This window comes from Aegilops tauschii, chromosome 5 (genome assembly GCF_002575655.3).
Source record: "Aegilops tauschii subsp. strangulata cultivar AL8/78 chromosome 5, Aet v6.0, whole genome shotgun sequence".
In the NCBI taxonomy this organism is placed as follows: domain Eukaryota; kingdom Viridiplantae; phylum Streptophyta; class Magnoliopsida; order Poales; family Poaceae; genus Aegilops; species Aegilops tauschii.
The window spans coordinates 428,618,602-428,690,690 of record NC_053039.3 but is presented as its reverse complement, the minus strand read 5'-3'; the positions used below and the strand labels follow the sequence as shown (position 1 = coordinate 428,690,690).

Sequence of the window (72,089 nt, the reverse complement as noted above, 5' to 3'; positions counted from 1 at the left end):
ACTCCCGCGGCTCCTGAGCGGTAGTACCGCTCCGGACCAAAATCTCGTGTTTTGCTCAGCGGAAGTAGGCACGGAAGTAAAAAAAATTTGTACCGCTCGCAAGCAGTAGTACCGCTACCACTTGCGGTAGTACCGTGAGGTCGAGCGGTAGTACCATGGGGACGAGCGGTAGTACCGCTCCGGCGGTTCTACTGGCCTTTTGCCTCCTCGCTGTTGTTTTTCAAAGGGGTACTATTGCCCTAGCGGTAGTACCGCTCTGTGCTGGCTGTGAGCATAACGGTTGGATTTTTCCCCACCTATAAAAGGGGGTCTTCTTCCCCATTGAACCTTATCCTTGGAGCTCGTGTTCTTCCCCCATTGTTGACCTTCTTCGAGCTTGCTAACTCTCAATCCCTCCATGGATTCTTGCTAGTTTTTGAGGGAAAAGAGAGAGGAGATCTAGATCCACATTTCCACCAATCACTTTCTCCTCTATGTGAGGGGAACCCCTTGGATCTAGATCTTGGAGTTCTTGGTGTTCTCCTTCTTGTTCTTCCTCTCATTTTCCTCCCTAACATTAGTTGCTTCGGTGGGATTTGAGAGAGAAGGACTTGGGCACTCCGTGTGCCCTTGCCATTGCATTTGGTGCATCGGTTTGAGTTCTCCACGGTGATACGTGGAAGTTACAAGTTGAGAAGCTTATTACTCTTGGGTGCTTGGTACCCTTGAGCTTGTTCCTCTTGGGTGCTTGGGCGCCCTAGACGGTTGGTGGTGTTCGGTGCTCAATCATTGTGGTGTAAAGCTCCGGGCAAGCGTCGGGGTCTCCAATTAGGTTGTGGAGATCGCCCCGAGCAATTTGACGGGTTCCGGTGACCGCCCCCAAGGGTTGCCAAAGTGTACGGGTTCCGTGACCGCCCCCAAGGGTTGCCATTTGTACGGGTTCGGTGACCGCCCTCAAGGGTCCCTTAGTGGAATCACGGCATCTTGCATTGTGCGAGGGCGTGAGGAGATTACGCTGGCCCTAGTGGCTTCTCGGGGAGCATTGTGCCTCCACACCGCTCCAAACGGAGATTAGCATCCGCAAGGGTGTGAACTTCGGGATACATCGTCGTCTCCGCGTGCCTCGGTTATCTCTTACCCGAGCCCTTTACTTATGCACTTTACTTTGTGATAGCCATATTGTTTCTTGTCATATATCTTGATATCACCTAAGTAGGTTTTCTTGCTTAGCATAAGTTGTTGGTGCACATAGGTGAGCCTAGTTGTTGTAGGTTTTGTGCTTGACAAATTAACCGCTAGGTTTATTCCGCATTTGTTCAAGCCTCAACCGTAATTATTTTAAAGCGCCTATTCACCCCCCCTCTAGGCGACATCGACGATCTTTCAATTGGTATCAGAGCCTCGTCTCTCTTTATAGGGCTTAACCGCCTAGAGAGTAAGGATGTCGACTAGGGGTTTAGGATTCTCTGACACTCTTAGTTTCGATGGCACAAATTTCGATGTTTGGGTAATTCGCATGCTTAATCTCTTTAGGGTCATGGACCCAAATTTGGAGCGAATTGTAGATATGGGTTTTTCTCCTCCAAAGGATCCACAAAGATTATCTTTAGAGGATGAGAAAAACTCTTATATCAATGCTCAAGCTTCTAATGTGCTTTTTGATGCTTTGAGCAATGTAGTTATATTTCAACTCATGCCATTTCGGGATGCTCAGATTTGTGGACAAAGCTTCAAGACAAATATGGCGTGTCCGAGATTTGTGGAGATGATTGTCCTCCTTCCACCTCCGGTCGTATAGTATTCTCAACTTCTTCTACTTCACCTACATGTGGTTTGCCACAAGGTAATGATATGGTGAGTAGTGGTGTTCATTGCAATGATTATAGTGAGCTTATTTTTGATGATCCTTCATCACTTTATTATTGCAATCCTTCACCTTTGCACTTTAACACTTCGAGCACTCTAAATGTTTCACATGCTTGTGTTAAAAGTTCTTGCATACCTTGTAGAAATTGCTTGCTCAAATCTCATGATGATATGCTTGCTATGTCTTGTTGCCATGATAAAAATGTATCTATTTCCTCAAGTTGTTGTGCTAACAATGTAGAGGAAACCCAACACTTCATGGAACAAGATGTGGTCTTGAACGGTGCTTCAAGGGATCCTACATCATCATCGATTGCTTTTTGCCTTATGGCCAAGGCTTCAAAGGTATCTGCCACTTTGAATCCCAATATATCTTGTGATAATATTGATGATGGCAAGAGTGATGATGATGTCGATTATGATGAAGAGAATGATGATGTTGCCTCCTTAAAAGTTAAGGGGGAAATAATTTTTAAAGCCCTTCTTAAGAATAAAATTGCTCGTTCCAACTTCATGGAAATCATGTCTATTGCTATTGAGGGCAAGAAATATATTGATGAGTTGGAATCTCGTCTTGAGGAGCATGAGGTCACCATTGATAAAATGGAAGGTCATGAGCGTGATTACGCTAATGAGATTGCGGACCTCTCTCAAGCTCTTGAACTTGAACAAACCACCAAGGAATCTCTTGAGGAGACTTTTGCTCTAGAGTTATCTAGAGTGAAGGAATCTCATGATAGAGCTCTTGAGGTGGCCAATGTTTTTGAAACTAAAAATGCTAAGCTTGAAGTTGCTAATGCTAGACTCCTTGAGGATTTTGAGCACCTCGAAAATGGCTCAAGGGTCGTCAAGGGTGAGCTCATCAAACTCACCGAGTCTCATGCTCAACTTGAAGCTTCTTATTTAAAAGAGCTTGCCAAGTTGCCTTCTCCTCTTGTTGTTAATGATGATGCTTGTGCTACTAACTCTATTTCTTGTGAAGCATCCATTTTAAAGGAGAATGTTGAGCTAAGGGCTCAACTTGAGTTGCTATCTAGCAATTATGGGAAATTGGAAGAAGTCATGAAAAGCTTTCTAGCTCTCATGATGATCTTCTTGTATCCCATAATGTGCTAAAAATAGCTCATGAGGCTATGATTGCTAAGGTAACATCTAGTGAGCCTCATGTGGACATTAGCACTACTTTTAGTCAAAATGCTATATTGCCTTGTGCTAGTCCTCGTAATTCGTCTGTGCATAACATTGGTACATCTTGTGATGAATTGCTTTCCTTGCCTTGTTGCTCCAATGATGAAGCTTATACTTTCTCTAGTACTTGTGTTGAGACTAACCATGTAGAGGAAATCAAAGAGCTCAAGGCCCAAGTCACTTCTTTGAAGAAAGACTTGGAAAAGTGTCATGAAGGGAAATCCACACTCAACAATATCTTGAGTGTGCAAAAATCCCCCAATGATAAAGGTGGACTTGGATTCAACTCCAACAACAAGAAGAAGTCCAAGATGAACAAGAAGAAGGGCCAAGAACACGTCAAGGATTTGGCCAAGATTATTTGCTTCAAGTGCAAAATTGAAGGGCACCATGTTAGATCTTGCCCATTGAAGAAGAAGGCCATTAGTGACAAGCAACAAGGGAAGCAGCTACAAGTGCATTCTCATGCTCAACCTCAAGTTGAAGAAAGGCCTCTTCCCAAGAAGACTCAATCTAACGCTTCTCAAGTTGAGAAATCAAGTGAGAAGAAAGTGAAGAGTAGACGTTGCTACCTATGTCGTGAAAAAGGTCACGTCGCTTCTTCATGCACGAATGGTACCTTATCCAACCCTATTCTAATTGATGATATCTATTCTCTTGGGAAGGATAAGGTTGGCAATGTGTTTGCCAAATTTGTTGGTGCTCAAAGTGGCATCAAGAAAAGAACCATTTGGGTAGCCAAGCCTATTGTGACTAACCTCTTAGGATCCAACTTGGTTGGGGACCAACTAGCTCAAACTTGATCAATAGGTGTTGTTGGAGGGCATTGGAGACTTGGCTACATTATGAAGATTTAAGGGGACTTCATCATTCTTATTGTCTCAAGCCAAGTCAATTGGGTTATGAAGTTTCTATTCTAGATCCAATGTGCCTCCTTCCGGTAATTTGTACTTAAATTGTTTACATCGAAAGTTACTTGCCCCTTTGCATGTTTTGGTTTTGTTCCTTGCATGTGGTTGTATATGTTGTGCCTCCAATTTTCTTATCTTGAGTAATCAAGTATGTGTGTGTTGGTTTGCACATCATGTACGTGTGTGTAGTGCGTTGAGCCTTTGCGCATCTTGTTTGTATGTTAGTTGGCTCTTGTGAGAGATTAATGGAACATCCCATTTTGGGGGAGTGATGTTCTTTGTGCACCTCACGGTCCCATAAATGTGTTTACATGAGGAATACCACCTAGTATTGATATTGCAAGCTTATCTAGTCACTATGTGGTATGTCTTCTCATGAGAAATTCAAATTCTAAATAGTCCATTAATTATCTCTTGTTGGATCCTCTTTTTGCCTCTTGTTAAGTTTTCTTTAATTGGTATCACATTATGGGGGAGTAATATGCTATGTATATTACTAGCCTAGAAAATGTGTACATTTGAGATATTGTCACCTAGAATTGATATTGTAAATTATCTTGTTCCTACGTGGCATGTTAGCTCTACAAGTTGCAATTTGCTTGTGTTTGGTGTGAAGATGATGTCGGATACCCTTGCTATCTACCACCGGGAATTATTTCCAAATACTTCTTGTCTTTTGACAATTGGTACTCACTTATGTGTGGTAGAAATTATTGATCATCTTCACGTTGGCGTTTGCTTTTTATTTGCCTTATCTCTTGCCAGGTTTGTGTCAACTCCCATTGCCTTCCGTGCCACTTGAGGATCTTGATGTTTTCTTGATCTTATCTAGTGTTTTCCTTGATATAGTGAACGTGGTGATCCTACCTTGTGCATTTTGTATTCAAATGCAAATTCTCTATAATGCACAACTCGTGGGGGAGCTATCCTATTTTCTATAAAACACTAAACTTGTGATCCATTTTAAGTGTGTGTTGGTGGACGGCAAGCCGTTTCTTTTTGGTACTTGTGCCATCATGAAACTTTGTAGAGAGCTTGGTTTGTTTGGAACCATCCTCTCTTTTGGGAGTTTGATATCATTTTGTGGGTTCCAATGGATATCTCATTCCTTGATGTATCTTTTAATGATATCTCCAAGTGATGATTTCTCCATTTGGTATTCTTTTCACTTGGTATTTCCTTGTATTTTGGTATTGGTTCTTGAAAGTCTTGAGCATGCATATTAACTTCATGTAGTTTCCGTGGCATGCTTTCTCTCTTTGACCCAATATAGAGGGGAAACTCCACTAAGTCTCAAATTGGATGAGATGTGCATGAATTTCATTTCCATATCTATATGCACATATTTATGTGGAGTTTGTCCTATGTATTGTTGGTGTTTCTAACTCTTTGGTCCCAATGAGTTTGGGTACCATTTTGTTTGTGTTGTTGTTCTAGGAACAATTGGAGATGCATTGGATGCTCGGCTCACTCACAAGGAAGGTGTTTTCACCATGTGCTTTTTGGAGTCAAGCTAGGATGATCAATGAACTACTTTGTACCTTCAATTGGTATCTACTACATCCTTCCAATGTTAACTCGGTAACAAGTATCTTCATATACTTCATGCACACATTTCTTGCATCAACCTTGTGTAGGTTGTATCATGGCATGTTATTCATTCTCTCTTGTGATACTTGTTTCCTTTCTCAAAGCATCCCAACAATGATATCTTGTTGCTAGTTGTGATGTCTTTGATGGTTGTGTGGTACGAATTCATTTATGTACAATAAGACCATATCTAGCCATGTGCTATGCTTCCAAGCAAATATCTTATTGGTATATCTATGACTTCCTTTTGGATATCTTGTTCCTTCGTGTTGTAACTATTTCGGATGTACATCCTTCTTTGTAGATATATATCATCATGATCTCGTCTACCTAGAACCTTATACACTTGAGAGAAATTACATCTCTAGATGATATCCTTTCTTTCACGTCCACCTTGTCTTTCTTGTTATTTCTTTGGTGGCTCCGTGAAAGCTTTTGCCTTGAGTGCATGTCTTATCTCGTTGCATCTTGATGCACTCCTGTGTGGTGAAGATTATTTTCCTCATGCTTATCTCTACGAGGCTTTTGCCATCTTAATTGGTATCCCTCATCTTGATGAGGCTTTCATCTTCTATCTTCACCATGGGTTGTCACAAGTGTTGGTTATTCATTTTGCATTTTTAGTGTGCTTGTGAACCCTTTTGCTTGGTGTGTGTGGGGAGGACATGTCATGCACCTTGTATCTCCACTATCCAAGACTATGTTGATGCTTAATGCTCATTCGTACATTAGTCTTCTCAAGTGCTTTGCCATGACTCACACACATCATTTTGGTTGAGCCTACTCTTAAGTTGCCTCTTTTATATGTTGCTCAACCATTTGTTTGTTGCAAGTGCTAGGCTTTGTTTCCTATATGCTCACCTGCAATTGTTGTGAGTTTCTATTGATTTTCGGGGAGTGATGATCCTATTTTGTGCACTCGGTATCCTAATGCAAATATTGTAAGAAGTGCACAAATCATGGAGAGCTTCACTAGTGTCTTTAGAACACTCGGTTGCTCTCTTGCACTTGTCGTGAGGTTCTATTGATCTTGGGGGAGTGACGATCCTATTTTGTGCTCGTTGTATCCAGTTACTGTTGGGGATCGTAGCAGAATTTTAAAATTTCCTACGCATCACCAAGATCCATCTATGGAATATACTAGTAATGAGGGGAAAGGACTGCATCTACATACCCTTGTAGATCGCGAGCGGAAGCGTTCCAATGAACAGGGTTGATGGAGTCGTACTCGCCGTGATCCAAATCACCGATGACCGAGTGCCGAACGGACGGCACCTCCGCGTTCAACACACGTACGGAGCAGCGACGTCTCCTCCTTCTTGATCCAGCAAGGGGGAAGGAGAGGTTGATGGAGATCCAGCAGCACGACGGCGTGGTGATGGATGTAGCAGGATCTCGGCAGGGCTTCGCCAAGCTTCTACGAGAGGGAGAGGTGTTGCAGGGGGAGAGGGAGGCACCAGGGGCTGTGGTATTGCTGCCCTCCCTCCCCCCCCCCACTATTTATAGGCCCCTTGGAGGGGGGGGGGCGGCCCTGGAACCCATCTACATGGGGGGGCGGCGGCCAAGGGGAAAGGGGGGTGGCTTCCCCCCCAAGCCAAGTGGGGCGCCCCCCACCCCTAGGGTTTCCAACCCTAGGCGCAGGGGGAGGCCCAAAGGGGGGCGCCCCAGCCCACTAAGGGCTGGTTCCCTTCCCATTTCAGCCCATGGGGCCCTCCGGGACAGGTGGCCCCACCCGGTGGACCCCCGGGACCCTTCCGGTGGTCCTGGTACAATACCGATAACCCCCGAAACTTTCCCGGTGGCCGAAACTGGACTTCCCATATATAATTCTTCACCTCCGGACCATTTCGGAACTCCTCGTGACGTCCGGGATCTCATGCGGGACTCCGAACAACTTTCGGGTTTCCGCATACTAATATCTCTACAACCGTAGCGTCACCGAACCTTAAGTGTGTAGACCCTACGGGTTCGGGAGACATGCAGACATGACCGAGACGCCTCTCCAGTCAATAACCAACAGCGGGATCTGGATACCCATGTTGGCTCCCACATGTTCCACGATGCTCTCATCGGATGAACCACGATGTCGAGGATTCAATCAATCCCGTATACAATTCCCTTTGTCAAACGGTATGTTACTTGCCCGAGATTCGATCGTCGGTATCCCAATACCTTGTTCAATCTCGTTACCGGCAAGTCTCTTTACTCGTACCGTAATGCATGATCCCGTGGCTAACTCCTTAGTCACATTGAGCTCATTATGATGATGCATTACCGAGTGGGCCCAGAGATACCTCTCCGTCATACGGAGTGACAAATCCCAGTCTCGATCCGTGCCAACTCAACAGACACTTTCGGAGATACCCGTAGTGTACCTTTATAGTCACCCAGTTACGTTGTGACGTTGGGTACACCCAAAGCACTCCTACGGTATCCGGGAGTTGCACGATCTCATGGTCTAAGGAAAAGATACTTGACATTGGAAAAGCTCTAGCAAACGAACTACACGATCTTTGAGCTATGCTTAGGAATGGGTCTTGTCCATCACATCATTCTCCTAATGATGTGATCCCGTTATCAATGACATCCAATGTCCATAGTCAAGAAACCATGACTATCTGTTGATCAACGAGCTAGTCAACTAGAGGCTTACTAGGGACACGTTGTGGTCTATGTATTCACACATGTATTACGATTTCCGGATAACACAATTATAGCATGAACAATAGACAATTATCATGAACAAAGAAATATAATAATAACCATTTATTATTGCCTCTAGGGCATATTTCCAACAGTCTCCCACTTGCACTAGAGTCAATAATCCAGTTACATTGTGATGAATCGAACACCCATAGCGTTCTGGTGTTGATCATGTTTTGCTCTAGGGAGAGGTTTAGTCAACGGATCTGCTACATTCAGATCTGTATGTACTTTGCAAATATCTATGTCTCCATTCTGAACACTGGGCTCCTTCGCAAGGGCAATAGCTCCAGTGTTGTCACAGAAGAGGGTCATCGGGCCCGACGCATTGGGAATCACCCCTAAGTCGGTAATGAACTCCTTCATCCAGATTGCTTCTTGCGCTGCCTCTGAGGCTGCCATGTACTCCGCTTCACATGTAGATCCCGCCACGACGCTTTGCTTGCAACTGCACCAGCTTACTGCTCCTCCATTCAAAATATACACGTATCCGGTTTGCGACTTCGAGTCATCCAGATCTGTGTCGAAGCTAGCGTCGACGTAACCCTTTACGACGAGCTCTTCGTCACCTCCATAAACGAGAAACATATCCTTAGTCCTCTTCAGGTACTTCAGGATATTCTTGACCGTTGTCCAGTGTTCCATGCCGGGATTACTTTGGTACCTTCCTACCAAACTTACGGCAAGGTTTACATCAGGTCTGGTACACAACATGGCATACATAATAGACCCTATGGCCGAGGCATAGGGGATGACACTCATCTTTTCTCTATCTTCTGCCGTGGTCGGGCATTGAGCCGTGCTCAATTGCACACCTTGCAATACAGGCAAGAACCCCTTCTTGGACTGATCCATATTGAACTTCTTCAATATCTTGTCAAGGTACGTACTCTGTGAAAGACCAATGAGGCGTCTTGATCTATCTCTATAGATCTTGATGCCTAATATATAAGCAGCTTCTCCAAGGTCCTTCATTGAAAAACACTTATTCAAGTAGGCCTTTATACTTTCCAAGAATTCTATATCATTTCCCATCAATAGTATGTCATCCACATATAATAAGAGAAATGCTACAGAGCTCCCACTCACTTTCTTGTAAACACAGGCTTCTCCATAAGTCTGTGTAAACCCAAACGCTTTGATCATCTCATCAAAACGAATGTTCCAACTCCGAGATGCTTGCACCAGCCCATAGATTGAGCCCTGGAGCTTGCATACTTTGTCAGCATTCTTAGGATCGACAAAACCTTCCGGCTGCATCATATACAATTCTTCCTTAAGGAAGTCGTTAAGGAATGCCGTTTTGACGTCCATCTGCCATATCTCATAATCATAGTATGCGGCAATTGCTAACATGATTCGGACGGACTTCAGCTTCGCTACGGGTGAGAAAGTCTCATCGTAGTCAACCCCTTGAACTTGTCGATAACCCTTAGCGACAAGTCGAGCCTTATAGATGGTCACGTTACCATCCGCGTTTGTCTTCTTCTTAAAGATCCATTTATTTTCTATGGCTCGCCGATCATCGGGCAAGTCAGTCAAAGTCCATACTTCGTTTTCATACATGGATCCTATCTCGGATTTCATGGCTTCTAGCCATTTGTCGGAATTCGGGCCCGCCATCACTTCTTCATAGTTCGAAGGTTCACCGTTGTCTAACAACATGATTTCCAGGACAGGGTTGCCGTACCACTCTGGTGCGGAACGTGTCCTTGTGGACCTACGAAGTTCAGCAGTAACTTGATCCGAAGCTTCATGATCATCATCATTAACTTCCTCCCCAGTCGGTGTAGGCACCACAGGAACATCTTCCCGCGCTACGCTACTCTCCGGTTCGGAAGGGGTGACTATCACCTCATCAAGTTCCACTTTCCTCCCACTCAATTCTTTCGAGAGAAACTCTTTCTCCAGAAAGGACCCGTTCTTGGCAACAAAGATCTTGCCTTCGGATCTGAGGTAGAAGGTATACCCAATAGTTTCCTTGGGGTATCCTATGAAGACGCATTTTTCCGACTTGGGTTCGAGCTTTTCAGGTTGAAGTTTCTTGACATAAGCATCGCATCCCCAAACTTTTAGAAACGACAGCTTAGGTTTCTTCCCAAACCATAATTCATACGGTGTCGTCTCAACGGATTTCGACGGAGCCCTATTTAAAGTGAATGCGGCAGTCTCTAAAGCATAGCCCCAAAATGAGAGCGGTAGATCGGTAAGAGACATCATAGATCGCACCATATCCAATAGAGTGCGATTACGACGTTCGGACACACCGTTTCGCTGAGGTGTTCCAGGCGGCGTGAGTTGTGAAACGATTCCACATTTCTTGAAGTGCGTACCAAATTCGTGACTTAAATATTCTCCACCACGATCTGATCGTAAGAACTTTATTTTCCTGTCACGTTGATTCTCAACCTCACTCTGAAATTCCTTGAACTTTTCAAAGGTTTCAGACTTGTGTTTCATTAGGTAGACATACCCATATCTACTTAAGTCATCAGTGAGAGTGAGAACATAACGATATCCTCCGCGAGCCTCAACACTCATTGGACCGCACACATCGGTATGTATGATTTCCAATAAGTTGGTTGCTCGCTCCATTGTTCCGGAGAACGGAGTCTTGGTCATCTTACCCATGAGGCATGGTTTGCACGTGTCAAATGATTCGTAATCAAGAGACTCCAAAAGTCCATCTGCATGGAGCTTCTTCATGCGCTTGACACCAATGTGACCAAGGCGGCAGTGCCACAAGTATGTGGGACTATCGTTATCAACTTTACATCTTTTGGTATTCACACTATGAATATGTGTAACATCACGTTCGAGATTCATCAAGAATAAACCATTGACCAGCGGGGCATGACCATAAAACATATCTCTCATATAAATAGAACAACCATTATTCTCGGATTTAAATGAGTAGCCATCTCGAATTAAATGAGATCCAGATACAATGTTCATGCTCAAAGCTGGCACTAAATAACAATTATTGAGGTTTAAAACTAATCCCGTAGGTAAATGCAGAGGTAGCGTGCCGACGGCGATCACATCGACCTTGGAACCATTCCCGACGCGCATCGTCACCTCGTCCTTCGCCAGTCTCCGCTTATTCCGCGGTTCCTGTTTTGAGTTACAAATATGAGCAACCGCACCGGTATCAAATACCCAGGAGCTACTACGAGTACTGGTAAGGTACACATCAATTACATGTATATCACATATACCTTTGGTGTTGCCGGCCTTCTTGTCCGCTAAGTATTTGGGGCAGTTCCGCTTCTAGTGACCACTTCCCTTGCAATAAAAGCACTCAGTCTCAGGCTTGGGTCCATTCTTCGACTTCTTCCCGGCAACTGGCTTACCGGGCCGGCAACTCCCTTGTCGTCCTTCTTGAAGTTCTTCTTACCCTTGCCTTTCTTGAACTTAGTGGTTTTATTCACCATCAACACTTGATGTTCCTTTTTGATCTCCACCTCCGCTGATTTCAGCATTGAATATACCTCAGGAATGGTCTTTTCCATCCCCTGCATATTGAAGTTCATCACAAAGCTCTTGTAGCTTGGTGGGAGCGACTGAAGGATTCTGTCAATGACCGCGTCATCTGGGAGATTAACTCCCAGCTGAGACAAGCGGTTGTGCAACCCAGACATTCTGAGTATGTGCTCACTAACAGAACTATTTTCCTCCATTTTACAGCTGAAGAACTTGTCGGAGACTTCATATCTCTCGACCCGGGCATGAGCTTGGAAAACCATTTTCAGCTCTTCGAACATCTCATATGCTCCATGCTTCTCAAAACGCTTTTGGAGCCCCGGTTCTAAGCTGTAAAGCATGCCGCACTGAACGAGGGAGTAATCATCAGCACGTGATTGCCAAGCGTTCATAACGTCTTGGTTCTCTGGGATTGGTGCTTCACCTAGCGGTGCTTCTAGGACATAATCTTTCTTGGCAGCTATGAGGATGATCCTCAGGTTCCGGACCTAGTCCGTATAGTTACTGCCATCATCTTTCAGCTTGGTTTTCTCTAGGAACGCGTTGAAGTTGAGGACAACGTGGGCCATTTGATCTACAAGACATATTGTAAAGATTTTAGACTAAGTTCATGATAATTAAGTTCATATAATCAAATTATTCAATGAACTCCCACTCAGATAGACATCCCTCTAGCCATCTAAGTGAAACATGATCCGAGTTAACTAGGCCGTGTCCGATCATCACGTGAGACGGACTAGTCAAGATCGGTGAACATCTCCATGTTGATCGTATCTTCTATACGACTCATGCTCGACCTTTCGGTCCTCCGTGTTCTGAGGCCATGTCTGTACATGCTAGGCTCGTCAAGTCAACCTAAGTGTATTGCGTGTGTTCCGAGGCCATGTCTGTACATGCTAGGCTCGTCAACACCAGTTGTATGCGAACGTTAGAATCTATCACACCCGATCATCACGTGGTGCTTCGAAACAACGAACCTTCGCAATGGTGCACAGTTAGGGGGAACACTTTCTTGAAATTATTATAAGGGATCATCTTACTTACTACCGTCGTTCTAAGCAAATAAGATGCAAAACATGATAAACATCACATGCAATCAAATAGTGACATGATATGGCCAATATCATTTTGCTCCTTTGATCTCCATCTTCGGGGCACCATGATCATCTTCGTCACCGGCATGACACCATGATCTCCATCATTGTGTCTTCATGAAGTTGTCACGCCAACGATTACTTCTACTTCTATGGCTAACGCGTTTAGCAACAAAGTAAAGTAATTTACATGGCGTTATTCAATGACACGCAGGTCATACAAAAAATAAAGACAACTCCTATGGCTCCTGCCGGTTGTCATACTCATCGACATGCAAGTCGTGATTCCTATTACAAGAATATGATCAATCTCATACATCACATATATCATTCATCACATCTTCTGGCCATATCACATCACATAGCACATGCTGCAAAAACAAGTTAGACGTCCTCTAATTGTTGTTGCAAGTTTTTACGTGGCTTGTATAGGTTTCTAGCAAGAACATTTCTTACCTACGTAAAACCACAACGTGATATGCCAATTTCTATTTACCCTTCATAAGGACCCTTTTCACCGAATCCGTTCCGACTAAAGTGGGAGAGACAGACACCCGCTAGCCACCTTATGCAACTAGTGCATGTCAGTCGGTGGAACCTGTCTCACGTAAGCGTACGTGTAAGGTCGGTCCGGGCCGCTTCATCCCACAATACCGCCGAAACAAGATAAGACTAGTAGCGGCAAGAAGAATTGGCAACATCTACGCCCACCACTGCTTTGTGTTCTACTCGTGCATAGTAACTACGCATAGGCCTGGCTCATGATGCCACCGTTGGGGATCGTAGCAAAATTTTAAAATTTCCTACGCATCACCAAGATCCATCTATGGAATATACTAGCAACGAGGGGAAAGGAGTGCATCTACATACCCTTGTAGATCGCGAGCGGAAGCGTTCCAATGAACGGGGTTGATGGAGTCGTACTCGTCGTGATCCAAATCACCGATGACCGAGTGCCGAACGGACGGCACCTCCGCGTTCAACACACGTACGGAGCAGCGACGTCTCCTCCTTCTAGATCCAGCAAGGGGGAAGGAGAGGTTGATGGAGATCCAGCAGCACGACGGCGTGGTGGTGGATGTAGCGGGATCTCGGCAGGGCTTCGCCAAGCTTCTGCGAGAGGGAGAGGTGTTGCAGGGGGAGAGGGAGGCGCCAGGGGCTGTGGTATTGCTGCCCTCCCTCCCCCCCCCACTATTTATAGGCCCCTTGGAGGGGGGCGCCGGCCCTGGAACCAATCTACATGGGGGGGCGGCGGCCAAGGGGAAAGGGGGGTGGCTTCCCCCCAAGCCAAGTGGGGCGCCCCCCACCCCTAGGGTTTCCAACCCTAGGCGCAGGGGGAGGCCCAAAGGCGGGCGCCCCAGCCCACTAAGAGCTGGTTCCCTTCCCACTTCAGCCCATGGGGCCCTCCGGGACAGGTGGCCCCACCCGGTGGACCCCCGGGACCCTTCCGGTGGTCCCGGTACAATACCGATAACCCCCGAAACTTTCCCGGTGGCCGAAACTGGACTTCCCATATATAATTCTTCACCTCCGGACCATTCCGGAACTCCTCGTGACGTCCGGGATCTCATCCGGGACTCCGAACAACTTTCGGGTTTCCGCATACTAATATCTCTACAACCCTAGCGTCACCGAACCTTAAGTGTGTAGACCCTACGGGTTCGGGAGACATGCAGACATGACCGAGACGCCTCTCCAGTCAATAACCAACAGTGGGATCTGGATATCCATGTTGGCTCCCACATGTTCCACGATGATCTCATCGGATGAACCACGATGTCGAGGATTCAATCAATCCCGTATACAATTCCCTTTGTCAAACGGTATGTTACTTGCCCGAGATTCGATCGTCGGTATCCCAATACCTTGTTCAATCTCGTTACCGGCAAGTCTCTTTACTCGTACCGTAATGCATGATCCCGTGGCTAACTCCTTAGTCACATTGAGCTCATTATGATGATGCATTACCGAGTGGGCCCAGAGATACCTCTCCGTCATACGGAGTGACAAATCCCAGTCTCGATCCGTGCCAACTCAACAGACACTTTCGGAGATACCCGTAGTGTACCTTTATAGTCACCCAGTTACGTTGTGACGTTGGGTACACCCAAAGCACTCCTACGGTATCCGGGAGTTGCACGATCTCATGGTCTAAGGAAAAGATACTTGACATTGGAAAAGCTCTAGCAAACGAACTACACGATCTTTGAGCTATGCTTAGGATTGGGTCTTGTCCATCACATCATTCTCCTAATGATGTGATCCCGTTATCAATGACATCCAATGTCCATAGTCAGGAAACCATGACTATCTGTTGATCAACGAGCTAGTCAACTAGAGGCTTACTAGGGACACGTTGTGGTCTATGTATTCACACATGTATTACGATTTCCGGATAACACAATTATAGCATGAACAATAGACAATTATCATGAACAAATAAATATAATAATAACCATTTATTATTGCCTCTAGGGCATATTTCCAACAGTTACAAAACTAAATTGTGCACAAATCATGGGGAGCTTCTCTAGTTTCTCTAGAACACTCCTTTGCTCATATCATAATTTATTTCATTCATGTGGCACGTAGGATCATTGGTCTAGTTGGCTCAATTGATATCCGTTGATTGCTTGCTTCAATTGGTATCTTTTGATTGCTTGTTTGCTTGTTTCTCTCTTTCTTATGTCTTTGTGGCATATCTTTCTTTTGTAAACTTTGGGCCTAAATATAGTTTGTTTTCCTCCTAGTATTTACCGTCAAACTTGTGTATTGCATTCCACTCTCTTGTTGAGAAATACACAAATTATGGAGGAACACAATTTATATTGGCCTTCTAAGCTTTTCTCCCATTTTCGCAATCGATGCCAATGGAGGAGAAGTTTCAGAGAGTTTTGTGGAGAAGTTTAGAGAATTCTCTCCTCTTGCTTTGGTTTTGTTCCTAAGCATTTGCATCTCTTACTCATGCATCATTGGTTGTTGCATTGCATGGTGATGCATAATTCTTTATATAAACTCTCTTGAAAGTGATTGTCATCAATTACCAAAATGGGGGAGATTGAAAGAACATGTGGTGCCCCCATGTTTGGTTTTGGTAATTGACGACAATCTCTATGGACTAATGGTTGCCTTGAGTCATATTTGAAGGTTTTGTCCATAGGCTTTTCTTGGAGTACATGTGTTGGTTTCAAGGAGAGTTTGTGTTGACCAAGGTGCTATTAAGGAATTATCCAAAGATTGGTCATGTGAGAGTTGAGCTTATTGCAAGCATGTCTTGAAGAAGAAGATTGTGTGATCATTCATGTTTACCTTCAAGACATCATCCGAGAGTTGGAAAGATTCTAGGTTGATCAAGACTAAGTCAAGAGTGAATCAAGTTGATCAACTCACAAAGCGTAGAAGATGTACCGAGAGGGATCAAGTGATCCCATGGTATGGTAATCATTGTCCATTGTGCTTTGTGTACTAACCCATGGTCTATGTGAGAGTTCTGTGTGGGGTTAGGTACGTGTTCATGGGCTTGCGTCAAGAGGAAGATATCACTCAACCCATGGAGAGGATGACATCAAGTGGTGATCGTCATCAAGGTTGCCGTGTGCAAGTTCAAGTGGAGCATCACGAAGAGATCAAGTGCTTGAAGCTTGCCATCCATTGTGGTGACAATGGACTTGTGAAGATGTGCCGAAGAGTGGCTCACCCATAGTGGACTATGGGGGAGTAATCATCTAGTCTTCATCGAGCCAACGCAATCAAGAAAGGTGGTCCAACTTGAGGTTGTCAAGATCGTCATCATCTAGCTCAAGTGGACCATGTGCAAGGCAAAGGTTTGCCCTTGATAGGTTTTCTATTTTACCGGTCTCATGGTGGTAGTTGGGAGACCGGGTTATATGATCGATAGTCGTACTATCAAGGGGGGCTCTCAAGTGAGTAGCTTGATCGTATCGTTCGTCGAGAGCTCAAACCATTGCATCATTGCATCATGTTTCTTGGTTCTTGTTTGGTTCTCTTTGTGAGTCTTAGAGCTTATGGTCATCTTGATGACAAGCTTGAGTTCATCGAAATCGGAGTTTGCATGCATCTTCTATGATGTTTTCGATGTTGGAGGTTTTACCGGTCTTATCCGAGGAAGGGTTCTCACCATTTTCTTTTGGGCCTTTTCTCATTTGCTTCTTATTGGTATTTCTATCAAGATTGTGTTAGCCCTTTTCGCTAGCTTTCCAACAAACTTGGTTTCGTCGAATTCGGAGTCCGTTTGCAGAAGTTGTGTCAGTTTTGGTGTCCTTTAAAGGGGCTGCTGCGGATGTAATTTTTTAGTACCGCTCTTGGGAGCGGTACTACCGTGGCTCCTGAGCGGTAGTACCGCTCCAGAGCTGTACTACCGCGGCTCCTGAGCGGTAGTACCGCTCCGGACCAAAATCTCGTGTTTTGCTCAGCGGAAGTAGGCACGGAAGTAATTTTTTTTGTACCGCTCGCAAGCAGTAGTACCGCTACCACTTGCGGTAGTATCGTGAGGTCGAGCGGTAGTACCGTGGGGACGAGCGGTAGTACCGCTCCGGCGGTTCTACTGGCCTTTTGCCTCCTCGCTGTTGTTTTTCAAAGGGGTACTACTGCCCTAGCGGTAGTACCGCTCTGTGCTGGCTGTGAGCATAACGGTTGGATTTTTCCCCACCTATAAAAGGGGGTCTTCTTCCCCATTGAACCTTATCCTTGGAGCTCGTGTTCTTCCCCCATTGTTGACCTTCTTCGAGCTTGCTAACTCTCAATCCCTCCATGGATTCTTGCTAGTTTTTGAGGGAAAAGAGAGAGGAGATCTAGATCCACATTTCCACCAATCACTTTCTCCTCTATGTGAGGGGAACCCCTTGGATCTAGATCTTGGAGTTCTTGGTGTTCTCCTTCTTGTTCTTCCTCTCATTTTCCTCCCTAGCATTAGTTGCTTCGGTGGGATTTGAGAGAGAAGGACTTGGGCACTCCGTGTGCCCTTGCCATTGCATTTGGTGCATCGGTTTGAGTTCTCCACGGTGATACGTGGAAGTTACAAGTTGAGAAGCTTATTACTCTTGGGTGCTTGGTACCCTTGAGCTTGTTCCTCTTGGGTGCTTGGGCGCCCTAGACGGTTGGTGGTGTTCGGAGCTCAATCATTGTGGTGTAAAGCTCCGGGCAAGCGTCGGTGTCTCCAATTAGGTTGGGGAGATCGCCCCGAGCAATTTGACGGGTTCCGGTGACCGCCCCCAAGGGTTGCCAAAGTGTACGGGTTCCGTGACCGCCCCCAAGGGTTGCCATTTGTACGGGTTCGGTGACCGCCCTCAAGGGTCCCTTAGTGGAATCACGGCATCTTGCATTGTGCGAGGGCGTGAGGAGATTACGGTGGCCCTAGTGGCTTCTTGGGGAGCATTGTGCCTCCACACCGCTCCAAACGGAGATTAGCATCCGCAAGGGTGTGAACTTGGGATACATCGTCGTCTCCGCGTGCCTCGGTTATCTCTTACCCGAGCCCTTTACTTATGCACTTTACTTTGTGATAGCCATATTGTTTCTTGTCATATATCTTGGTATCACCTAAGTAGGTTTTCTTGCTTAGCATAAGTTGTTGGTGCACATAGGTGAGCCTAGTTGTTGTAGGTTTTGTGCTTGACAAATTAACCGCTAGGTTTATTCCGCATTTGTTCAAGCCTCAACCGTAATTATTTTAAAGCGCCTATTCACCCCCCCCCCCCCCTCCCCCTCTAGGCGACATCGACGATCTTTCAGCTTCCCCACCTTACAGCTCGAGGACGAGCTGTTTGTGCAGGCGGGGAGAAGTGTTATGACCGGTTTAGCTTATAGCCGGAGGAGGCCCACCGGGCAGTAGTTAGGGGCTTGGCCCACCAGTTATCTTAGGTTAATTCTTATGCAAGTTATCTAAGTTATAAATATAGGCTGTAAGACTCTTTTTGGAATTAAGCAATAAGAATATTATTATCCCTATTGCCCGGCTCCCAGAGGAGCCGGAACCCTAGCCGCCGCCGCCTTCTCCCTCTGACGCGACAGCGCCCAGCCGCCGGCGCGCCCGATCATCGCCCCGTCCCGCTCCATCCTTTCCCTACAACCTCCGGAGCAGGTCCGGTAGGACCCCTGGTTCTACCAGTCCCAGTGTAGAACTACATTGGCAGCTAATGGCTGGCAGATACGTATAACTTGTGGGCAGAAGTTCGGTCACATGTCCCCAGTATTTTGCTTGCATTTTTAAAAGTAATAGTACGGTTGCAGGTTGCTAATATCCACATTTTTAGATGTCAATACTGTTTATTCTCTTTTCTTTGCTACAATTTCTCAAGTGATCTATATCAATTTTGCATTCAACCTGGATGGTACAAGAGTAAGAATGCCCCTCCCCAATACCCCCATCCCTCCCTCGGGACTAATTAGTATTCAAATGTTGATGATGTTTTTGGTGCCTTTTTCAAGCTGTATGCCATGTCAAGGCAATCATGTTCTATGAACTGAGATGTTTGATCTTGCATTCTTTATATTGAAGCAAATGAAGAAAGTATGTGCAAGCTATTGGGAAAATTTTCTGCTGAAACACGTTAGGAAGTTTCAAGGGTCAGGTTCGAAAAAAATCATTGTATATACAATAGCAAGAGGCAAACATATAGGTGGTTTACATTTGTTCTCTCTCTCTAATTAGCTTACCACATACAATGCATCCAAAGATGTTCTCATGACAGACCACGTGTGGCTGTTTGCTCCAAAACTGGTCAACATTAACCATACGTGCAAGATAATACCACGTTCATCAGGTTATCATCAAAATAATAATACAAGAGAACACGAGAGGCAACCTTTGTCCGTATGACGGTTCATAAGACGCTTTCCCTGCACAATCCCCCACCACCACCACCATTCAGCATGGAGCTGAGACATGCATGTCTTCTTTGCAATGCCAGCAAGCTCCGACTTTCAACAGTTACAGGCTGCGTCCACAATCTTGATGGATGAAGAGAGCCCCAGGTACATGTAGCCAAATCTCACAAGAGCAGAAATGCCCGCTCTACATCCATCTATCTACAGTAGCAACTTCACGCGGACCCATATTTGTAATGCAATAACATGTCCCCAGGCTCCATCCAGCTTGGCGCTTTATGAAATACCAGAATAACACTGTATCAAATTTCAGCACAGTTCAGCAGCTAGTTGCTCAACAGCAATCAAGAAATGGATGGAAGAACAGTAGTAGACAAGTACTGTACATAGCATTAATAAGAAAGCTATCACACAATGTTGCTTCTTCATTAGTATTTCAAAACATTGGACGATCATAAGGAGTAGGGAATTCCCACCGCGCAAAGATGAAGATTGATACATGGACATGCCAGATTTTCTTTTTCTTTTTTGAACTGAGAACCGGATACAAGGTTGTGCAACATTTCACAAAAGGCTGGTGTGAAACCTGTGAAACAGATATCGAAAGCATTTAATTCAAGAGAAAATCAAATATTCCACTGGGGACGAAGATCAATGATATGGGAGGAACAGAAACAAATAATTGCATTCGGGGCCAGTCAATCATACAGGACGAACACATACAAAGGAAGCAAAATTCAATTACACAACAAAGTTGTACTAAATCAAAGACACTTATTTTGGGACAGAGGGAGTATAAGATTTGAGGAAACAAGACAAGATACAGCTAATAAACAGAAAGCATTATTTGATAAACTTGAGGAAACGGTGGTTGCACAGGGAAATATTTGCCATCATGAATCTAAGAAATCAGCAACATTACATATTACAATGCAGTAGCCAATATATGTGTTGACATTCCTGATTATTCACAGAACCTATTGTTTCCTTGCAGGGAATGGGCTCAAAAATCCCATCTTAAAACAATAGTCCAGTGCAATAGCAGAAGACAGAAATATAAAAATGCTCCCAACAACACTAACTGCACCATCAAGAGCAAGTGACATTAAGGCATCAGTGCTCAACTCAAAGGGCCTCCCAGATTCCAACAAAGCAAGACCTGCAAGCAATTCAGTTTCAGTGAAGAAAATAACCGTGCAAAGGAATATTTGCCGAGAAGTTTTTAGCAATGGCATCATCTAGTTTTACCTCTAACAACAGCGAATGCGGCAGCAGCTCCTGTTTTAAGCTGGATATTATCCAGATCTCTTCTAACGGCATACCGGAATGTGACTCCAAACAATGCACAACTTATGAGAACAACCGATGATCGAAAAAACAGTTGGGGCAAACTGTGGACTTCATAGGAAGATATGGGCAAACTAGCCAGAACACCGATTATAGAGGAAATTGCTGCAGCTTTTGCAGATTCAAGCCTCTCACTATCTTTATCGATATCTTCTCCACCTGACGTATTCCAAAAGCTTCGATCCTCAAGGCTAGAAGTCAAGGTACACTGTGCTTCATCAATCATTTCTCTTGCCTGTAGCAATTCCCGCTGTGACTCTGCAATCTTGTTTAAGTAACGCAGCATTATAAACATATAGTATGTTATGAAGAAATGCATCAAGCAAGAAAAAACTGATGTCTTCCTATGACTATTGAAGGAAAGGTATTTTGATGATTACAGAACTGTATGATCATATAAAGTTGATATCACAACCAATAAATCATTCTGCTTCATCATCACGGGACCACATGAACATGGCACATGCCACCACTAGTACTTCATGTTGGAAGAAGAAATGGAAGCATCTCATTATCTCAGTTTACCAAACAAACAACAGGGCGTCCTGAAGCCTTGAACCAAAAAGGGTGGAAAAGTCTACTGATAGAAGCCAATATGGCACCCATCAGGCTTCTTAAAACTATCTAGACTCAACAAGTTCTTCTCTCGTCTGTGAGCAAATAAAACTCAAGGAAATCTCACATTCCCTGCATCTAGTCCGTCTATCGCAGTCCCACCGCTCTGCACGGCACACATTGCCTTGACGAACCACATGCGCCTACTGAGAGCTTCTATTGTTTGGCCAATTAAAGAGCACCATTCATCGTCCTTCAAGTTCGTCGGCGCCACATTAGTTCAAACACAAGAGCGGCGGTCACCAAACATGGTAGAGACATGGTAGGCAGCGGTACTACCATATGTCCATATCCACAGTAGCGTAGAATCGCGCCAGAAATAAGCAGCGGCGCACTGAGGGTGACGGTGGCGGTCCGTGCTACGTACTGACTGCCCACTGGCCGCTCACGTATGGTCGCCCTCCTACGAGTGACCCACGCAACGCCAGAGCACCACTGGTCGAGCCGAGCAGGCAAAGCATCGAACAGGTTACGTGCAGCCGCGGCTTATGATGTCGCGTACCTCGTCCCGGCGCCTCTCGAGGCGGCGGACCTCCTCGGTGGCGAGGCGGGCGGCGGCCTCCTGGCGCTCGATGTCCGCGAGCTTGGCGCGGGCGAGCTCCACGCGGCGCTCGGCGGCCTCGACCCCGTCCAGCAGCGCCCGGTTCTCCTCGCGCCGCAGCAGCTCGTCCACCTTCTCCCCGACCGCCGAGCTCAGCCACTCCGCGCCGGGGGCGCCCTCGCCGGGGGCGCAACTCCCGCGGACGCCGCGAAGGTGGCGGCATCGCGCGGCGAGCGGCCTCGCGGGGACGAGAGGCGGCGGGATGAGCGGGCGGAGGAACGCGGCGTGTGGCATCGTGCCGTGGTGTGCGTTTCCCGGCTACAGCGTGCTCAGCTCTGCTGCGGTTTGGATTGGACGAGGACGGCGATGAGTTCCACTCAACGCCTGCCGCCACTGCACGTGGGACCCACACAAAAAGAGACAGAGAGCCCCACTGCCCCTAGGCAACGGCCTCTGGAAGAACGTTTTATTTCAAAAACAAATTAAAACATGGAAGAATGTTTTGTTTTAAAAAAAATGAAAATACAGCAATATAGGTACAACGTTAGTGTAGATACTGCATTTGCATTATGCAGCCCTGTTTGGACCGTTGAAATTTCGACAGAAACGGCTCGAAATTCCCACAAGAATCAGAAAAACATACATGTTCTCGTAGCATAAGAAACTTTGACAGGAGACACACAACATGAACAACATATATGAATTGTCACAGGAATTTGCAGGGAAGGTCCAGCTGTGTTACCATGCTTCTCTTTGATACTCTGATGTTTGTTGCTCTATAGCACCAGATGTCAACAGCAAGGTAAAACAAGGAAACGCAAAGGAAAGATCGACAACTGAGAAGATGACCAGGTTTATCAGCATCCGGGAAGACCTTCAGTAGCCCCGCACATGGTTCACATTCAGCAGCAATCAATCCATTTGCACGCACCTGGTGAGGATCAACGGCCTGGAAATCAAACGATGCAGAGGGTTTAGCTTACAGAATTTACGACGCAGAACAAGTTTCAGTCGATTTGCACCCCACCCAGCGTGCTACTTGGTAGGAGCATAATTGTTCCACGGGCATTTTCCGATTAAGCAGACATAACATATGTTGTTGCAAATACAAATGACACACTCAGTCCAAGTAGCTCAAATAAGTATATGAACATTCTCGGACCTAAATGTTATTATTAGGGAGCACAGTTGAAGCGTATTGGATTCTGATTTCTGAATAACGTAAGTCAAAGGTCTGCTTCCATTTCACATTATGAACATGTATCCAGACCTCAGCAAGTGATTGTCTGAAATGTCACACAAGTTTGCACAAATATAAGTTTCTGGTACAGATCTGTAGGAACCATGTAAATAAATTAGGAATTGTTTGGATTCCTCTGATCTCACCAACGTGACTTTTGAGGGCAGGTAATCATGTAACCAAATTTGAACCTGTTCGACTGTGACTTCTCTACGATAGTTTTACTCTTAAATGGGTTTAAAAGTTGAGTGTAGTCTGAGTCCTAGTATTAAGAATACAGCTCATATAAGAATAGTACACTCTTATGTTTCGATGTTGGTTATTATTGGTCTTCTTGTTACCATAGAACTAACTGTAACAATTCTACAGGATTTGCAGCATTACATGCATTACTACATTCAGAAACAAACAAGTTGAGAGAGCCACTGGTTTAATCCGAAAACAGAAGCCGGCCAACATCCATGACTAAACTCCTCTAAGATGATACAAATTTATCTCAATATTGCCTCCAACTCTGAAATATTCCCCATTGTACATATGTCTACACAGGTGATACATTCATATGTTATGAAGACTCTTAACCATACACTACTAGGAAACGTATAAGTATAACCATCTGATCTGAATTCCTGGGATATTTGGAAATTTGACAAAAGGTGCTGGCACAGTTCTTCCATATGATACCTCACTTGCAACAATCTCAAATCAGTAAGGCAAGAAAGAGGCTAAATAAGCTTCAGAGTTCAGAGAGATTGCGACGAATTGCATAATACCTAAATAAACATTGTCTGCATTCACCAAAGTATCATTAGTTCCTATGATCAAGTTCAACAAGTGTGTTCTGTTAGTGTTCACTACCTCAACCAAGATAGCAGTTAACAGGCACACAAAAGATCTTCATGAAGTGTCTATTATACAGAATTGACATGGTAAATTTTAGCACAGCAAGCCCAGGGATCAAATTTACCTTTTCTTACTTCATGTCAGCATCACTGTTCTTCAATGATCTGGGTAACCTTTCTCAGGCTGGCATCAAGCTGGGGAAGACCCAAACCGGAGGTCTGAGAGGTGAATCGCTGTTCAGGGGTGGTGCGCCCACATATTCAGCATAGCAGACATCACAAGTTCCATTAACCAAGGAATACTCGAACCATTCACCCAAGCGTCGCCCAGCAGCATATATGCAATCACCTCGAATCTCAGGGAAACCTGGGCCGATGCAAGCCGCGAATCCGTGGAACCCAAGAAACAATGTTCGCCCACCCAAGCTTGTTATCATCACCCACTTTCCCTCCCCAGGCACCCACCGGAAAACACGGTACACAACCGTCTCTGCCTGCTCCTCGCTGATGAGCAACACCTCGCCGTCGCACTCCCCGAGCATGAACCGCTCCCCCACCGGCCTGTTCTCCTCATCATACTCTCCTCCAAGGAATGACAGTTCCAGCGAACTCTCGGACAGCTCCAGCGTGGCAAGACGGAGGCCAACCAGGGCGTAGAGGGTGGCGTCAACGAAGATCAAATCGTCGAACACGTGGGGCGCATCGGCGGTGGCCACACGCCAGAGCGCATCCCCGGGGCGGCAGTGCTGGACGGTGGACCTGCCGGGCAGGAAGAGCACGACGAGGAGGTCGGCAGAGAGGATGGCCCGGGAGAAGGGGGTGGGGACCCTGGGGAGGCGCTGCTGGTCGCCGGTGAAGAGGTGGAGGAGGAGGAGCCTGGGGGGGTACTGGGCGGCCGCGGTGGTGGCGGTGACGAGGAAGCCGTGGGCGTAGAGGAGGGTGAGGCGGGAGGGGGGCAGGTGGTGGCCCCAGGGGAGGCGGAAGCGGTGGAGGCGGCGGAGGCGGGGGTGGAAGAGCGCCTCGGCGAAGGAGGGGTAGAGGGAGACGAGGAGGAGCGGGGCCTGGGAGGCGAGGTGGGGGCGGGACGCCGGGAGGAGGGCGCGGTAGTCGCGGCAGGAGGCGCGGAGGGAAAAGAAGTCCTCCAGGGAGGTGAGGCGACGGGCGATGTCCGGGAGGAGGTCCGGCGGAGGGGACGGCGTGTGGCCGGAGGCCTCGGCGGGGGTCGAAGAGGAGGAGGCGACCGCCGGTGGCGCGTGGCGACGCCGACGCTTCTCCATCGCCATTTCTCCTGCCATTTTTCAGCTTTTTTTCCCCTTCTGGGAATTCCCTGTCACCCAAGGAGACCGATAGAAACGGGGAAGACTCTCCCGCACCGTCATTGGCTGTGGGCTCGCAGCCCGTGGCCCATGTTTTTCTTGTCCAGCAACATATCGTATCTTTTTTTAACATCAGTACAGACACAAGCGTTCATATACACGCGCATACACTCATCCCTGTGAACGCACACACGCGCACCCTACCCCTATGAGCACCTCCGAAAGACTGAGCCGGAATATCATCTTGAGATTTACGAAGTCACCGTAGGCGCCTCGTCGTCGATGGGAACGTCTCCTCCCACTAAATGCGCATCGCCGGAAATCCTGAAATAAATCTAGGAATAAATGCGAGCACCAGGATAGGATTTGAACCCTGATGGGCAGGGGATACCACAGTCCCTTTAACCATCCAACCACAGGTTGGTTCACAGCAACATATCGTATCCGAATCTCAAAAAGAAATAGAGTAATATGTAAAAATAAAAAACTCAGGAAATGTAAAAATAAAAAAAAATGTAAAAGGGAAAAACTACTACTCCCTACGATCCAAATTAATTGGCGTTGGTTTAGTATAAAATAAAAGTTGTACTAAGGGCCGAACTACAGCTTCTCAAAAGCTTCTCAGAGTCAGGCCGTGTTTAGTTCACGACTTGGCTTCCATGCACGAGAAAAAGTGATGCCTGGAGCCAGCTTGGAAACTAGCAATTTTGTGCCTAGCCAGGCATGGAGTGTTTGATTGCATGTACTTACACCTGAATATTGATAAAATTTGAATATTGATGGGATTCGAAATATTGATAAGGTATTATCAATAATATGGGCGGGATAGACCCCAAAAAAAAATGTCAGCCATGGAATGCATGCACGCATAAGGGAGCACAAGATTATAGCTAAAGATTTCAGCCAAGAAGAGTCAGGACTACTAAAGAATGCATGGCTCCATTGCGCACACAACAAAACATGAAAAGTGTGTTGGCCTGTGTAAATAACAATGCATATAGATTCGCTTGCAAGCAACGGAGTTAATATATTGGGCTGGTTTGTATACCCAGCCATGTCATAACAATATTTTACCATGCAACGAGAAGTCGGTTTCTCGGCTACGACAAGGTCTTCTGTCTGGACAAAATTCTCAGTCTGAAAAAAAATATCAGTCTAGCATTTGGAGTCACGCAAGGCTTGATTGTGCAAACATTGAGGCACTTCAGCGATGCATAAGGCGTGTTGAGCTACGGGATACTCCAGGCTCTAGCTATGACGCAGATAAATAAAGAAAGGAGCGTCTAGCATCCCTCACGCACTATAAAAGGCGGAAAAGCAGGAGGACTGAGCGTTGCAGACACACACAATACCAAACTCCAGAGCATCGCAACATCTGAGTACCACAACCCTCATACTCCTCAGTAGTCGTAGTAGTAGTAGTAGCTAGCTCCAGTTGTAATAAAGAATTTAAGGCATTGTATCTCCATATGGTGGAGGTAGGCATAAGGTAGTCTTCTTTTCTCTTTGTAATCCCTTCGGGGTCTCCCGAAAGGGAAATCCGCATGTAAATTATGTTGTCGAAATGAAGTGGTTTTGTGTTTCACTTGGTCTTTCTATTATGAATTTATGAGATGTGTTCTTACGCTAGGGATCCTATAAGAGAAATCTCTGTCGGTAGTTCTTTGTTTAGTCTGTGTGGTGTCTGTTGAGAACCTTGTAGCCGTAAAGAAGTGTTCCCTTCTGGTGGAACTGTCTGAAAGACGATAGGAATTTATCCCATAAATTCGCAATATAAACATCAAGTGAAAGAACTTAGTTGCTTTTGAAGCAACATAGTGACAAATACAAAGAATACTAAGTAGGATTAACACAACCGTTGCATACCCGTAGGCCGTCTCGTTGGTTTCGCCAACCCGTAAAAGATCTTGCATAAACACATAAAATATAATAATTAGTATATTAGGTTAATTTCGAATTCACTAAAATTAGTAAATTTTAATATTAAATAATTTCGAATTTTTTAATTAACTTAGGTTTCATGCTAAATAATCTCGTATTTTTGCATATTTATTAAAAGATTAATATAATAAAAAATTAATTTACCTAGCTGAAAAAGGTTTATGGTGGAAAATTCATTTGTGTCAGACCTAGCCCACAAGAGAATTCAGCTAACTAAAGTAAGAATTGTTGCCAAGCAGCACCCAGGCGACCCATTCCTAGCGCATGGGCCAGGCTAATCAAGGTGCATGGGTCACTGGCCAGGCTAAGCAAAGTTTTCAAGTTGCCAGGCCAGGCGAGCATCAACTCATGTGTACTTGAACCAAACATTCTCCAGCCAGTTCTAGGCAGGGAAACACATGGGCGGCCTCGGTTTCCGAAACTTGGAGATCTTTAATCTTGCATTACTGGCACGTCAGGCTTGGAGAACCCTAACTGATGAATCTTCACTTAGCTCAAAGATCCTCAAATCAATGTATTTCCTAGAATGCTCGTTACTTGAGACGGAGTTGGGACCGCAACCCTCACAGATTTGGAGAGCCATACTGAATGGCCGGGACGTACTGGTGCAGGGTTTAGTCAGAAGGGTAGGAGATGGAGAAACAACGAACATATGGGATCACAATTGGATTCCGAGGGACAGCTTCAAGCGCCCCATTACCTCCCTTGTACAGAACCCGCCCACACTTGTCAAACATCTCATTGATGCCACCACGGCCACATGGAATGAGGGTCTGATCAGTACTGTTTTCACCCGTTTGACGCTCAGGAAATCCTCAAGATACCATTATGTACACGTAAAGTTGCAGATTTTTGGGGCTGGCATGAAGAAACCCACGGAATTTTCAGTGTCAGGTCAGCATACCGCATGATCCTAAGGATGAAAATACATCGGGAGGCTTGGTTACACGAATCGGAAGGTTCCTCGCACACCCAGCATGAGAGTAAGCAGTGGAGCAGCATTTGGCACATACAAGTACCATCTAAGATTAGAATGTTTGTATGGAGATTAGCTAGACAGTCCATGCCTACTGGCGAGCTTCTGAAGCACCGTAATATGTCGCCAGAGGATAACTGCAATTTGTGTGGGGCTAGGGACACTTCGCGGCACGCTCTCTTCACCTGTCCGATGTCCAGTAGCGTCTGGGCTTTGGCGCCAGAACACCTCATCGAAATGCTGGTTCAGGAAGAATGCTCGAGCGAATGTTCCAAGGATTGGTTGTTTCATATACATGAAATAATGAGCAAAGATGATTTTGTGAGGACAATTGTTACGGTCTGGGCAATCTGGAGTGCGCGTCGAAAGGCGATTCACGAGGATATCTTCCAGTCACCCGTGACCATAAACGGTTTCATCACAAGGATGTTATCCGAGCTCCATTTTCATAGTTCATACGCCGAACACAAGGACTGCACCAGTCCGGGCACCCAGGCCGAGGCAGTGGCAGCCACCGGTGGCGAACTGTGCGAAAGTAAACGTCGACGCTGCGGTCTCTCGTCATGGAGGCTATGGTGCAGTAGGAGCAATCAACAGAAATGCAACAGGTAGGTTTTTGGGAGGCTCAGTGCTAGTTTTTCGGCACATTGCCGATCCGCAAGTTCTTGAGGCCCTGGCTGTGTGGGAGGCACTAGCCCTCTCGAATGATCTATACCTAAGGCGTCTCCATGTGGCCTCAGACTGCAAAGTTGTCATTGGAGACATCCAGAAGGAGAATGCACCCAGTTATGGAGCAATCATACATGAAATCTTAGATCACTCTTCGTCTTTTGATTTTTGTAAATTTAGTCATGAATTTAGGAGCTCAAACTTTGAAGCTCACACTCTCGCGAAGCATGCACTTTCTCTAGGGGGTGGCCGCCGTGTTTGGTTAGGTCACCCCGGAGATCTGCCATCCGTCCCTGTAAACATTGTGACGACTTAATAAAGCTTTGCGAGTTTGTCTAAAAAAAGTTCTAGGCAGGATCCAGGCCAGGCACAAAGCAACGAGGACGTCAACCAAACACACCCTCAACTTCTTGCTTGGCTATGATATCCGGTCGATATCGTGCAGGAAGCGCCGCCGGTTGCCCCTAGGATTGTGGGGCCGTGGCCGCCGGCTAGATCTCCTCCGCCGCCGCCATCGTCGGCTGATGAGGACTCTGATGGGCAGCTTGGTGGACGGCATAGGCGTGGCCGCTCCAGATCGCGTCGCCGCTGTCGCGGGGCTGCTCCGCCGGTTGCCCCTAGGATTGTGGGGCCGTGGCCGCCAGCCAGATCTCCTCCGCCGCCGCCATCGTCGGCTGATGAGGACTCTGATGGGCAGCTTGGTGGACGCCATAGGCGTGGCCGCTCCAGATCGCGTCGCCGCTGTCGCGGGGCTGCTCCGCGCAGGGCCCCGGCTCGTGAGCGTTCGCCGGCATCCGTTCGCTCCTCTGCCGGCTCGGTGCCATGTGCTAGGCTGCACCAGATTCAAACGGCCACGGTTGACCAGCCAACCCCACATGACAAGCATGGCGCGGCTTTTGCAGAGGATCAGCCTATCTGCTCGCAGTCTGTGCATCAAAAGCGTCTCGAATGGGCTGCCAGCTCCCCCGCGCGATCGGACTCGGGAGTGGGTGCCGTGGTGGGCCTGTGCCCAGCATTGGATCCGAGGCTGCCCCCCTCCCCCGCAGCCACCACACCTTCTCGTGCTTCATCTCCCCCTCGGGTGGCGTGCGTTGCGACGCGGCTGTCGGGGCGGGGAGTGGGGGCTGACGGAGATTCCCCTTATCGCGTTCATTGGCTCCTGGGAGCTGGAGGTGGGCAACAAGCGAGTTAATTGCACACAAGTACCACAACTGAGGCATCACATGCAGATTGATACCACGATTGCTAATTTTTACGTGTCTCCAGACTTTTGCAAAAAGGTTCGGTGTATTTGACTGGCCCGCCACCCGTCAGGCGCCGACGTGGATTTTTTTTACAGAAAACCCCCTTACTTTGCACGTAATCACATAACCGCCCAATTATTTTGTGGGAAAGGGCTCTGGTGAGAGATAAACACCGAATCGGACTTTTTTGAAGTTTTCGTTACGTTGGACAAAGAAATTAAATAAATGAAAAAGAAGCCCCGACAGGTTTCAAACCTGCGACGAGTGTTGCAGACGCTGGGCGCGCTAGCCACCACGACACAGCCTCTGCTGTGTCAGTGGTCAGGCGTTGCCTTATTTATACAGAGACGAATGCGAAGGGCCGGCGGTTAGGCCCAGCTAGGCCTGCTACTTTTTTTTTGGTTCGTGTTCGGCTCGTTCGTTGCCAAGCTTTCATTTCATTTCATTTCTCTTATGTTTTACTTTTGTTTCACCATGCATTATGTACATTTTCAACAAATATTTTTAAAAAATTGAATATGCATTTAAAATATGTTCAGCGTATATTACAAAAATTTAATATATTAAATAAATGTTCACAATTTGTTAAGAAAAGTTCATCATGCATTAAAAATGATCACTATACGCAGAAAAAGTGCTCGGCGTACATTAAAAAAATGTTCATGCTCATTTGAAAACATGTTCATCATATAATGGAGCCTATCTTAAAAACTGTTCAGTAAGTATGCTAAAAATCCAGAAGAAAAACTAGCCCAAGGAATTAAAAAATAAGGAGGAATAGAAATAAAAAACAAAGGAAGAAAAACCTAAAAATAAGCTAAACCAGAAACAAAAGTTTTTTTAGGAAAAACCAGCCACGCATTATGTACAATGTTCAACATATATTTTTAAAAAATTGAATATGCATTTAAAATATGTTCAACGTATATTACAAAAATTTAATATATTAAATAAATGTTCACAATTTGTTAAGAAAAGTTCATCATTCATTAAAAATGATCACTATACGCAGAAAAAGTGCTTGGCGTACATTAAAAAAATGTTCATGCTCATTTGAAAACATGTTCATCATATAATGGAGCCTATCTTAAAAACTGTTCAGTAAGTATGCTAAAAATCCAGAAGAAAAACTAGCCCAAGGTATTAAAAAATAAGGAGGAATAGAAATAAAAAACAAAGGAAGAAAAACCTAAAAATAAGCTAAACCAGAAACAAAAGTTTTTTTAGGAAAAACCAGCCACGCATTATGTACAATGTTCAACATATATTTTAAAAAAATTTAATATGCATTTAAAATATGTTCAACGTATATTACAAAAATTTAATACATTAAATAAATGTTCAAAATTTGTGAAGAAAAGTTCATCGTGCATTAAGCTTTCATTTCATTTCATTTCTCTTATGTTTTACTTTTGTTTCACCGTGCATTATGTACATTTTCAACAAATATTTTTTAAAAATTGAATATGCATTTAAAATATGTTCAGCGTATATTACAAAAATTTAATATATTAAATAAATGTTCACAATTTGTTAAGAAAAGTTCATCATGCATTAAAAATGATCACTATACGCAGAAAAAGTGCTCGGCGTACATTAAAAAAATGTTCATGCTCATTTGAAAACATGTTCATCATATAATGGAGCCTATCTTAAAAACTGTTCAGTAAGTATGCTAAAAATCCAGAAGAAAAACTAGCCCAAGGAATTAAAAAATAAGGAGGAATAGAAATAAAAAACAAAGGAAGAAAAACCTAAAAATAAGCTAAACCAGAAACAAAAGTTTTTTTTAGGAAAAACCAGCCACGCATTATGTACAATGTTCAACATATATTTTTAAAAAATTGGATATGCATTTAAAATATGTTCAACGTATATTACAAAAATTTAATACATTAAATAAATGTTCAAAATTTGTGAAGAAAAGTTCATCATGCATTAAAAATGATCACTATACGCAGAAAAAGTGCTCGGCGTACATTAAAAAAATGTTCATGCTAATTTGAAAACATGTTCATCATATAATTGAGCCTATCTTAAAAAATGTTCAGTAAGTATGTTAAAAATCCAGAAGGAAAACCAACCCAATGAATTAAAAAATAAGGAGAAAAAGAAATAAAAAACAAAGGAAGAAAAACATAAAAGAAATGAAATTAAAAGAAACCTGGGAAACGAACGAGCCAAACGCGAAACAAAATAAAAATAGCGGGCCTAGCTGGGCTTAACCGCCGGCCCTTCGCATTTAAGTATGTATAAATAGGACAACGCCTGGGCACTAACACAGTAGCTGTTGTGTTGTGGTGGCTATCGCGCCCAGCTTGTGCACCGCGTGTTGCAGGTTCGAATCATGCTGGCGTGTGTTTTTCGTTTATTTAATTTCTTTGTCCAACGTAACGAAAACTTTCAGAAAAGTCCGATTCGGTGTTGTAATATTGCGAACGAAAAAAGTCTCTCACCGGAGCCTTTTTCCCGCAAAATAATTGGGCGTTTATGTGATTACGTGCAAGGTAGGGGGTTTTCTGTAAAAGAAATGCCACATCGGCGCCTGACAGGTGGCGCCCGCCAGTCAGATACACCGTCAATACGTGTTTATACGCGGTTTAGACTTTTTTGCAAAAGTCTGGAGCAATGCTGGTACTGACATGCAAAAATTAGCAATCATGGTACCAATCTGCATGTGATGCCTCAATTGTGGTACTTCTGTGCAATTAACTCCAACAGTGCGGGTTGGGAGGCGGACCCCACGTGGCTTCCTCCGGAAGATCACTTCCTGTCCGCTTCCTCGGGTGGCGAGTGGGAGCCAGATTACTTTAGCCCATGGGAGGGCGACGCGTGACATGCGGGACCCCGCTCATCTGCATGCATGCGGGGGCGATGTGCCTACGTGCATGGTGAGCCTTTCGGCGCTATCAGGCGAGATGCTGCAGGACGAGTTGGGTGCTTTGGTTGCACTAGTATGCATGTTGAGGCTTTGGATTTTGCCTCCCAGATCAGGGGTATACCTTTCCCTATCCTGCCTACCCACCCCCCCCCTCGGGACAAAGGCCGTCGGCAACCAGGCAGAGAAGACCCAGGACCAAGAGGGACTTGGATGTTACGCCCAGGAGAAGCGTGCGGCTAGCGAAGAGGTTGGGCAGAGGCTCGGCTGCATCTAAACATCAGCAAGCCATCATCAGAAAGTTGTGCTTGGCCAACGAAGGAGAGACCATTGGGGAGGAAGCGCTCAAGGCGTGTATGTGGAGCAATTCTCACAGCCACTCTCAGATAGCCACATCACGGCAATTTTGGCTCTCTTTGGCTGGGAGCCTCCAGCATCTCCGCTGCAGGAGCAGCCCGCCGGTGTGGTGGGTGCGGCATGAACTTGCCGGGTCTGGTGGATCTTTGTGGACGTTTTCTGATGGATGCACAACCAAATAGAGTGCTTGTGTGGAATGTACGGGGCATGAACACGCCGGCGAGGAGGACGGCCATTTCACAGGTTGTGGCCACATCCAAACCATCTGTAGTTTGCTTTCAGGAGTCTAAGCTTGAAGTTGTATCTCTGGACGTAGTTCGTCACTGCATGGGTAATAGATTTGAGGACTTCTTTTATTTGCCGGCTGTTGGCACGCGTGGCGGCATCATCTTGGCTTGGGATGCCACGCAAGTGGCATTGTCCAACCCGCACTACACTGAAAACACCTTAACGGCGCTTGTCAAGCCGCACGATGGGTCTCATTGGTGGATCACTGGGGTCTACGGCCCCCAGCTTGATGCGGACAAGGTTGCCTTCGTGGAGGAGCTTTGTGAGATACGTGATCTCCATGTTGGCCCTTGGTCCATAGTGGGGGACTCCAACCTCATCCTAAACCCTGAAGATAAGAACAACCAGGTGATCAATAGGAGGATCATGTCTCGCTTTCGGTCCACGCTGAATAGACTCGAACTGAAGGAGGTGTACCTCAACGGCAGAAGATATACCTGGTCCAACGAACAGCAGCTTGCCACTCTGGAGAAAATTGACCATGTGTTTTCGACGAATGACTGGGATGATCTACACCCCTCCTGCTTTCTGGGAGCCTTGGGATCGGCCATCTCCGATCACTGCCCGTTGCTCCTAGAGCTCAATGCCGATTGGAAGGTTGGCCGGCGCTTCCGCTTTGAAGCTTTTTGGCCTAAAGTTGACGGCTTCATGGACATTGTTCAGGCAGCATGGGGATCGGTTCCTTCAATGGGCAACCCTTATGTCGTACTGCATCATAAACTTGGGGCCACGGCAAAAGCCCTGCTGAGGTGGAGTGACAAGTGGATAGGAAATGTGAACCTACAAATTGGTGTGGCAATGGAGCTGATTTACCGGTTGAATTTGGCCTCTGACTCTAGGATCCTCTCCATGGGGGAGGTCACTCTACGTCGTACCCTCAAATGCAAGCTACTCGGCCTATGTTTGCTGCAACGGACGATAGCTCAACAAAGATCCAGGATGCTCTTTCTCAAGGATGGGGATGCAAATACGGAGTTCTTTCATCGGCATGCGAGGCACCGAAGAAGGAAGAACTATATGACTCGGCTGTCTAGGGATGGTGGGACTTTCATGGGGCAGGAGAGCACTGTGGAGATGGTGGATGACTACTATGGCAATCTTTTGGGAACTCCCACTCAGCGGGTGCACACACTCAACCTTGACGCACTTGATCTTCCCACCCTGGATCTCTCGCATCTTGAGCTTCCTTTTACGGCTGAGGAGGTGGAGCGGACTGTCAAGTGTATGCCGTTGGACAAGGCCCCCTGGGCCGGATGGATTCACTAGGAGATTCTATGCCACATGTTGGGGAGTCATCAAGGATGATATCATGCGCGCTTTCCACACGTTTTACCTTGGTGATATGTGAGGCCTCCAGGCGATAAATAAAGCTCTCATATCCTTGCTGCCCAAGGTGGATGGTGCCGTTGACATCAAGGACTTTCGCCCGGTTAGCCTTGTTCATGGAGCTGTTAAGCTATTTGACAAAGTCCTAGCGGTCAGGCTGGCGAATGATCTCCCTAGGCTGGTGGGCGTGCATCAGAGCGCGTTCGTAAAAGGGAGATCTTTGCATGACAATTTCATGCTGGTTCAATGCACGGCGCGGAGGCTATATGCGTTAAGAGATCCTGCGGTGATGCTCAAGCTGGACATCACTAAAGCTTTTGATAATGTCCAATGGCCTTTCTTGATTGAGGTCCTCAGTCGCATGGGGTTTGGCCAAAGATGGATCTCTTGGATTGTTGATCTCCTAGGCACGGCGGCGACTTGGGTGCTGATAAATGGAGTGCTGGGAAACGATATTCTCAACTGCTGTGGGCTACGCCAAGGCGATCCGGTATCACCATTGCTCTTCATTTTGATTATGGAGCCTTTGCATAAGCTGTTCGAGCTGGCTGCTGCTCGCCGATTACTAGCACCGCTGGCGAGGGTTGGGATGAAACAGCGGATATCCATTTTTGCGGATGATGTGATGCTATTCGTCAAGCCGGGCCGAATGGATTTGGCTGTCACGGCCGACATTTTGGAGGCTTTTGGGGAAGCTTCTGGCCTTTGGGTCAACCAGAGCAAGAGCGCGGCCTTCGCTATCCGTTGCTCGGATGATCAGAAGCTGTTGGTGGGGCAATCCCTTGGCTTCTCATTCGGCCACTTCCCATGCAAGTACTTAGGACTTCCCCTCACCATTCGGAAGCAGACCAATGCACAATTGTAATACCTGGTGGAGCAGTTGGCGAGACGCCTCCCCACATGGCGTGGTTCGGGATGCCCAAGAGTGGAAGGCTTCTTCTAGTGCAAGTTGTACTGTGCGCCATACCCATCCACGCCATGATGGCTTTGGACCTGCCGGCCAAGACTATAACAGCGATGAACAAAATTATCAGAGGTTTCCTGTGGTGTGGAAAAGCTGAGGCTAACAGAGGGCAGTGCTCGGTGGCGTGGGATATTGTGTGCACACCCAAGTGGGCAGGTGGTTTGGGAGTTCCAAACTTGAGATGGCTGAATATAGCCATGCAAGCTAGATGGCCTTGGCTGCGTCGAGCTGATGAAATGAGGCCCTAGAACGAGTTCGACATCCATGTTCCGACTGAATCTCTACAACTCTTTTGCTCGGGTGCCCACACAACTCTGGGGGACGGCTCTAATACCATCTTCTGGGAGGACCGTTGGCTTGACGGGTCTCGGGTCCAAGACCTCGCCCCGAAGGTGTATGCTAAGGTTCCGCCTCGAAAGCGTAACAGTTTGTCCATGTGCACGGCTACATAGGAGGTCACATGGCCTTTGGATATTAATCCGAATCTAGACTTGGATGAGTTGCGCGAGTACGTGAATCTCTGGCATCGGGTGGCCATCATTCAGCTACAGCTCGGCTCACCAGACAAGCTCTCTTGGGCTTGGGAGAACAATGGGGCTTTCTCTGTCAGATCAGCTTATGCGGCCAAGTTCGTAGGAAGGGTGGTCAGTCCGACAGCGGATTTTACTTGGAGGTCGAGGGCACCACAGAGGTGTCGCTTTTTTTCCTGGTTGGCTTTGCGGAACAGATGCTGGACCTCAGACATGCTTGCTCGGAGAGGCCTACCGCACCAGGATTCATGCCCGTTCTGCAATCAGAGTGAGGAGACAATCAATCATATCTTGTTGGGGTGTGTTTTTGCTAGGTCGGTGTGGCATGAGGTATGCACGTCCCTCGGTAGGCCAGATTGGGTGCCCACCACGGTTGACACCTTGGTGGCTTGGTGTCATAACAAGTACACCACAGATGGACGGTTGCGAGACCACCGCACGATCTTAGTGCTCGTCCTTTGGGAGCTTTGGAAGCATAGGAATGGTATTGTGTTTGATGGCGAGTCGCCATCAATCACACGCATCGGAGCCAGGATCTTGGAGGAGGACAGAACGTGGGCTACAGCCGGTCTTCTCAAAGGAGACATGGATGATTTCTTTGGTAGTTTGTCGCGGTGGGTAGGTCATGAGTAATCCGTTTATGTAATCTAGGTGGACTGGGCGTGGCTGCCCATAATGTTGTACAGGGGCTCTTTACCCCTTTCTTTCTTTAATATATGATGCGCATGCTTGTGGGCATTCGAGAAAAACTTCTTGCTTGGCTTCTTGCTTCACCTGGCACTGGGAAACCGTTCGACAACCCTATAGTTTCTCCTAGCGCTACACTACGCTGGCAGGCCATCTGATGGGACCGCATGCCTGTTTGTTCCCAACTTGGGCCGGCTGGAAGCAGCCCATTGTAGGAGAGGAGGGCCAGTCGTTGGGATGCTGCTCCTGGCTCGGGAGGCATTCTCAGGCATCAATGGCGCCCGAGTGAGCTCGCTGACGGCGGGACTAGTGGCGCTAAGGATGGGATCTGACAGGAAAAGGGCTGGGATGGCCGGATCTATAGGCGAAGGAGAGGATCCTGCCGGCGACGGGAGAGCGGCCCTTGCGGCGGCGGTAGGGTTTGACAGAGAGAACGGGGAGAGGGTTAGCAAACGAGGGAGAAATGAGAGGGAAAATGATTCGGTCAGAGCCCTCGAGGGGTTTGTGCGCCTGTACGTGGAGGTTGAATCGTTTTCCTGGGCGGTAGCATATTGATCGTAAATAGGTGAAACTTTTCCTGGGTGGTGGCATATCGATCATAAATAGGTGGAACTCCAGATTCTTCTAAATGTGGAGCTCGGCTTTACTGGCTTTGCTAAATTGCACTACGACCCGAGTTAGCTTCAAGAATTTTAGCTTCTTAGAGCTAATGCGTTTAATCCGATTTCCAGTTCGGAGTTTGTAAAGCTCAAAATAGGAGAGGTTTAGAGCAACTCTAGCAGACCCCGCATCCCGCCCCGATCCGCAAAATAACCGCTAAAGTGCGGGTCGGGGCAGGAAAACTTGCCAGATCAGACCCCGCATCCCGCCCCGGCCCGCAATTTTTTTTGCGGGGTGATACGTCTCCAACGTATCTATAATTTTTGATTGTTCCATGCTATATTATATTCTGTTTTGGACATTATTGGGCTTTATCATACACTTTTATATTATTTTTGGGACTAACCTATTAACCGGAGGCCCAGCCCAGAATTGCTGTTTTTTGCCTATTTCAGAGTTTCGCAGAAAAAGAATATCAAACGGAGTCCAAACGGAATGAAACCTTCGGGAACGTGATTTTCGGAACGAACGTGATCCAGAGGACTTGGACCCTACGTCAAGACATCAACCAGGAGGGCACGAGGTAGGGGGCGCGCCTACCCCCCAGGGCGCGCCCTCCACCCTCGTGGGCCCCCTGTTGCTCCACCGACGTACTCCTTCCTCCTATATATACCTACGTACCCCCAAACTACCAGATACGGAGCCAAAAACCTAATTCCACCGCCGCAACCTTCTGTACCCGTGAGATCCCATCTTGGGGCCTGTTCCGGAGCTCCGCCGGAGGGGGCATCGATCACGGAGGGCTTCTACATGAACACCATAGCCTCTTCGATGAAGTGTGAGTAGTTTACCTCAGACCTTCGGGTCCATAGTTATTAGCTAGATGGCTTCCTCTCTCTTTTTGGATCTCAATACAATGTTCTCCCCCTCTCTAGTGGAGATCTATTCGATATAATCTTCTTTTGCGGTATGTTTGTTGAGACCAATGAATTGTGGGTTTATGATCAAGTTTATCTATGACCAATATTTGAATCTTCTCTGAATTCTTTTATGTATGATTGGTTATCTTTGCAAGTCTCTTCAAATTATCAGTTTGGTTTGGCCTACTAGATTGATCTTTCTTGCAATGAGAGAAGTGCTTAGCTTTGGGTTCAATCTTGCGGTGTCCTTTCCCAGTGACAGTAGGGGCAGCAAGGCACGTATTGTATTGTTGCCATCGAGGATAACAAGATGGGGTTTATATCATATTGCATGAGTTTATCCCTCTACATCATGTCATCTTAGTTAAGGCATTACTCTGTTCTTCTGAACTTAATACTCTAGATGCATGTTGGATAGCGGTCGATGTGTGGAGTAATAGTAGTAGATGCAGGCAGGAGTCGGTCTACTTGTCTCGGACGTGATGCCTATATACATGATCATACCTAGATATTCTCATAACTATGCTCAATTCTGTCAATTGCTCAACAGTAATTTGTTCACCCACCGTAATATTTATGCTCATGAGAGAAGCCACTAGTGAAACCTATGGCCCCCGGGTCTATTTTCCATCATATTAATTTCTCGACAACAAGCTATTTCTGATGCTGTTTTTTTTTACTTTCTTTACCTTGCATCTTTATCATAAAAATACCAAAAAATATTATCTTATCATATCTATCAGATCTCACTCTCGTAAGTGACCGTGTAGGGATTCACAACCCCTTATCGCATTGGTTGCGAGGATTTATTTGTTTGTGTAGGTACGAGGGACTCGTGCGTGGCCTCCTACTGGATTGATACCCTTGTTCTAAAAAACTGAGGGAAATACTTACGCTACTTTGTTGCATCACCCTTTCCTCTTCAAGGGAAAACCAACGCAGTGCTCAAGAGGTAGCAAGAAGGATTTCTGGCGCCGTTGCCGGGGAGTCTACGCAAAAGTCAACATACCAAGTACCCATCACAAACCCTTATCTCCCGCATTACATTATTTGCCATTTGCCTCTCGTTTTCCTCTCCCCCACTTCACCCTTGCCGTTTTATTCGCCCTCTCTTTTCCGTTTGCCTCTTTTTCGCTTGCTTCTTGTTTGCTCGTGTGTTGGATTGCTTGCTTGTCACGATGGCTCAAGATAATACTAAATTGTGTGACTTTACCAATACCAACAATAATGATTTCCTTAGCATTCCGATCGCTCCTCTTACCGATACTGAATCTTGTGAAATCAATGCTGCTTTGTTGAATCTTGTCATGAAAGATCAATTCGCTGGCCTTCCTAGTGAAGATGCCGCTACCCATCTAAATAGCTTCGTTGATTTGTGTGATATGCAAAAGAAGAAAGATGTGGACAATGATATTGTTAAATTGACGCTATTTCCTTTTTCGCTTAGAGATCGTGCTAATGCTTGGTTTTCATCTTTGCCTAAAAATAGTATTGATTCTTGGAAAAAGTGCAAAGATGCTTTTATCTCTAAGTATTTTCCTCCCGCTAAAATAATCTCTCTTAGAAATGATATTATGAATTTTAAGCAACTTGATCATGAACATGTTGCACAAGCTTGGGAGAGGATGAAATTAATGATACGAAATTGCCCTACACATGGCTTGAATTTGTGGATGATTATACAAAAAATTTATGCCGGATTGAATTTTGCTTCTAGAAATCTTTTAGATTCGGCCGCGGGAGGCTCTTTTATGGGAATCACTTTAGGAGAAGCTACTAAACTCCTAGATAATATGATGGTTAATTATTCTCAATGGCACACCGAAAGATCTACTAATAAAAAAGTGCATGCAATAGAAGAAATTAATGTTTTGAGTGGAAAGATGGATGAACTTATGAAATTATTTGCTACTAAAAGTGTTTCTTCTGATCCTAATGATATGCCTTTGTCTACTTCGATTGAGAATAATAATGAATCTATGGATGTGAATGTTGTTGGTAGGAATAATTTTGGTAACAACGCGTATAGAGGAAACCTTAATCCTAGGCCGTACCCTAGTAATTCCTCTAATAATTATGGTAATTCCTACAACAATCCTTATGGAAATTTTAATAAGATGCCTTCTGAATTTGAGACTAGTGTTAAAGAATTTATGAATTCGCAAAAGAATTTCAATGCTTTGCTTGAAGAAAAATTGCTTAAAGTTGATGAATTGGCTAGGAACGTTGATAGAATTTCTCTTGATGTTGATTCTTTGAAACTTAGATCTATTCCTCCTAAGCATGATATCAATGAGTCTCTCAAAGCCATGAGAATTTCCATTGATGAGTGCAAAGAAAGAACCGCTAGGATGCGTGCTAAGAAAGATTGCTTTGTGAAAGCGTGTTCTTCTAATTTCTATGAAAATAAAGATGAAGATCTAAAAGTTATTGATGTGTCCCCTATTAAATCTTTGTTTTGCAATATGAATCTTGATAGTGATGGGACTGAATATGATCCACCTTTACCTAGAAGGCGTTCCAAAAATTCTGAGTTTTTAGATCTTGATGCTAAAATTGATAAAAGGGAGATTGAAGAAGTTAAAACTTTAGATCTCAATGAACCCACTATTTTGGATTTCAAGGAATTTAATTATGATAATTGCTCTTTGATAGATTGTATTTCCTTGTTGCAATCCGTTCTAAATTCTCCTCATGCTTATAGTCAACATAAGGCTTTTACTAAACATATCGTTGATGCTTTAATGCAATCTTATGAAGAAAAACTTGAGTTGGAAGTTTCTATCCCTAGAAAACTTTATGATGAGTGGGTGATATGTCTCCAATGTATCTATAATTTTTGATTGCTCCATGCTATATTATCTTCTATTTTGGAGATTATTGGGCTTTATTATACACTTTTATATTATTTTTGGGACTAACCTATTAACCGGAGGCCCGGCCCAGAATTGTTGTTTTTTGCCTATTTCAGAGTTTCGCAGAAAAAGAATATCAAACGGAGTCCAAATGGAATGAAACCTTCGGGAACGTGATTTTCGGAACGAACGTGATCCAGAGGACTTGGACCCTACGTCAAGAAAGCTACCAGGAAGCCACGAGGTAGGGGCGCACCTACCCCCTGGGCGCGCCCTCCACCCTCGTGGGCCCCACGTTGCTCCACCGACTTACTACTTCCTCCTATATATACCTACGTACCCCCAAACTACCAGATACGGAGCCAAAAACCTAATTCCACCGCCGTAACCTTCTGTACCCGTGAGATCCCATCTTGGGGCCTGTTTCGGAGCTCCGCCGGAGGGGGCATCGATCACGGAGGGCTTCTACATGAACACCATAGCCTCTCCGATGAAGTTTGAGTAGTTTACCTTAGACCTTCGGGTCCATAGTTATTAGCTAGATGGATTCCTCTCTCTTTTTGGATCTCAATACAATGTTCTCCCACTCTCTAGTGGAGATCTATTCGATGTAATCTTCTTTTGCGGTGTGTTTGTTGAGACCGATGAATTGTGGGTTTATGATCAAGTTTATCTATGAACAATATTTGAATCTTCTGAATTCTTTTATGTATGATTGGTTATCTTTGCAAGTCTCTTCGCATTATCAGTTTGGTTTGGCCTACTAGATTGATCTTTCTTGCATTGGGAGAAGTGCTTAGCTTTAGGTTCAATCTTGCGGTGTCCTTTCCCAGTGACAGTAGGGGCAGCAAGGCACATATTGTATTGTTGCCATCGAGGATAACAAGATGGGGTATACATCATATTGCATGAGTTTATCCCTCTACATCATGTCATCTTGCTTAAAGCGTTACTCTATTCTTATGAACTTGATACTCTAGATGCATGCTGGATAGCGGTCGATGTGTGGAGTAATGGTAGTAGATGCAGGCAGGAGTCGGTCTACTTATCTCGGACGTGATGCCTATATACATGATCATGCCTAGATATTCTCATAACTATGCTCAATTCTGTCAATTGCTCAACAATAATTTGTTCACCCACCGTAAATACTTATGCTCTCGAGAGAAGCCACTAGTGAAACCTATGGCCCCCGGGTCTATTTTCCATCATATTAATCTTCCAACACTTAGCTATTTTCGTTGCCTTTTATTTTACTTTGCATCTTTATCACAAAAATACCAAAAATATTATCTTATCATATCTATCAGATCTCACTCTCGTAAGTGACCGTGTAGGGATTGACAACCCCTTATCGCGTTGGTTGCGAGGATTTATTTGTTTGTGTAGGTGCGAGGGACTCGTGTGTAGCCTCCTACTGGATTGATACCTTGGTTCTCAAAAACTGAGGGAAATAGTTACGCTACTTTGCTGCATCATCCTTTCCTCTTCAAGGAAAACCAACGCAGTGCTCAAGAGGTAGCAAGAAGGATTTGTGGCGCCGTTGCCGGGGAGGTCTACGCAAAAGTCAACATACCAAGTACCCATCACAAACCCTTATCTCCCGCATTACATTTTTTGCCATTTGCCTCTCGTTTTCCTCTCCCCCACTTCACCCTTGCCGTTTTATTCGCCCCCTTTGCCTTTTCTTCGCCTTCTTCCCGTATGTCTTTTTGTTTGTGTTTCCACGTGCCTTCTATTTGCTTGCATCTTTGCTTGCTAAAAATCTATTGATATGGATCCACTTAAAGTGTTCTACTTGGATCATCTCCGGTCTTTATGCGTTCGTGCTGAAACCCCAACTAGCCTAGTTGATGGGAAATCTTTAGATGAGCATGCTCATTTTGTGCGTCAACGTTTGTCTGAAAAAGGGAAACTCTTATGGGGTCAAATAAACAGATTGCTGTGTTATGCTTGGAATCTTTGTGAAATTCATGATTTTACTTGTTGCTCTAAGAACCCTAAAAAACACCTTCCCTACCTATGTGAGTTTAATGAAAATGAAATCTTATCTTCTTATGCAAAGGGTGTTTATAGTTACTATGATATTGAACAAATTGAAGAATTTGTTTCTTTTAAGGGTGCTTATGAAGTTGCTTCTTTGATTGAAAAGTATGATATTACTCTCTACGAATCTGAAAATTTTGACATACTTAAATATTGCTATGAAAACTATGCTCATAATGTCTATGTCAAAGAATTTATTGAGAGAATGACCGTTGCTTTGGAAGGAAATAATGATATGCATGAATCTATAGATAATGATGATTCCTATGATTTGATTGAAATATCCCTTGATGAACATGATGCTTGCTATTCTTGTGGCCATGATGCCAATATTTATGAAGATGAATTTGCTATAGTTCCTTATGTTAAACATGAGATCGTTGCTATTGCACCCATACTTGGTAGTTCCTTCGATGAAAAGCATGATTGCAATGATGTTACTATAAATTCTCTTGATGTCAATTGTGCTAATAATATGCAAAACCCTAAGCTTGGGGATGCTAGTTTTGCTATGTCTACTACTTGTTGCAATGATCATGATTGGGGTGATTCTTCTTATGATCTTGAAAATTTATTTAAGCCCCATGATGAATATGAGATTGATAATAGTGTTTGCAATAATATTAAAAGTGGGTTTGGAAGAGTGTCAACTTTAGATCCCACATATTTGGAGAATGTTCAATCTTATGGTATTTTTGATAAAAGTGGGTTTGGAGAGGTCATGACTTTAGTTTATGTTAATCCCACTATTTTGGAAGAGTGTCAACTTTGCATACATGTGGATCGTGTTAAGAATATGTTGTGTGATAGATATATTGTTGAATTTTCTTATGATCCTACATGTAATTATTATGAGAGAGGAAAATATGGTTGTAGAAATTTTCATGCTACTAAATTACCTCTCGTTATGTTGAGATTGCTATTGTTTCTTTCCGCTTCCTCGCATATGCTAGTTTTTGCTTGCCTTGCAAATTTGTTTGCTTATTATATGCCTATGCATAGGAAGTATGTTAGACTTAGATGTGTTTGTCACGTATTTTATGATGCTCCCTTTGCGCTTCAATTCCTGTCTCTCATGTGAGCATCATTAAAATTATCAATGCCTAGCTAGGGGCGTTAAACGATAGCGCTTGTTGGGAGGCAACCCAATTTTATTTTTAGTTTTTTGCTTTTTGCTTCTGTTTAGGAATAAATATTTGTTCTAGACTCTTGTTAGATGTGTTTTTATGTCTTAATTAGTGTTTGTGCCAAGTTAAACCTATAGGATCTTCTTGGATGATAGTTATTTGATCTTGCAGAAAATTCCAGAAACTTTCTGTTCACGAAAATAATTGTTAAAAATCACCAGAACGTGATAAAATATTGATTCCAATTGCTGCTGATCAATAAACAAATTGTCTAAGTCTTCCTATTTTGGATGATTGTTTGGAGGTCCAGAAGTTTGCGTTAGTTACAGATTACTACAGACTGTTCTGTTTTTGACAGATTCTGTTTTTCGTGTGCTGTTTGCTTATTTTGATGAATCTATGGCTAGTAAAATAGTTTATAAACCATAGAGAAGTTGGAATACAGTAGGTTTAACACCAATATAAATAAAGAATGAGTTAATTACAGTACCTTGAAGTGGCCCTTTGTTTTCTTTCGCTAACGGAGCTCACGAGATTTTCTGCTGAGTTTTGTGTTGTGAAGTTTTCAAGTTTTGGGTAAAAGATTTGATGGATTATGGAACAAGGAGTGGCAAGAGCCTAAGCTTGGGGATGCCCATGGCACCCTCAAGATAATCTAAGGACACCTAAAATCCAAAGCTTGGGGATGCCCCGGAAGGCATCCCCTCTTTCGTCTACTTCCATCGGTATTACTTGGAGCTATATTTTTATTCACCACATGATATGTGTTTTGCTTGGAGCGTCTTGTATGATTTGAGTCTTTGATTTTTAGTTTACCACAATCATCTTTGCTGTACACACCTTTTGAGATAGACACACATGATTCGGAAATTATTAGAATACTCTATGTGCTTCACTTATATCTTTTGAGTTATATAGTTTTTGCTCTACTACTTCACTTATATCTTTTAGAGCACGGTTGTGGATTTGTTTTATAGAAACTATTGATCTCTCATGCTTCACTTAGATTATTTTGAGAGTCTTAAATAGCATGGTAGTTTGCTTAAATAATCCTAATATGCTAGGTATTCAAGAATAGTAAAAACTTTCTTATGAGTGCGTTGAATACCAAGAGAAGTTTGATACTTGATGATTGTTTTGAGACATGGAGGTAGTGATATTAAAGTTGTGCTAGTTGAGTAGTTGTGAATTTCATAAATACTTGTGCTGAAGTTTGCAAGTCCCGTAGCATGCACGTATGGTAAACGTTATGTATCAAATTTGAAACATGAGGTGTTCTTTGATTGTCCTCCTTATGAGTGGCGGTCGGGGACGAGCGATGGTCTTTTCATACCAATCTATCCCCCTAGGAGCATGCGCGTAGTGCTTGGTTTTTGATGACTTGTAGATTTTTGCAATAAGTATGTGAGTTCTTTATGACTAATGTTGAGTCCATGGATTATACGCACTCTCACCTTTCCACCATTGCTAGCCTCTTCAGTACCGTGCATTGCCTTTCTCACATTGAGAGTTGGTGCAAACTTCGCCGGTGCATCCAAACCCCGTGATATGATACGCTCTTTCACACATAAACCTCCTTATATCTTCCTCAAAACAGCCACCATACCTACCTATTATGGCATTTCCATAGCCATTCCGAGATATATTGCCATGCAACTTTCCACCATTCCGTTTATCATGACACGTTCATCATTGTCATATTGCTTTGCATGATCATGTAGTTGACATAGTATTTATGGCAAAGCCACCGTTCATAATTCTTTCATACATGTCACTCTTGGTTCATTGCATATCCCGGTACACCGCCGGAGGCATTCATATAGAGTCATACTTTGTTCTAGTCTCGAGTTGTAATCATTGAGTTGTAAATAAATATAAGTGTGGTGATCATCATTTTCTAGAGCATTGTCCCAAGTGAGGAATAAAAAAAAGAGAAGGCCCAAAAAAATATTGAGAGAAAAAGAGAGAAGGGACAATGTTACTATCCTTTTGCCACACTTGTGCTTCAAAGTAGCACCATGATCTTCATAATAGAGAGTCTCTTGTTTTGTCACTTTCATATACTAGTGGGAATTTTTCATTATAGAACTTGGCTTGTATATTCCAACAATGGGCCTCCTCAAGTGCCGTAGGTCTTCATGAGCAAGCAAGTTGGATGCACACCCAAATAGTTTCTTTTGTTGAGCTTTCATATATTTATAGCTCTAGTGCATCCGTTGCATGGCAATCCCTACTCCTTGCATTAACATCAATCGATGGGCATCTCCATAGCTCATTGATTAGCCTCGTTGATGTGAGACTTTCTCCTTTTTTGTCTTCTCCACATAACGCCCATCATCATATTCTATTCCACCCATAGTGCTATATCCATGGCACACGCTCATGTATTGCGTGAAGGTTGCAAAAGTTTGAGATTACTAAAGTATGAAACAATTGCTTGGCTTATCATCGGGGTTGTGCATGATGAGAGCATTCTTGTGTGACGAAAATGGAGCATGACTAAACTATATGATTTTGTAGGGACGAACTTTCTTTGGCCAGCTTATTTTGAGAGGACATAATTGCTTAGTTAGTATCCTTGAAGTATTATTATTTTTATGTCAATATTGAACTTTTATCTTGAGTCTTTCGGATCTGAATATTCATACCACAATTAAGAAGAATTACATTGAAATTATGCCAAGTAGCATTCCACATCAAAAATTCTGTCTTTATCATTTACCTACTCGAGGACGAGCAGGAATTAAGCTTGGGGATGCTTGATACGTCTCCAACGTATCTATAATTTTTGATTGCTCCATGCTATATTATCTTCTGTTTTGGACATTATTGGGCTTTATTATACACTTTTATATTATTTTTGGGACTAACCTATTAACCGGAGGCCAACCCATAATTGCTATTTTTTTGCCTATTTCAGAGTTTCGCAGAAAAAGAATATCAAACGGAGTCCAAACGGAATGAAACCATCGGGAACGTGATTCTCGGAACGAACGTGATCCAGAGGACTTGGACCCTACGTCAAGAAAGCTACCAGGAAGCCACGAGGTAGGGGGGCGCGCCTACCCCCTGGGCGCGCCCTCCACCCTCATGGGCCCCACGTTGCTCCACCGACGTACTCCTTCCTCCTATATATACCTACGTACCCCCAAACTACCAGATACGGAGCCAAAAACCTAATTCCACCGCTGCAACCTTCTGTACCCGTGAGATCCCATCTTGGGGCCTGTTCCGGAGCTCCGCCGGAGGGGGCATCGATCACGGAGGGCTTCTACATGAACACCATAGCCTCTCCGATGAAGTGTGAGTAGTTTACCTCAGACCTTCGGGTCCATAGTTATTAGCTAGATGGCTTCCTCTCTCTTTTTGGATCTCAATACAATGTTCTCCCCCTCTCTAGTGGAGATCTATTCGATATAATCTTCTTTTGCGGTATGTTTGTTGAGACCGATGAATTGTGGGTTGATGATCAAGTTTATCTATGAACAATATTTGAATCTTCTGAATTCTTTTATGTATGATTGGTTATCTTTGCAAGTCTCTTCGAATTATCAGTTTGGTTTGGCCTACTAGATTGATCTTTCTTGCAATGGGAGAAGTGCTTAGCTTTGGGTTCAATCTTGCGGCGTCCTTTCCCAGTGACAGTAGGGGCAGCAAGGCACGTATTGTATTGTTGCCATCGAGGATAACAAGATGGGGTTTATATCATATTGCATGAGTTTATCCCTCTACATCATGTCATCTTGCTTAAAGCGTTACTCTGTTCTTATGAACTTGATACTCTAGATGCATGCTGGATAGCGGTCGATGTGTGGAGTAATAGTAGTAGATGCAGGCAGGAGTCGGTCTACTTTATCTCCGACGTGATGCCTATATACATGATCATGCCTAGATATTCTCATAACTATGCTCAGTTCTGTCAATTGCTCAACAGTAATTTGTTCACCCACCGTAAATACTTATGCTCTCGAGAGAAGCCACTAGTGAAACCTATGGCCCCCGGGTCTATTTTCCATCATATTAATCTTCCAACACTTAGCTATTTTCGTTGCCTTTTATTTTACTTTGCATCTTTATCACAAAAATACCAAAAATATTATCTTATCATATCTATCAGATCTCACTCTCGTAAGTGACCGTGTAGGGATTGACAACCCCTTATCGCGTTGGTTGCGAGGATTTATTTGTTTGTGTAGATGCGAGGGACTCGTGTGTAGCCTCCTACTGGATTGATACCTTGGTTCTCAAAAACTGAGGGAAATACTTACGCTACTTTGTTGCATCACCCTTTCCTCTTCAAGGGAAAACCAACGCAGTGCTCAAGAGGTAGCAGTGGGAACCTACTATTAAAATTAAAATTAAAGATCATGAATGCTATGCTTTGTGTGATTTGGGTGCTAGTGTTTCCATGATCCCAAAGACTTTGTGTGATTTGCTAGGTTTTCGTGATTTTGATGATTGCTCTCTAAACTTGCACCTTGCGGATTCCACCATTAAGAAACCTATGGGAAGAATTAATGATGTTCTTATTATTGAAAATAGGAATTATGTGCCCGTACATTTTATTGTTCTTGATATAGATTGCAATCCTTCATGTTCTATTATTCTTGGTAGACCTTTCCTTAGAACGATTGGTGCAATTATTGATATGAAGGAAGGAAATATTATATTCCAATTTCCATTAAGGAAAGGCGTGGAACACTTCCCTAGAAAGAAAATAAAATTACCATATGAATCTATCATGAGAGCCACTTATGGATTGCCTACCAAAGATGGCAATACCTAGATCTATCCTTGCTTTTATGCCTAGCTAGGGGCGTTAAACGATAGCGCTTGTTGGGAGGCAACCCAATTTTATTTTTAGTTTTTTGCTTTTTGCTTCTGTTTAGGAATAGATCTTTGATCTAGCCTCTGGTTAGATGTGTTTTTATGTTTTAATTAGTGTTTGTGCCAAGATAAACTTATAGGATCTTCTTGGATGATAGTTATTTGATCTTGCTGTAAATTCCAGAAACTTTCTGTTCACGAAAATAATTGTTAAAAATCACCAGAACATGATAAAATATTGATTCCATTTGCTGCTGATCAATAAACAAATTGTCTAGGTCTTCCTATTTTGGCTAAATTTTTGGAGTTCCAGAAGTTTGCGTTAGTTACAGATTACTACAGACTGTTCTGTTTTTGACAGATTCTGTTTTTCGTGTGTTGTTTGCTTATTTTGATGAGTCTATGGCTAGTAAAATAGTTTATAAACCATAGAGAAGTTGGAATACAGTAGGTTTAACACCAATATAAATAAATAATGAGTTCATTACAGTACCTTGAAGTAGTCTTTTGTTTTCTTTCGCTAACGGAGCTCACGAGATTTTCTGTTAAGTTTTGTGTTGTGAAGTTTTCAAGTTTTGGGTAAAAGATTTGATGGATTATGGAACAAGGAGTGGCAAGAGCCTAAGCTTGGGGATTCCCATGGCACCCCAAGATAATCTAAGGACACCTAAAAGCCAAAGCTTAGGGATGCCCCGGAAGGCATCCCCTCTTTCGTCTACTTCCATCGGTAACTTTACTTGGAGCTATATTTTTATTCACCACATGATATGTGTTTTGCTAGGAGCGTCTTGTATGATTTGAGTCTTTGCTTTTTAGTTTACCACAATCATCTTTGTTGTACACACCTTTTGAGAGAGACACACATGATTCGTAAATTATTAGAATACTCTATATGCTTCACTTATATCTTTTGAGTTATATAGTTTTTGCTCTAGTACTTCACTTATATCTTTTAGAGCACGGTGGTGGTTTTGTTTATAGAAACTATTATTCTCTCATGCTTCACTTCGATTATTTTGAGAGTCTTAAACAGCATGGTAATTTGCTTAAATAATCCTAATATGCTAGGTATTCAAGACTAGTAAAAACTTTCTTATGAGTGTGCTGAATACTAAGAGAAGTTTGATGCTTGATGATTGTATTGAGACATGGAGGTAGTGATATCAAAGTTGTGCTAGTTGAGTAGTTGTGAATTTGAGAAATACTTGTGTTGAAGTTTGCAAGTCCCGTAGCATGCACGTATGGTAAACGTTATGTAACAAATTTGAAACATGAGGTGTTCTTTGATTGTCCTCCTTATGAGTGGCGGTCGGGGACGAGCGATGGTCTTTTCCTACCAATCTATCCCCCTAGGAGCATGCACGTAGTGCTTGGTTTTTGATGACTTGTAGATTTTTGCAATAAGTATGTGAGTTCTTTATGACTAATGTTGAGTCCATGGATTATACGCACTCTCACCTTTCCGTCATTGATAGCCTCTTCGGTACCGTGCATTGCCCTTTCTCACATTGAGAGTTGGTGCAAACTTCGCCGGTGCATCCAAACCCCGTGATATGATACGCTCTTTCACACATAAACCTCCTTATATCTTCCTCAAAACAGCCACCATACCTACCTATTATGGCATTTCCATAGCCATTCCGAGATATATTGCCATGCAACTTTCCACCGTTCCGTTTATCATGACACGTTCATCATTGTCATATTGCTTTGCATGATCATGTAGTTGACATAGTATTTTTGGCAAAGCCACCATTCATGATTCTTTCATACATATCACTCTTGGTTCATTGCATATCCCGGTACACCGCCGGGGCATTCATATAGAGTCATACTTTGTTCTAGTATCGAGTTGTAATCATTGAGTTGTAAATAAATAGAAGTGTGATGATCATCATTTTCTAGAGCATTGTCCCAAGTGAGGATAAAAAAATAAAAAAGAGAGAAAGGCCACATAAAAGGAAGGCCCAAATAAAATGAGAGAAGGGACAATGTTACTATCCTTTTACCACATTTGTGCTTCAAAGTAGCACCATAATCTTCATGATAGAGAGTCTCTTGTTTTGTCACTTTCATATACTAGTGGGAATTTTTCATTATAGAACTTGGCTTGTATATTCCAACAATGGGCTTCCTCAAATGCCCTAGGTCTTCGTGAGCAAGCAAGTTGGATGCACACCCACTTAGTTTCTTTTGTTGAGCTTTCATATATTTATAGCTCTAGTACATCCGTTGCATGGCAATCCCTACTCCTTGCATTAACATCAATCGATGGGCATCTCCATAGCTCATTGATTAGCCTCGTTGATCTGAGACTTTCTCCCTTTTGTCTTCTCCACATAACCCCCATCATTATATTCTATTCCACCCATAGTGCTATATCCATGGCTCACGCTCATGTATTGCGTGAAGGTTGAAAAAGTTTGAGATTACTAAAGTATGAAACGATTGCTTGGCTTGTCATCGGGGTTGTGCATGATGAGAGCATTCTTGTGTGACGAAAATGGAGCATGACTAAACTATATGATTTTGTAGGGATGAACTTTCTTTGGCCATGTTATTTTGTGAGGACATAATTGCTTAGTTAGTATGCTTGAAGTATTATTATTTTTATGTCAATATTGTACTTTTATCTTGAATCTTTCGGATCTGAATATTCATACCACAGTTAAGAAGAATTAAATTGAAATTATGCCAAGTAGCATTCCACATCAAAAATTCTGTTTTTATCATTTACCTACTCGAGGACGAGCAGGAATTAAGCTTGGGGATGCTTGATACGTCTCCAACGTATCTATAATTTTTTATTCTTCCATGCTATATTATATTCTGCTTTGGACATTATTGGGCTTTATCATACACTTTTATATTATTTTTGGGACTAACCTATTAACCAGAGGCCCAACTCAGAATTGTTGTTTTTTGCCTATTTCAGAGTTTCGCAGAAAAAGAATATCAAACGGAGTCCAAACGGAATGAAACCTTCGGGAACGTGATCCAGAGGACTTGGACCCTACGTCAAGACATCAACGAGGAGGGCACGAGGTAGGGGGGCGCGCCTACCCCCCCAGGGCGCGCCCTCCACCCTCGTGGGCCCCCTGTTGCTCCACCGACGTACTCCTTCCTCCTATATATACCTACGTACCCCAAACTACCAAATACGGAGCCAAAAACCTAATTCCACCGCCGCAACCTTCTGTAGCCGTGAGATCCATCTTGGGGCCTGTTCCGGAGCTCCGCCGGAGGGGGCATCGATCACGGAGGGCTTCTACATCAACACCATAGCCTCTCCGATGATGTGTGAGTAGTTTACCTCGGACCTTCGGGTCCATAGTTATTAGCTAGATGGCTTCTTCTCTCTTTTTGGATCTCAATACAATGTTCTCCCCCTCTCTCGTGGAGATCTATTAAATGTAATCTTCTTTTGCGGTGTGTTTGTTGAGACCGATGAATTGTGGGTTTATGATCAAGTTTATCTATGAACAATATTTGAATCTTCTCTGAATTCTTTTATGTATGATTGGTTATCTTTGCAAGTCTCCGAATTATCAGTTTGGTTTGGCCTACTAGATTGATCTTTCTTGCAATGGGAGAAGTGCTTAGCTTTGGGTTCAATCTTGCGGTGTCCTTTCCCAGTGACAGTAGGAGCAGCAAGGCACGTATTGTATTGTTGCCATCGAGGATAACAAGATGGGGTTTATATCATATTGCATGAGTTTATCCCTCTACATCATGTCATCTTACTTAAGGCGTTACTCTGTACTTCTAAACTTAATACTCTAGATGCATGCTGGATAGCGGTCGATGTGTGGAGTAATAGTAGTAGATGCAGGCAGGAGTCGGTCTACTTGTCTCGGACGTGATGCCTATATACATGATCATACCTAGATATTCTCATAACTATGCTCAATTCTGTCAATTGCTCAACAGTAATTTGTGAAGGAAATATGCCCTAGAGGCAATAATAAAGTTGTTATTTATTTCCTTATATCATGTCAAATGTTTATTATTCATGCTAGAATTGTATTAACCGGAAACATAATACATGTGTGAATACATAGACAAACAGAGTGTCACTTGTATGCCTCTACTTGACTAGCTCGTTGATCAAAGATGGTTAAGTTTCCTAGCCATTGACATGGGTTGTCATTTGATTAACGGGATCACATCATTAGGAGAATGATGTGATTGACTTGACCCATTCCGTTAGCTTAGCACTCGATCGTTTAGTATGTTGCTATTGCTTTCTTCATGACTTATACATGTTCCTATGACTATGAGATTATGCAACTCCCGTTTACCGGAGGAACACTTTGTGTGCTACCAAACGTCACAATGTAACTGGGTGATTATAAAGGTGCTCTACAGGTGTCTCCAAAGGTATTTGTTGGGTTGGCGTATTTCGAGATTAGGATTTGGCACTCCGATTGTCGGAGAGGTATCTCTGGGCCCTCTCGGTAATGCACATCACTTCAGCCTTGCAAGCATTGCAACTAATGAGTTTGTTGCGGGATGATGTATTACGGAACGAGTAAAGAGACTTGCCGGTAACGAGATTGAACTAGGTATTGAGATACCGACGATCGAATCTCGGGCAAGTAACATACCGATGACAAAGGGAACAACGTATGTTGTTATGCGGTCTGACCGATAAAGATCTTCGTAGAATATGTAGGAGCCAATATGGGCATCCAGGTCCCGCTATTGGTTATTGACCAGAGAGGTGTCTCGGTCATGTCTACATAGTTCTCGAACCCATAGGGTCCGCACGCTTAACGTTCGTTGACGATATAGTACTATGAGTTATGTATGTTGGTGACCGAATGTTGTTCGGAGTTTTGGATGAGATCACGGATATGACGAGGAACTCCGGAATGGTCCGGAAGTAAAGATTGATATGTGGATAGTAGTGTTTGATCTCCGGAAAGGCTCCGGAATCCATCGGAAGGGGTTCCGGATGTTTCCCGAAATGTTTGGGCACGACAACACTTTATCTGGGCCAAAGGGGAAAGCCCACGAGGTTTTTGGAAAGCGCAAAAGGAAGTTTTTCGGAGTCCAGGGGCCAGACGCCAGGGTCCCTGGCGTCTGGGTCCAGACGCCGGGAACCCTGGCGTCTGGCCCTGGAGTCCGAGAAGGACTCTTGCCTTTCGGGTGAAACCGACTTTGTGGAGGCTTTTACTCCAAGTTTCGACCCCAAGGCTCAACATATAAATAGAGGGGTAGGGCTAGCACCCAAGACACATCAAGAAACACCAAGCCGTGTGCCGGCAACCCCGTCCCCTCTAGTTTATCCTCCGTCATAGTTTTCGTAGTGCTTAGGCGAAGCCCTACGGAGATTGTTCTTCACCAACACCGTCACCACGCCGTCGTGCTGCCGGAACTCATCTACTACTTCGCCCCTCTTGCTGGATCGAGAAGGCGAGGACGTCATCGAGCTGAACGTGTGCAGAACTCGGAGGTGCCGTGCATTCGGCACTTGGATCGGTCGGATCGTGAAGACGTACGACTACATCAATCGCGTTGATAAAACGCTTCCGCTTACGGTCTACGAGGGTACGTAGACAACACTCTCCCCTCTCATTGCTATGCATCACCATGATCTTGCGTGTGCGTAGGAATTTTTTTGAAATTACTACGTTCCCCAATAGTGGCATCCGAGCCTGGTTTTATGCGTTGATGTTATATGCACGAGTAGAACACATGTGAGTTGTGGGCGATATAAGTCATACTGCTTACCAGCATGTCATACTTTGGTTCGGCGGTATTATTGGATGAAGCGGCCCGGACCGACATTACGCGTACGCTTACGCGAGACTGGTTCTACCGACGTGCTTTGCACACAGGTGGCTGGCGGGTGTCAGTTTCTCCAACTTTAGTTGAACCGAGTGTGGCTACGCCCGGTCCTTGCGAAGGTTAAAACAGCACCAACTTGACAAACTATCGTTGTGGTTTTGATGCGTAGGTAAGAACGGTTCTTGCTAAGCCGTAGCAGGCACGTAAAATTTGCAACAACAAAGTAGAGGACGTCTAACTTGTTTTTGCAGGGCATGTTGTGATGTGATATGGTCAAGACATGATGCTAAATTTTATTGTATGAGATGATCATGTTTTGTAACCGAGTTATCGGCAACTGGCAGGAGCCATATGGTTGTCGCTTTACTGTATGCAATGCAATCGCTCTGTAATTGCTTTACTTTATCACTAAGCGGCAGCGATAGTCGTAGAAGCAATAGTTAGCGAGACGACAATGATACTACGATGGATATCAAGGTGTCGCGCCGGTGACGATGGTGATCATGACGGTGCTTCGGAGATGGAGATCACAAGCACAAGATGATGATGGACATATCATATCACTTATATTGATTGCATGTGATGTTTATCTTTTATGCATCTTATCTTGCTTTGATTGACGGTAGCATTATAAGATGATCCCTCACTAAATTATCAAAGTATAAGTGTTCTCCCTGAGTATGCACCGTTGCGAAAGTTCTTCGTGCTGAGACACCACGTGATGATCGGGTGTGATAGGCTCTACGTTCAAATACAACAGGTGCAAAACAGTTGCACACGCGGAATACTCAGGTTAAGCTTGACGAGCCTAACATATAACAGATATGGCCTCGGAACACGAATACCGAAAGGTCGAGCGTGAATCATATAGTAGATATGATCAACATAGTGATGTTCACCGTTGAAACTACTCCATCTCACGTGATGATCGGACATGGTTTAGTTGATATGGATCACATGATCACTTAGAGGATTAGAGGGATGTCTATCTAAGTGGGAGTTCTTAAGTAATATGATTAATTGAACTTAAATTTATCATGAACTTAGTCCTGATAGTATTTTGCAAATTATGTTGTAGATCAATAGCTCGCGTTGTTGCTTCCCTGTGTTTATTTTTGATATGTTCCTAGAGAAAAATTATGTTGAAAGATGTTAGTAGCAAAGATGCGGATTGGATCCGTGATCTGAGGATTATCCTCATTGCTGCACAGAAGAATTATGTCCTTGATGCACCGCTAGGTGACAAACCTATTGCAGGAGCAGATGCAGACGTTATGAACGTTTGGCTAGCTCAATATGATGACTACTTGATAGTTTAGTGCACCATGCTTAACGGCTTAGAATCGGGACTTCAAAGACGTTTTGAACGTCATGGACCATATGAGATGTTCTAGGAGTTGAAGTTAATATTTCAAGCAAATACCCGAGTTGAGAGATATGAAGTCTCCAACAAGTTCTATAGCTAAAAGATGGAGGAGAATAGCTCAAGCAGTGAGCATGTGCTCATATTGTCTGGGTACTACAATCGCTTGAATCAAGTGGGAGTTAATCTTCCAGATAAAATAGTGATTGACAGAATTCTCTAGTCACCATCACCAAGTTAGTAGAACTTCGTGATGAACTATAGTATGCAAGGGATGACGAAAGTAATTCCCGAGCTCTTCGTGATGCTGAAATCGACGAAGGTAGAAATCAAGAAAAACATCAAGTGTTGATGGTTGACAAGACCACTAGTTTCAAGAAAAGGGCAAAGGGAAGAAGGGGAACTTCAAGAAGAACGGCAAGCAAGTTGCTGCTCAAGTGAATAAGCCCAAGTCTGGTCCTAAGCCTGAGACTAAGTGCTTCTACTGCAAAGGGACTGGTCACTGGAAGCGGAACTACCCCAAGTATTTGGTGGATAAGAAGGATGGCAAAGTGAACAAAGGTATATTGGATATACATGTTATTGATGTGTACTTTACTAGTGTTTATAGCAACCCCTCGGCATTTGATACTGGTTCAGTTGCTAAGAGTAGTAACTCGAAACGGGAGTTGCAGAATAAACAGAGACTAGTAAAAGGCGAGGTGACGATGTGTGTTGGAAGTAGTTCCAAGATTGATATGATCATCATCGCACACTCCCTATACTTTCGGGATTAGTGTTGAAACTAAATAAGTGTTATTTGGTGTTTGCGTTGAGCATGAATATGATTTGATCATGTTTGTTGCAATACGGTTATTCATTTAAATTAGAGAATAATTGTTGTTCTGTTTACATGAATAAAACCTTCTATGGTCATACACCCAATAAAATGGTTTGTTGGATCTCGATCGTAGTGATACACATATTCATAATAATGAAGCCAAAAGATGCAAAGTTAATAATGATAGTGCAACTTATTTGTGGCACTGCCGTTTAGGTCATATTGGTGTAAAGCGCATGAAGAAACTCCATGCTGATGGGATTTTGGAATCACTTGATTATGAATCACTTGATGCTTGCGAACTGTGCCTCATGGGCAAGATGACTAAAACGCCGTTCTCCGGAACTATGGAGAGAGCAATAGATTTGTTGGAAATCATACATACAGATGTATGTGGTCCGATGAATGTTGAGGCTCGTGGCGGATATCGATATTTTCTCACCTTCACAGATGATTTAAGCAGATATGGGTATATCTACTTAATGAAACACAAGTCTGAAACGTTTGAAACGTTCAAAGAATTTCAGAGTGAAGTGGAGAATCACCGTAACAAGAAAATAAAAGTTTCTACGATATGATCGCAGAGGTAAAATATTTGAGTTACGAGTTTGGCCTTCAATTAAAACAATGTGGAATAGTTTCACAAACTCATGCCACTTGGAACACCACAGCATAATGGTGTGTCCGAACGTCATAACCGTACTTTATTGAATATAGTACAATCTATGATGTCTCTTACCGATTTGCCACTATCGTTTTGGGGTTATGCATTAGAGACAGCTGCATTCACGTTAAAACGGCACCATCTAAATCCGTTGAGACGACACCATATGAATTGTGGTTTGGCAAGAAACCAAAGTCATCGTTTCTTAAAGTTTGGGGTTGCGATGCTTATGTGAAAAAGTTTCATCCTGATAAGCTCAAACCCAAATCGGAGAAATGTGTCTTCATAGGATACCCAAAGGAGACAGTTGGGTACACCTTCTATCACAGATCCGAAGGCAAGACATTCGTTGCTAAGAATGGATCCTTTCTAGAGAAGGAGTTTCTCTCGAAAGAAGTGAGTGGGAGGAAAGTAGAACTTGATGAGGTAATTGTACCTGCTCCCTTATTGGAAAGTAGTTCATCACAGAAATCTGTTCCTATGACTCCTACGCCAATTAGTGAGGAAGCTAATGATGATGATCATGTAACTTCAAGATCAAGTTACTACCGAACCTCATAGGTCAACCAGAATGAAATCCGCACCAGAGTGGTATGGTAATCTAGTTCTGGAGGTCATGTTACTTGACCATGACGAACCTAAGAACTATGAGGAAGCGATGATGAGCCCAGATTCCGCAAAATGGCTTGAGGCCATGAAATCTGAGATGGGATCCATGTATGAGAACAAAGTGTGGACTTTGGTTGACTTGCCCGATGATCGGCAAGCCATAGAAAATAAATGGATCTTCAAGAGGAAGACGGACGCTGATAGTAGTGTTACTATCTACAAAGCTAGACTTGTCGAAAAAGGTTTTTGACAAAGTTCAAGGTGTTGACTACGATGAGATTTTCTCACTCGCAGCGATGCTTAAGTCTGTCCGAATCATGTTAGCAATTGCCGCATTTTATGAAATCTGGCAAATGGATAAACAAAACTGCATTCCTTAATGGATTTATTAAAGAAGAGTTGTATATGATGCAACCAGAAGGTTTTGTCAATCCTAAAGGTGCTAACAAAATATGCAAGCTCCAGCGATCCATCTATGGACTGGTGCAAGCATCTCGGAGTTGGAATATACGCTTTGATAAGTTGATCAAAGGATATAGTTTTATACAGACTTGCGGTGAAGCCTGTATTTACAAGAAAGTGAGTGGGAGCACTACAACATTTCTGATAAGTATATGTGAATAACATATTGTTGATCGAAAATAATGTAGAATTATTCTGCAAAGCATAAAGGAGTATTTGAAAGGAGTTTTTCAAAGAAGGACCTCAGTGAAGCTGCTTACATATTGAGCATCAAGATCTATAGAGATAGATCAAGACGGTTGATAAGTTTTTCAATGAGTACATACCTTGACAAGATTTTGAAGTACTTCAAAATGGAACAGTCAAAGAAAGAGTTTCTTGCCTGTATTACAAGGTGTGAAATTGAGTAAGACTCAAAGCCTGACCATGGCAGAAGATAGAAAGAGAATGAAAGTCATTCCCTATGCCTCGGCCATAGGTTATGTAAAGTATGCCATGCTGTGTACCAGATCTATTGTATACCCTACACTGATTTTGGCAAGGGAGTACAATAGTGATCAAGGAGTAGATCACTGGACAGCGGTCAAAATTATCCTTAGTGGAATAAGGATATGTTTCTCGATTATGGAAGTGACAAAAGGTTCGTCATAAAGGGTTACGTCGATGCAAGTTTTGACACTAATCTAGATGACTCTAAGTCTCGATCTAGATACATATTGAAAGTGGGAGCAATTAGCTAGAGTAGCTCCGTGCAGAGCATTGTAGACATAGAAAATTTGCAAAATACTTACGGATCTGAATGTGACAGACCCGTTGACTAAAATTATCTCACAAGCAAAACATGATCACACCTTAGTACTCTTTGGGTGTTAATCACATAGCGGTGTGAACTAGATTATTGACTCTAGTAAACCCTTTGGGTGTTGGTCACATGACGATGTGAACTATGGGTGTTAATCACATGGTGATGTGAACTATTGATGTTAAATCACATGGCGATGTGAACTAGATTATTGACTCTAGTGCAAGTGGGAGACTCAAGGAAATATGCCCTAGAGGCAATAATAAAGTTGTTATTTATTTCCTTATATCATGACAAATGTTTATTATTCATGCTAGAATTGTATTAACTGGAAACATAATACATGTGTGAATACATAGACAAACAGAGTGTCACTAGCATGCCTCGACTTGACTAGCTCGTTGATCAAAGATGGTTAAGTTTCCTAGCCATTGACATGGGTTGTCATTTGATTAACGGGATCACATCATTAGGAGAATGATGTGATTGACTTGACCCATTCCGTTAGCTTAGCACTCGATCGTTTAGTATGTTGCTATTGCTTTCTTCATGACTTATACATGTTCCTATGACTATGAGATTATGCAACTCCCGTTTACCGGAGGAACACTTTGTGTGCTACCAAACGTCACAACATAACTGGGTGATTATAAAGGTGCTCTACAGGTGTCTCCAAAGGTACTTGTTGGGTTGGCGTATTTCGAGATTAGGATTTGTCACTCCGATTGTCGGAGAGGTATCTCTGGGCCCTCTCGGTAATGCACATCACTTCAGCCTTGCAAGCATTGCAACTAATGAGTTTGTTGCGGGATGATGTATTATGGAATGAGTAAAGAGACTTACCGGTAACGAGATTGAACTAGGTATTGAGATACCGACGATCGAATCTCGGGCAAGTAACATACCGATGACAAAGGGAACAACGTATGTTGTTATGCGGTCTGACCGATAAAGATCTTCGTAGAATATGTAGGAGCCAATATGGGCATCCAGGTCCCGCTATTGGTTATTGACCAGAGAGGTGTCTCGGTCATGTCTACATAGTTCTCGAACCCATAGGGTCCGCACGCTTAACGTTCGTTGACGATATAGTACTATGAGTTATGTATGTTGGTGACCGAATGTTGTTCGGAGTTTTGGATGAGATCACGGATATGACGAGGAACTCCGGAATGGTCCGGAAGTAAAGATTGATATGTGGATAGTAGTGTTTGATCTCCGGAAAGGCTCCGGAATCCATCGGAAGGGGTTCCGGATGTTTCCCGAAATGTTTGGGCACGACAACACTTTATCTGGGCCAAAGGGGAAAGCCCACGAGGTTTTTGGAAAGCGCAAAAGGAAGTTTTGCGGAGTCCAGGGGCCAGACGCCAGGGTCCCTGGCGTCTGGGTCCAGACGCCAGGAACCCTGGCGTCTGGCCCTGGAGTCCGAGAAGGACTCTTGCCTTTCGGGTGAAACCGACTTTGTGGAGGCTTTTACTCCAAGTTTCGACCCCAAGGCTCAACATATAAATAGAGGGGTAGGGCTAGCACCCAAGACACATCAAGAAACACCAAGCCGTGTGCCGGCAACCCCGTCCCCTCTAGTTTATCCTCCGTCATAGTTTTCGTAGTGCTTAGGCGAAGCCCTGCGGAGATTGTTCTTCACCAACACCGTCACCACGCCGTCGTGCTGCCGGAACTCATCTACTACTTCGCCCCTCTTGCTCGATCGAGAAGGCGAGGACGTCATCGAGCTGAACGTGTGCAGAACTCGGAGGTGCCGTGCGTTCGGTACTTGGATCGGTCGGATCGTGAAGACGTACGACTACATCAACCGCGTTGATAAAACGCTTCCGCTTACGGTCTACGAGGGTACGTAGACAACACTCTCCCCTCTCATTGCTATGAATCACCATGATCTTGCGTGTGGGTAGGAATTTTTTTGAAATTACTACGTTCCCCAACAATTTGTTCACCCACCGTAATATTTATGCTCATGAGAGAAGCCACTAGTGAAACCTATGGCCCCCGGGTCTATTTTCCATCATATTAATTTCCCGACAACAAGCTATTTCTGACGCCGTTTTTATTTTACTTTCTTTACCTTGCATCTTTATCATAAAAATACCAAAAATATTATCTTATCATATCTATCAGATCTCACTCTCGTAAGTGCCCGTGTAGGGATTGACAATCCCTTATCGCGTTGGTTGCGAGGATTTATTTGTTTGTGTAGGTACGAGGGACTCGTGCGTGTCCTCCTACTGGATTGATACCTTGGTTCTCAAAAACTGAGGGAAATACTTACGCTACTTTGCTGCATCACCCTTTCCTCTTCAAGGGAAAACCAACGCAATGCTCAAGAGGTAGCACGGGGCACGGCAAAACATCTCCCCCGACCTCTAGATTCACGGGTTAGGAGGACGACCCGAGCTCAGCCCCTATCCGCAGCGAGATTTGGCGGGAGGGACATTTTCGCGCGGCCGCTCCCGTTCCCCCCACCCTTCGCCACCATTGCCCCGCCACCGCACGCTCCGGTGCATCTTCCCCGGCCGTCCTTCGCCGCCATGGATGACTCCCTGCTCTCCCCCGTCACTGTCGAGGTCGCGCACGCTCCTTTCCCTCGGGCGGATCTTGTCGCCGGCCATGTTGGCCCCGCCGTCGCCCAAGGAAGCGCCGCGCCTGCCTGCAAGCGGCAGGGCAACGTGGTCGTGCAGGACGGGAATCCGGCAGCCCCCGCCACGAGGGCCCACGCTTCGGGCGCCAACGCTGCTGCGATCTCGGCCGGCGGCGGAGAAGGTCGCCAAGGTCACCGGCGGCAAGAGGAAGAGGATTCCGGCCACAAAGAAGCCGCCTCCTTCATCCGCTCACTCCATCCCGGAAAGAGGTGCCCCGGCGATGCCGTTCAACGGTGCTGCTCCCCCCGCAAGCGAGGTGTTCGACGAAATGGCCGGAAGGTATGCGTCTTCGGTCATGGCAATTTTCTTTGCTTTTCGCCATTTTGTGATAGCTCGTGACTTGTTGTCGTTTACTATAGCGGTGGTTCGAACAATGCAACTGTTGAGTTCGTGAACTTGTTGGACACCAACGCCGTTGACATTGATCAAGCCCCGTTCGCCGCATTCGACTACAATGAAACGGAGGGCGGCGTGGACGATCATGGTTGTGAGGAAGAATTAGAGGAGATCGAAGCGAAAGCGTATGAGCAATCGCAAATAAAAACTGGGAAAAGCCAGAGATCGAAGAACTACACGATCTTGGAAGATCAAGTTCTCATCAATGCATGGAGTGCGGTGTCTCCTGATGCATGCACGGGTACTTCTCAAACCGCCAAGAGGTATTGGCAAAGGATCGAAGATCAATACTTCCGCATGATGGTAAAGTACCCCAATAGGACTCCACGCACATTTCGGTCGCTTCAAGGTCGTTGGGAGGTGATCAAACCTATGTGCAGCCGTTGAGCAGCTTGCTTGGAGCAAGTACGCAATGCACCTCCAAGTGGAACCATGGAATCCGATTATGTGAGTTTGTTTTGCCTTTGTTCAAGTTGTGCATCATCATATTGCATCATATGAAATGATTGCATCATTCACTTTGTTCACATTGTGTAGGAAAAAATTGCCCAACATAGATACAGAGACATGGAAGCTTCGGAAGGCAAATTCTTCAAACTAGAGCATTGTTGGGACTTGCTCCAAAAGTGCGAGAAATGGAAGTTGATCGACAAAGAATCCCCACGGAAGAGAGGCTCACTTACCAACATGGATGAAGATGAGGATGATGATGGCCCAAGAAATTTGAACAAGCCCGATGGCGACAAGAAGACTAAGGAGAAGATGAAGAGAGAGCAAGAAGCATCGAGCTTGAGGGAAAAGATTGATGCCATGGTGCAATCAAATGAGTTGATGTTGTTGAAGTCGTTGGAGATCAAGAAAGAGTTAGCCGAGAAGAAGGCAAAGGAGAAGTAAGAAAAGTGGCTGTTGCTCAAGGAAGAGGGGCTGCGCAAAGCGGCCATTGAGGAGAGAAGAGCACGTGCCGCTGAAAACAAAGCCATATCCAAGTTGCTCGCCGAAGAGAATAAGATCATGTCAATGAACCGCAATGATATGGACGACCTCACCAAAACATGGCATGATATGGCAAGGAGAGAAATCTTGAAGAGGAGAATGGTTGCATCGGCCGGTGCGTGTTACAGTTCCGGAGATGTTTTCTCTGCTCCATATGGTGGCAATGTCGATGATTTCGGTGCGGGAGTTGAAACAAGCGCCGGAGGTGGATTCGGTGGTGGCGATGAACTTCAAGATGGACTTGATGGCGCGGAGTGAAGATCGACCAAGATGATGCCGGACCCTCTTTTGCAAGACCATCTTTTGCGTTTGTCCTACTAAACTGAGACTTTTATTTACGCGTAAACTGTATTATGTTGTTTGAATTTGAACTTATTTGTGGGCACCTATGTCAAATTTGAGAATTGAGCGTTTTCTGTTTGCGGGTCGACGCAGCGGTGCCCGAGCAGACCCCGCAAAAGCCAACCCGTAAAAATGTATATTCCACGAATATGCTTTTATACGGTTCCGTTTGGGGGGTCTGCATCTGCGGTCGTCTAAGCCAGCCCGCAAAGGCCTTTTTTCACGAACTGCAAACGCGTTTTGCGGGCCGGCCGGATGCGGGGTTCGCTAGAGTTGCTATAAGAACAGGCCATAACTTTTGTACTAAACCAGCGTGAATTGTTTTTGAGGCGTACCAGCGTAAATTAATATGGATCGGAGAGAGTACTAAAGTCCAAAAAAAAACTCATATAAACTCCATGTCTTCACGCTAAAAATTCGGAATTACTGTGCATACGATACTCCAATCGATGGCTGCAGCCTGCAGAACAGATGTGATGATAGCTGTAAATTTTGTGTCGGACAAGAATCGTACTGAAATGATCGTGTGTACAGTAGCACTGCTTAAAATTGAAGACAATGGATTTCTACAAAAGGAGTAAAATTCGACCAGCGGCAACATTTTTTTACTGAAAAAACAAGAGAGTTATTTAGTAATGATCGCACACGATTTACTTTTTCAGGTACTACGGTAATGTTTTTCCTTCTTACACAGGACATAGCCAAAAAATGTAACTGCTCCAGTAGTACAGGTGGTTCCAGCTATCATGAACACAAGGGTAAAAATACAACAGCTCAGGTACATTATGACTTTGCTTCAGAACCGGAGGCATCCGGGCTGAGGGTGACGCACGGGAACCAGTATCTACGCTTGCCATCACTGTGGCCGTCATCGATCATAGCAAGTCCCTCCTGATCACACAACAGAGTTTCATGGGTTAGAAATCGCCGATTTTATACACGCGGCAAAGAATTTTTACTGGCTAATTCTAATCTGGGCATGAAAAGTGTCCATGGGAGTGCACATGGCTCATCGCAGTGTTCCCCGTTCAGAGTAAATATATCAGAGTTCCAACATAACTTGCATTCTAGAAAACAAAGCTGATTTTCTTTCCTTTTGGCGCAGGAATGAACCATGTAGATTGCTATCATAAAGAGAAAATCCAGAGGCGGTGTTTACCTTTAGCAAAGTTTCAAGGGCATCGATTGCACGGCCAGCTGACCATGAGAACTCCTTTTCTACTTGTTCTACGGTGACATAGCCTTTAGCCTGCATATGAATGATGTTACAACTAGATTAATGTGGTATTATGGTATAGGTTACACCAGTTTATGCATGTTCTCAGTTTGATAGGTTCTATCAACCTATGCCTTGCTTGTCTAGTAGTCCCTCCATATCAAAATATAAGACGCCTTTTGACACTAAGATAGTGTCAAAAAACGTCTTATATTTTGATATAGAGGGAGTACCTAACTGGCAAAAGAGTTATCCAATGTACTGTATGGGGATTTTGATTTTCAACATATGCCAATTGATATGCTTGTATTGTAACATTGTGTTAAAAAACACAAACCTGGGCTAGTTCAAGTATCCCATTATGATCTTTATTTAACTCAGTAGGAACCGATCGCACAAGCTTTTTCTTCCCAACAGAAATTACTTCAAAACCACTACCAAGGACCTGCAAGTTCACAAATGAAGGATTACAAGAGCCAGAAAGCTATAAAAGTACATCAAATAACACTGTACTGAGCAAGGATTATCCATTAATTATAATGCAAACTCTAAAATGATGTGAAACATCAATTTCCCAAACATATTATTCGACAATATAAACTTATAAGACTGACCTTCAGCTTACTTATAGCACGTAAACAGTCATCTGACGATAATGAACCAAGATCAGTTTTTCTTTTCTGGCAGAGAAGTTTGCGGAGTTCTAGCAAGTCAATAAGACCACCATTATGCGATCTTGTTGCTATGCATATGTCAACGATCTGAACACCTGCCATGGTAGAGATGGATGTTAAGCTGAGCATAAAAAGGTATAAGAGAAACTTACAAGATCCAAAGAATATCAAAGGAAGCTTAAGTATACCAACCCAATTCATAGTAGAAGTCACCGATTCCTAGGAGCTCTGCCCAAACTCCTTTATTGGATGCCAATGGATCTACTCCAACTTTTGCACACATTTCATGAAACTGCTGTCTAAATACCGAATTTTTACGGATGTCACTCTGCACTAGCACAATCGTATACATAGCATTAGCAGAGGTAACAGAAATATGCTTTGCCATTAGAAATTTATTCTCATCTCTTGTAGCACATGCGGATAAAAGTGTAATACCACCACACTGGATGACTGGAATCATGCCACGAGAAGAGTGGAATCTAGAACTATCAGCTATCACAAAAAATAGCAATCAATTACACCTAACTGATACTAGATGGTATGAAATAAAGTTCTACTTGGTGTTCTCTGGATCCAGACAGACGTTTTAGCATAATATTAGGTTTCACTTGGTTTGATAAGGAGGTGATTAACTGATCACTGATCAATTGGCCAAACCCCAGGGTAATACATGTCACTAAAATAGTAGAAATCAACGAATGAAGTTGCTGGCATTGCTTTTTCCCCCCATAAACCATAAATGTAACATAATAGCTTTCTATATGTACAGTACAATCTGCTGGATGCAAATTTGATAAGGTGTGCCATGATGGAAATTATCAAAATGGCTGATTTTCCCCCCTCTTGACATCTTTCCCAATAGTATAGCAATATTAGTCAGACCGGAGTATATATGAGTAATCCCGCACACCACACAAAAAATCGCAACAGCACATTATGTTTGCTCCCCTTTCCAAGTTTAATTGACAACTTTAATTCATATAGAAGCAGTAAGTAGACTGTTATCAGTTTTGCCAAAAATAGTCATTCCATTTGTGATTGTTAGAATCCAGAAGATAGCAGATACAAACAAGTGCGGAAGATAGTAGATCAGAAAAATAGTTAGTAGCATGTCAATTCAGTGGAACTACCGTGAGCAATTCGTCCCCTCCACTTCAGTTCCCTTCAACTACCGCAAGCAATGAATTACCTTATGCTTGCGAGCGAATTCTTCGAGCTGCGACCTGAAGGTCGCGAGCTGCTCCTGCATGACATCCGTCCTGACCTTCGCCACATTCTCCCCGACCTGACGGAATTTGTCCTGGAAGTTCCCAAGCACAGTCGCATCTCAGGATCCAAAGGATGGAAACCCACGCGCCATAAAGGCTAACCAGTAGAAGAATTTGCACGTACGCGAGTCGCCGCCGCGTTCTGCAAGCCGGCGATCCCCGGCCGCCTCCTCATGCTCCTCCTCCTCCTGCCGCGCGGCTCGCGCCCTACCGCCCGGTGTCCCGGAGGCGGCGCGCCTATGGGAGGTGGGAGATCGGATGGTGCTAGGTCCTGAGCGCGGGGTGGGGTCGGAGGGGCAGCCGGGCAGGGGCGTGCAGTGAAGCCTACGAGGGCGACGGAAGGGTAGGTGGCGTGGCGGTGGAGGGGCGAGCTGCGATGAGCGGTGGCGGAGACTGGAAGCCTGCCGACGGCGAGGCGTCAACGAAGGATGGGCTGGGTTAAGTTTTTTTAGAACAAATATGGGCTGGGTTAAGTGTGGCTCGGGCTTCCGCGATGGTCTCCGCGCACCACGAACCGTTATGAGCCCAGCCCAACTGATTGGATGCTTTCTGTTTTTCTTTTCCTATATTTTTCTTTTCACACTTACATATTTTTGCTGCTTCTTTATTTTTTCTGTTCTTTCTATTTATTTTGTCTCTTTTGTTTTTCCTATTTTGGTGTTTCATATTTTTATCTCTTTGTTTTCGTCTCCTCATTGATTTCAATTTATTCTTGGATTCGTGAATACTTTTTAGATAAGCATAAACATTTGTATTAACTATAGTGGTACTTTTTCATAAATAAGAAAATATTTGACTTGATAGACATGAACATTTGTTTTGGAATAATGCTCAAAGTTGAAAATTCACTGGAACAGAAGTTGAAACGATTTGAACGAATCCAGCTGAAAAAAATCAACAAGATCCTTTGCGATGCTCTGTGGAAAACATAAGTTTGTATAAAAAAAGTCAAAAACACAGAGCATATGCACGTGGCCACACTTGCGTATATTTATTTAATAATACTCAGCATGCAGAGGTCCACCTGTACACTTTAGAATACAGACTCAGGTGAGATGTTTAGTTTCTCTTGCCCCCCCCCCCCCCCCCTCACCCCTCCCAAAGAAACTCACAACTGACGTCCAGTAAAAGTTAGTAGAATGCAACTCAAGGGTCTCCGTGGAGGAACTGCCCTTTGTGACAACTCTCCCTAGTTGGTTTATTCCTTGCTCACCTCTCTAGGGCTCCCCGTTGGTCTCTCTCTCCCCATGTCGTGGGCGGCCATGGTGGTCGGCGATGAGGTGGGGGGGGGGGGGGGAATCTAATTTTTGTTTCTTCGGATAAGTTTCCCATCTGCTCGCTAATGAATCAGCGATTTGGATCCGATTTCTCCCCTAACCCTTCCTCTATTTTCTTCTCGAGGCGCTGCAAGCTCATGTGTGTTCTGTTGCAAACACATGCGTGACATATTTGTGATGCCCATTGGTGTGCTTCAAATGTTGTGTCGTGCTGCAAATGTTGTGTCGTGCTGCAAATGTTTTTCATGGTGTTGTGGGCTAGGGAGCGCTTTGCTGCAATGCTGAATCACCTATTACTTGAACTCTTTGTTGGCGGCAGGTGGCCGTAACTCACGACAGTGTGATGTTGGATAAGTTGGTATTTTTGTTGAATAAATTTTGGGGGTCCGTTGCAAAGAAGTGTTGAGTGACTAAGAATGTAGCGTTTTTTAGTCGAGTACTGCATTTCGTTGTTGAAAAATGTTTGGTAGTTTTCGTTGTGTTAATTGTAACAAAATGTTGATTTAAATTTTAGCCTTTCGTGCGTTTGTTGTAGAACTTTTTTATTGCACACATGACACATGTAAAAAGCTTGTCTTAGATTTCTTCCCGAGCTGCTCCCATGATCCCATTAGATTACCAACATGTAGGAGCGAGCGTGCGGGGCAATGCTACACGTACGAAAGCTTACGTGGGGGTTTTACGTAAAAACTAACGTGGAGATGATTAGTTGGGCCAGGATTAGCGACTAGGGCCCACCCCGGTGAAATTCAGGGGGGCGAGAGGATTTTGTTTGGAAGGTTACACAGGCCTTTGTACTCTATTAGTAGATGTTGCATTATCGAAGCGGGACAATGCTACACGTACGAAGCTTACGTGAGGGTTTTACGTAAAAACTGACTTGGAGGTGATTAAGGTGGCCTTCGTTTGAGCTCTAGCTACTGATTCCCGGATTCTGGACCTTCCAAAATCAGAAACTCAAACAAACACGCCAGATTTCCTTTAGCTGGCTAGAATCGATTTTAAAAACTGAATTGCCGGGGAAGAGAATCTGGAAGCCGCGATTTGGATGATTCTGTCGATTCTGCAGCTTCCCACAAAAGAAAACGGTTCGGTTTGAACCCTTGCCCCTATTGCCAGTCGAACTTACAACAAAACTGCCACCACACCCTCATCAAGGAACAGAGCATGTGCTTTCAATGGACGTCAGTCTCCCATAGGGCTTCATCGGCCGTCTCCTCCCGTGGTGCCCATGGGACATGGGCTCCCGTCGGAGGACCATGGGGCTATTTGGTTGCCACCCTGACGTGCCCTTGCCTGGCCGGACTCCTACCTAACAGCTTCCTGAGACATTTTTGCTTGACGGCCTGAAGTTTCCACCACCAGCCTAGCCTGAGAACCCCTCATCATACTTAGCCTATCTTGTAGTACGTGCAGTGCAGTTAGCCTGTCTCAGGCCTTCGAATTCTTGCGCCTGGGCGCTGCCTGAGCTCCTAATCACATCTGAAAACAGGGCACCCACGTGAGCCCATTCTTAAATAGTAGCACATCTTGTATGTAAGCACTTTGACAAGCCAGGCACCAACCAAACAGCTTCTTCGCAATCCTACCTGGCTAGGCAAATATCAAAAGATTCTCCGGCTACTGTCAGGCACACAATTTTCTCAGGCACGACCTCCAGGGTGGCAACCAAACAGCCCCCATATCGGGGTAAAAGCGGACCGGCCTGGTGAAGGACGACCAGGTGGAGGACAGGCCGGTCGCGACCGACCTGAACTGGCAGCGGGGGCGCGTGGGATGGAAACGGTTCGACCGGATCGAGCCGGGAGAGGCAGGGCCGGCGCTGGGGTATGGCCGATGGGGCGACGGCCCAGGGCCCAGGCGAAGGGGGGGCCCATAGACCAGTAAAAATAGGTAAAAATACAAAAGAATAAAAGAAACGAAATAAGATGGGCTAGGCCCATCAGATAGCAGCTATCGCGATCGTTTGGCGAACGCGAATCATCGGGTGCCGTGACTCACGCCAGTTAACAGGCACACGACTGTTTTCTTCGTCGATCGTGATGAACCGTCGCCCGTGACGCCCGTCGGCCTCCTCGCTTGGCGCCTTGCCGCGTCGCCCTCGCCTCGGCCGCCGCTGCTCGCTGGAGCTGCGCGCCGGCGCCACACGGCAGTCTGGCAGCCCGGCCATCCGGCATCCAGCGAGGCGGGACTGCGGCAATACCTACAGCTACAAGTATACATCCGACTGCAAGTCTTGACAAAGTCTCCAACGCGGCCGTCCCCAATCCCTCAAAGTCTGCAAGTCATTATGTCTAAACGTTTCCATCCATCCTCCTCACTTTCTGTCCATCCCCCAAACCCCAATTTGACAATTTCAATAGTTTATTTATTCTTTATTTAGTATGTACATATTCAACTATACATCCATGATCCATCCTCCAATTAAAATTTCCTGATCCAATCTATCATTTTTTTTGCCATTCTATGTACATGTCTAGGGTTCCAATCATCCGCTGTATAAATTCCTAATTCTTTGTATCCTCTTTTGATCTATTCTTCATGATTTTTGGACACTAGCCTGCCATGTTACCTAAGAAGAAGCAATTGTCGGGTGCTGAAAAAAGGAGGAAAAAGAAAGAAAGTGATCTGAAAATTCTACCACTGAAAGGTTCTTATTGTCGTTGGAGTCAGTCTAATTTGGTTCTTATTTGAGGTAATCATGTCATGTTAGTTTCATTTTGCGATCTTTAGTATTATTGTTGTTGATGGTGTTAGTTCGAATTTGGTTATTGTTGTTCTTGACGGAGTCATTTGAATTATTGTAGTCAAATTTTAAACTAAAAATGTATGATTGAAAGTTACTTTATATGTGTGTGTGTGTGTGTGTGTGTGTGTGTGTGTGTGTGTGTGTGGTCTTAGGACATAGGGGCCTATATCGTTGAGTTCGCCTAGGGCCTTCCAAAACACAGGGC

At 44.4% G+C, this 72,089-nt stretch overlaps 3 protein-coding genes and 1 non-coding gene across 4 annotated transcripts; 1 reads left to right on the top strand and 3 right to left on the bottom strand.

The window, feature by feature from the left end:
* Positions 1–20,490: 20,490 nt before the first annotated feature.
* Positions 20,491–22,617, bottom strand: LOC109743115 (uncharacterized). The gene is made up of 3 exons (XM_020302201.4): positions 22,125–22,617; positions 20,909–21,272; positions 20,491–20,819 (listed from the first exon to the last, which is right to left on the bottom strand). Exons 1-3 carry the CDS (start codon positions 22,455–22,457, stop codon positions 20,638–20,640), a joined length of 879 nt encoding a protein of 292 aa, XP_020157790.1. The 5' UTR covers positions 22,458–22,617; the 3' UTR covers positions 20,491–20,637.
* A 90-nt stretch (positions 22,618–22,707) lies between these two features.
* LOC109743106 (uncharacterized) lies at positions 22,708–25,540 on the bottom strand. Its single transcript, XR_005757774.3, has 2 exons — positions 24,371–25,540; positions 22,708–23,112 (listed from the first exon to the last, which is right to left on the bottom strand). It is a non-coding gene; the product is annotated as an uncharacterized protein (transcript).
* An 8,293-nt stretch (positions 25,541–33,833) lies between these two features.
* On the top strand, positions 33,834–36,105 carry LOC141022948 (uncharacterized). The gene is made up of 2 exons (XM_073499238.1): positions 33,834–34,772; positions 35,272–36,105. Exons 1-2 carry the CDS (start codon positions 33,834–33,836, stop codon positions 36,103–36,105), a joined length of 1,773 nt encoding a protein of 590 aa, XP_073355339.1.
* A 29,175-nt stretch (positions 36,106–65,280) lies between these two features.
* LOC109766209 (vacuolar protein sorting-associated protein 22 homolog 1) lies at positions 65,281–68,298 on the bottom strand. The gene is made up of 7 exons (XM_020324982.4): positions 67,983–68,298; positions 67,780–67,890; positions 66,780–66,915; positions 66,528–66,682; positions 66,251–66,358; positions 65,857–65,946; positions 65,281–65,588 (listed from the first exon to the last, which is right to left on the bottom strand). Exons 1-7 carry the CDS (start codon positions 68,031–68,033, stop codon positions 65,481–65,483), a joined length of 759 nt encoding a protein of 252 aa, XP_020180571.1. The 5' UTR covers positions 68,034–68,298; the 3' UTR covers positions 65,281–65,480.
* Between the last annotated feature and the right edge of the window lie 3,791 nt (positions 68,299–72,089).

Bases quoted from the DNA above. Each gene is read 5' to 3' on its own strand.
- LOC109766209 (XM_020324982.4), bottom strand. From the start codon at position 68,033: ATGAGGAGGCGGCCGGGGATCGCCGGCTTGCAGAACGCGGCGGCGACT. The intron at 66,916-67,779 runs GTAATTCATTGC...GTGCTAGTGCAG, and splicing joins AATTCGCTCGCAAGCATAAG to AGTGACATCCGTAAAAATTC. The intron at 65,947-66,250 runs GTTTGTGTTTTT...ATTCATATGCAG, and splicing joins GGATACTTGAACTAGCCCAG to GCTAAAGGCTATGTCACCGT.
- LOC141022948 (XM_073499238.1), top strand. From the start codon at position 33,834: ATGAACACGCCGGCGAGGAGGACGGCCATTTCACAGGTTGTGGCCACA. The intron at 34,773-35,271 runs GTCACTCTACGT...TGAGGCCTCCAG, and splicing joins GGATCCTCTCCATGGGGGAG to GCGATAAATAAAGCTCTCAT.
- LOC109743115 (XM_020302201.4), bottom strand. From the start codon at position 22,457: ATGCCACACGCCGCGTTCCTCCGCCCGCTCATCCCGCCGCCTCTCGTC. The intron at 21,273-22,124 runs GTACGCGACATC...TACTTAAACAAG, and splicing joins TCGAGAGGCGCCGGGACGAG to ATTGCAGAGTCACAGCGGGA. The intron at 20,820-20,908 runs GTAAAACTAGAT...AATTGCTTGCAG, and splicing joins CGCATTCGCTGTTGTTAGAG to GTCTTGCTTTGTTGGAATCT.